The sequence below is a fragment of the Zalophus californianus genome, chromosome 7 (genome assembly GCF_009762305.2).
Source record: "Zalophus californianus isolate mZalCal1 chromosome 7, mZalCal1.pri.v2, whole genome shotgun sequence".
Classification (NCBI taxonomy): Eukaryota; Metazoa; Chordata; class Mammalia; order Carnivora; family Otariidae; genus Zalophus; species Zalophus californianus.
Window position 1 is genome coordinate 133395138 of NC_045601.1, and position 71634 is coordinate 133466771.

The 71634-nt window shown below is 45.7% G+C and overlaps 1 protein-coding gene across 2 annotated transcripts; it reads left to right on the top strand.

Moving 5' to 3' along the window:
* Positions 1-31345: 31345 nt before the first annotated feature.
* CD83 (CD83 molecule) lies at positions 31346-49827 on the top strand. Of its 2 annotated transcripts, none has more exons than XM_027603202.1 (5): positions 31346-31506; positions 31612-31727; positions 44762-44972; positions 47311-47417; positions 48657-49827. In XM_027603202.1, exons 1-5 carry the CDS (start codon positions 31470-31472, stop codon positions 48783-48785), a joined length of 600 nt encoding a protein of 199 aa, XP_027459003.1. In that variant the 5' UTR covers positions 31346-31469; the 3' UTR covers positions 48786-49827. The 2 variants fall into 2 exon arrangements, with proteins under 2 accessions (XP_027459003.1, XP_027459004.1); XM_027603203.1 differs by having other exon boundaries at positions 48660-49827.
* Positions 49828-71634: the final 21807 nt, after the last annotated feature.

Genomic DNA, 71634 nt, shown 5'->3' on the forward strand with positions numbered 1-71634 from the left:
GGGTAGGGTCCTATTCTGATATAACTAGTGTCCTTATAAATGGGGGGCGGGATTTTGGAGCCAGACATGCACAAGAGAGAATGCAGTGGGAAGTTGAAGGTAGAGGTCAGGGACGGCAGGATGCTTCTATAAGCCGAGGAATGCCAGACATGGCCACAAACCACCAAAAGCTAGGAGAGAGGCATGGGACAGATTCTCCCTTATGGTCCTCCCAAGCCACCAATTCCACCTGCAGACAGACCCATTTATCTCAGACTTCTGGCCTCCAGGACTGTGAGACAATGAATTCCTGTTGTTGAAGCCACTAACATTGTGGTGCCTTGTTACGGCAGCTGCAGCAAACTAAAATAGAAACCTACTGATTCAAAGAGATTCAAGACACATGTTAATAGCAAGCACTATATGACTCTTGCTTGGATGAGGCTTCAAGCAAACCAACTGTATAAAAATATTCCGTTGGATATTTGATGATATTAAAATATTATAGGGTCTTCAGGGTGTGGTAATTTTATTTTGGATGTGTTTTTAAAAGAATCTTTATTGTTTAGAAATGTATATTGAGGGGCACCTGGGTGGCTTAGTCGGTTGGGGGTCAGACTCTTGATTTCAGCTCAGGTCTTGATCTCAGGGTCGTGGGCTCGGGTCCCAGGCTGGGCTCCGCGCTGGGCATGGGGCCTACTTAAAAAAAAAAAAAAAGAACTATATATTGAAGTACCTATAGATAAAATGGTAAGATGTCTGGGATTTGCATAAAAACAAGCCATCAGGGATGAGAGAATGAGTATAGGTGTAGATAAAAATACTGTCTCATAAAGTTATGGTGAGGATCCCTTGAAGTAACATAAATGGCTTTTAAAATGTCCAGTATTGTTATCATGGCAATTATTATCGTTGATTACCAGACCAAGATTTAAAGAAGGTAAATGAGATGAAGACTTGGCAGTAGATAGCTATTAGAATTTTCTACAATCCCTTGAAAAATCACAAAACCATTACTGAGTCATTGGCAAGAACTTTCTAAAGGGATCTTCCAACTGTCTTTCTAAATCACTAATAAAGGCTTTGGCAGTGTGGCGAGGACATTCAGGGGACTGTGGTGGCGTGTGACAGTGGCAGCAGGGAGCCTCGAATAAGTGGAGTGTGAGAAACCAAAAGATGGGACAACCTGGATGGAAAAATACCATCCAGAACCCCAGAGTGGGGCGGGGTGGGGGGGGGCGGGGAGGGCAGTGTAGACGATGCCTTTCTACAATACAACTGACCATGCACACACTCCAGGGCCCTTGGGTGAAATCAGGTTAGAATAAGTAGCATGAACAGCCCTCCCTTTCCTCAGCTTGGAATCCTGTCTCCTTCCCTGATGAGTACCCCCATTCCCTGGCCCTTGAGATGGCTCTGACTAGCGCTCTCCATCAGCACAGGTCTGCAGAGGGGTAACTGAGAGTGAGGACAGTGGATTGACACCACCGGGGAAAAGTCTGGAATTGACATTCCTCCTATCGGGTGCCCCAACCCTAAGAAATGATCCCTAAGTAGAAAGATGGCTCCCAGACTCCCAAGCTGGATGCTGGATGGAGAACTTTCTCGGGTGAGGAGCGACGAAGCCCTGAAGGCTGGCTTCTCCCCTGACATCCAAGTTGCTTGCCCAGAGCAGGGCTGGAGAGCAGGGCTGGAGAGCAGGGCAGGAAGGAGCTCAGCGTGGGGTCCCACCTGCCATTACGATGCTGACCACAGGGGGCGATGTTTGCTCTGTAACTTAAGCCCAAGGTGAGCAGATGGGAGTGAATTCATCCATCCTCAGCCTTGGGGGGCACTGTAAGCCTCCCCTCCCTTTAATAAGTGGCTCCTAAAGTGGAAAAAGCCTCCAGGACAAACAAAAACAAAGCATCTACATATAAAAGCACAGTGACAGGAGAGAGGCGTGATGTTTTGGGGCCCAGACCCTGTTGCTACCTTTTTAAATCATGACTTTGTGTAAGGCTGGCTAAGGGCCCCTCAGAGGTTGTAGATGGCTTAGCAAAGGAGGTGCTGTTCACTCATTTGTCCATTCATTCATTCAATAAAATAAGAACTTCATACACCCTCCGCTCGCGTACACCGGCAGACACCAGGGCTGTGGAGAGGCAAAGAACACGGCTCTAAACTCTGAGAGGCAGCATAGCATAACTTCTAGAACCAGGCTGTTGTGTGGCCTCAGACATGTTACTTAATGTCTCTGTGCATTGGTGTTTTTACTGATGAAATGAAGAATTTAATAGAATCTCCTCCTGGAGATGGGAGGAACACATGAATAAATGCATGAAAGAAACAGAACGGTATCAGGCACTTATACGCACTCAGTAAATGCTTATGCTATTATTATTATTATTCACACCCTTAACAGTAATTCTTTCAGATTCCTGGGTATCAGAGTAAATTGAAAACAAACAAACAAACAAAACACACCATCTATATAAGTGGTTTCTTTAGAAGTCCACATATTGCCCCATTGTAGGGCCGGGCATGTGGCTGAAACCTGGGCACGTTCCATTCAAATGGCTCACCTTCCCAGCTAGTCCCCACCACAACACTCCCTCATGTGACACTTGCGTGGACACACAGAGTGGCCGAGGTCAGACTGCCGCCAGCCAGGCTGCTCCATCGATTTCTCAGGCTTGGCAGGTCTGGCACACCCCCGGCCCGGTGCACCCCAGCTTACTATCAGCTCAGCCCAGAACACGCGTGTGTCCTCACTCATCCAGCACCCATGCCCTTGTCCTGGTTTCCTGACAATGAGAAGGAGCCACCCAGCCCGCCTTACCTTCCGCTCACAGTACCCAGGATTTTCTGCACATCTGTGTCCCTAAAATCCCTAAAGCTCCTACCTGTGAGGATTTCAGCTGAGAAGGGGAGACATTGCACTCCGTCACTGTGCACCAGTCAGTCCAAGCTGTGTGACAGAGGCGCATGCAGAGTTTGAACAAAGAGAACCTCCCAGCCTGCGGGAGCACAGAAGGTGTATCTGAGCTAGGGGTCTTTGGATTTTACCAGATGCATGGGACAGGGGAGATGTGAAAGACTGGACCGGTCCAGAAGGGAAATTATAAATATTTTCCCTTTAACGTTTATTCCTCCCTTTGTGTTCCCTGATTTAATAGATTTTTACCTGTTTTTTTTTTCTAATCCGCAACATACTCTTTATCGATCCTGCTTTCACTACTTTGCCCAGATTCCATGATTTTTACCTGTTTTAATCACCTCCTCTTCATTCCATGGTGAAAAAGGTATTCCCATCCTAGGGTTACAGGGATGGCAGCATATACAACCCCAGACACCGGGTGGATGAGACCAATTGCAGCTTATTAACCACATATACTCACAGCCTGGGCGAGGACATCATACACCAGGCAGGACCACAGGGTGGTTGCCTCTGGAGAGAGAATGAATAGCCAGGGGCTCTGGGGACAGGCCTGAGAGTAGCCAGAGGACAGAGAGCCCCCTGGGTGCCATGGGGGAGTCTGATTGGCTTGTTTGAATAATTCCACAGGCTGTCAGGGAACTGAGGACCACTACTCAAAGAAATGCATTGTTCCCCTTAAAAAGGAGGGTTGTTGAGCTCAGGGAACTTATCCCCAGGAGCAGAATGGGGAAGGAAACTTACACTTAGAGCATTTGAAGTCCTTCTGATTTTACCAGATATCAAGGCAGCTCGTAATTGTCTTAGGCCTTACACCTGTTAAAGGCAAGACAACAGGCCCCAGATGGAGTCACTTATGCTAAGCCTTGTATCATCCAACTGAGACTTAGTTATAGTTTTGGCTTTTCCAGAAAGAGAATCTGAAACCAGGCAATCAGGAATCACCTGATCAGCACAACTTAGGTCATCCGCCTGGTAGACCCCTGCCATCCCCTGAAGGAAGGTAACCAACCCACTTTTTTTGCTTGGTAGGATTTCCCTCTGCCTGTGAAAATCTCTCATTTGTACCGCTTCTTGGAACTCCCTTCTCTCTGCTGGATGGGGTGCTGCCCCCTTCGCAAATCGTTGAATAAAGCCAACAAGATCTTTATAATTCATTCAATTGAATGTTGGTTTTTAACACAGTACACCATCATCCTCTCAGTTGCAGAAGCCAGAGAGTGGGTCTTGTACTTGACCTCTTTCTCCCACATACAATCAACCGTTAAATCCGTTACTTCCACCTTTCCCGTATGGAAGGCACCTGCTTCTCACAGTCCCCAAGGCCACCCCGCGGGCTTTCAGGCACTTCATCTCTCACGTGACTTTCTTTAACCATGCTTTCTTCTGTTCTTAACACAATTTCATTTTGCATCTAGATCTCACATTCAGTTGACAACTTCTCTTGTGTGGAGTGCGAGATATACATCTAAGTTTGTTTTGGGTCTTCCTGCTGTAGCTGCTGGGCCCTGTGGACTTCTTGCTCGCCGGGGCATCCAGCCTGGTGAGCACGGCTGTCCTGGTTTCCACCCCACTCACCATCCTGCTGTGGCACCGTCATGCAGGGCACACCTTGCACAACCTGAGCCACTGGTCTTACTGCTAATCCTGCCTCCCCTCTATACCCAGAGAGCTTTGGAAGAAGGAAATATGATGAAATCACTGTCTAATTGCTGCAGGAAAATCCAGACCCATTGTCTTTGCTTTGAAGCTCTTCATAAACTGGCCCCTTCCTTCCTGCTTTGGCTCCCATTCTTTCTCCTCTTGTGCATTTTATGAGTCAACCACCACAAGCTACTTCCGGTTCCTAGAGGTGTACCTCCCGCCTCTGGGTCTTTGCATGTGCTGGCCCCTTTGCTGGGCTACTGCTGTCCTAACACAAGCTCATCTTCTGGGTCTCAGCGGAGACCTCACTTCCACCAGTGCCCTTGGCTCTGGCCAAGCTTGGCTTGGACACCTCCTATGCACCCTTAGGTTAATCCAGCAGTAACACGTCCCTGCTCTCCCCACTAGCCTGTCAGATCTTCAAGGACAGAGACTGCGTCTTATCCCCTCCTTGGTCCCATCACCCAGCACAGTGCAGGGCCCCTGCACAGCACTCACTAAATGTCTCTGTCGACCAAATAAGGGGCACCAAATGTAGGAATAACATTAACCTCTCTCTGCAATTGAAGGTTTATCATGGACCTGATTCTGTGTTTCCTTAAAAAAAAAAAGAAAACACTCTGGAGGTGAATACTGGTTTCATCCTCATTTGACAGATGATGGTAAAACGACAGGCCCGAGGTCTCACCACCAGGAAAGAGGGGAGCCCATTTTTAAATCCAGGACATCCTGATTTCAGACACTTGCTCTTAACCACTACTCAGTCCTGCCTTTATGCAAACACAGAGATAAATTTAGAAAGGATGGGGAAATAGAAAGTGACGTGCCATTCAGTGTATTTCCTGCTTAGGGTGTGTGCAGGAGGGGAGGGGGTGGGGCTGTGGAAAAGGCAGCCTGAAGAGTGCTGGGGCTGGCTGGAAACCATGGATGTTAATGGGGAGAAACCAACAAGCTCTCACCTGTGTCCTTAGAAAGATGGGCGCAGAGAGGGGGGAAGCTCAGGGCTGCCTCTGGAGGAAGGGTAAGATGAAGCTGTTATGGAGAGAGTCCCCCTTGAAATGGACCTGGTGTCAGAGGAGTCTGGAGCACAGATTCTGGAAGTTTCTAGAGGAGACTTTGGGATTTACACCTGAGTGAGCTTCAGGCTTTAATTGTAGACTTTTGAAGCACAGCCCAAGAAGAAAAGCTATTACTTGAAGCCCATGTTTTATGAAACACAGATGTAATATTGATGATCAGAGCCACTTAAGGAGTAATTTTGTGCAGGTTTCCCAAACGATTTATTGGACAGGCCTGGAGATTTGCAAAAATGGATTTTATTCTATTCATATTTTGGTTCCTAATCCCCTTTTATGCCAAATACTTCACATTTCAATTTGGAATTTCAGAACCTATTTAAATAAATCACGAGAGCTTAATGGAAAATCAAAATCAAATTAAATAAATGGGTTAACTGTTCAGCTGCTAGGTTTTACTTCAGCCATTACAGGGTTAGGAAAAAAACCGCAGAGCAATTTATAACCAACCCGTCTGCTCAGGGAGAGACCTCTATATCACCATACCCTCCTGGGCATATTTAACCCATCTCAAATGACACATGGAGAAAACATCTGTTCTTTGACAAATACCTACACAAGAACAATTCAAATCACAAGCTCAAATCAATACCAAACGTACATCCTGCTGCATTTTAAATAGAAATAGGAGATCTAGCAATGTAGAATTCATTGCAAGTCATTAAAGTTTATTTACCAAGCATAAAGCTCAGAAGGGAGTTAAATTCCTTGAAATGGAGAAGAATGGTCTATAAGGCTGAGCAGTGAAGGAGGAGAGAGCCTGACAGGGAAGAAATGTCTTTTCCTGAACTCATCCATTTCTTTAGGGTCCCTAAGGCTCTCACACATCCTCAGGACCCTTTATTTCCTCTCCTTCCCTACACCCTCCGTTTTACCAGCTACATGGTTATTCCACCCCATACTAGCATTGCTGGGCAAGATTCCTGAAAAGACAAGTTGTTCTCATTTCCTAAAGTTTCCTTGACCCTGTTTCTACCTATCCATCCTCTGTCTTTGCTTCCATATGCTAAAGAGTGGTCTTAGTGGGTAATGTAGAAGCATTTTCTGCAGTAACAAACAACCCCAAGTTTTAATGGCTTGTGAAAACAAACATTAATTTCTCATCATTAGTATGGGGGCGGGGCTACTGGAACTGTAGTTCGGCTGAGGCTCCTCGTGTCTTGCCTGAACTAGTCTGGACATCTCTGGACTCGACTAGGCTTGGTTCCAAGCCTCAGGTCAGATTCAAGTCTGCTCTATGTCATGCATTTGGAGCCCCAGGCTGGAGAAGTAATGGCTCCCTGAGACATCGTGTGTTCAAGGAGGATGGTAGGAATGCAAGGTGAGGAGGGCAAAGACACAATGCCTGCCTCGGTCTCTTCTTAGCCCTAGCATGCTACCATGCTTACCGCATTCCACTGGTCAAAGCAAGTCATGTGTCCAAGCCCAACGTCAAGAGCATGAGTATCTATACTCCATTCGGGAGTGTGAGCAAGAAGCATGAACATTGCTTGAATTATTGGGAGTCTGGGAGGGTGTGAAGTGCAGGGACCTCTCCATCATGTTTAATAAAGAAAAATCAAATATTTCTCCAGCTTTTATCATGCAATGGAGGCCCTGCCCTTATTTTTCAGTGCGCCCGGTTAGTGCCTTAACTTCTCTGGACAAAGAAGGCAGACTGAAATATACCTGGTCAATAGTAATCATGGTAATACTTAGAATCGTTCACACAACCACCACATGCATAGGTACTTGATGTATATTCATACAGTGAGCACTCATTTCAGGCTTTGCAAACAATGCAACTGTGTATATCCGCACTGAATTTCTGTTTCAGCATTCAGTTTAGTGTCCCATTCCAAAGGGTTGCAGAAACCTAATCTCAGTCACTTTGGGGGTAAAGCAGGTGGTGTGGGGCATGGTGGGTTATTACCTATCAGAACTGGCACGCTCCCGAGCATCCTTATTCCCAGCTTGCCTCCAGTCAGTGATGTGTGTGGCGCTCCCGCTCCACCAATCTTATTTGATGAGACCTTTTGGGTGTGCCCCACTCCCCCCCTCCCCACCCAGCCACTCCTCTGCCTTTTTTGGGATCATGGAAATAGTCCCTTTGTTCCTTGATAGGCCACCTACCAATTTCTGCTTTACTGCTTCCCATCACGCTGGGCCCAAGGGACTTTGAGGTCTCCTGGACCTTGAACATTTTATACATGTTCTTGGGTCTTTAAAGCTGGTTGGGGTTTCCTTTGGTCATCTTCCCTCCGTGGGTTTGGCCTGAGATGGGGTTGAGATGGGGCAGGAGGCAGGGCTCTTTCTGGAAGCACACTGTAATTACCAACTCTCTGGACTTCTCTCAGTTTCTCTCTGCTCTCAACCTACGGGCTTTTGTCTAGGTTCAGCTGGGCTGACCCAGCTTCAGGGAGTCTTCCCAACTGTGTTTTTAGGGCATAATTTTATGCTCTGATTCCTTCACCTTTGTCACAGGTGGAGAAATTGATTTTGAGGCAGATGAAGTCACTTCCCAGAGTTGACTGAATTGACTGTTGACTTTCCAAAGTTAACTAAGGAGGGTCTGTGGGTTTCAAAGCCTGCCATCCTTCCCCCAGGTTAACCTGGCCCTTCAGACAAAGACATTTTTTAAGCAAAAATGGGCAAAATGGGGGATCTTTTGACATCTCCAGTATGAAGATTGCAATGACATGCGTAGGACCAAATCAAACAGCATTTCTTTTTTTTTTTTTTTTAAGATTTTTTATTTATTTATTTGACACACAGAGAGAGATAGCAAGAGAGAGAGAGAGGGAGAGAGCACAAGCAGGGGGAGCGGCCGGCAGAGGGAGAAGCAGGCTTCCTGCATGAGCAGGGAGCCCGATGTGGGGCTCGATCCCAGGACCCTGGGATCATGACCTGAGCTGAAGGCAGCGGTTTAACCAACTGAGCCACCCAGGCGCCCCTCAAACAGCATTTCTAACTCAGGATCTTCTGTTGGGTGGTGGGAGACGCCTTTGTTGTTGGGGCAAAGTGTCAAAGTTTCAAAATGGCGCATTTTCAGCTCTTGTTTCTAAGTCTACAGAACCCAGTCCAGATGGAGAGAGTAAGAGGCGAAGTTTCCTCCCTCTTCTAGAACTCGATCCACCAGGGTCCAGGATAGTGGTGGGCCACACTAACTCAATAACTGCTCAGGCCAGGGGTTTGGAAAACAGGCTTTTTTCTATGTGCTGAGAGAACGTTGCTTACACATGGCATGATTCCTACCACTTTTGGAAAGGACCTGGTGAATGTAAACAGTCATTCCGTCTTCTCTGATCTCTGCTACAGATGGTGCTTCCTCCGTCACAAGAGATCCTATTCCATTGTCGAGCACCAGAAAAGAGACTTTTGTGACTTGTAATGAAAGCCATGTTCTCACACACATATACGTGGTTTATCTACATAAATGATTGACTTGGCTGTGACACCCTATTCTCTTTATTCTCTGTTAAAACCACATAATATCCTTCTCTCTCATTCTTGGTTTCTCTCTCAGCTGTCATGCGTTGTGGGGGTAGACCCAAACATTACTCTTGCAAGATAATGTCACAGGAAAGAGAAAAAAACAGACAACATTCTCATGGTTCATCTTTTTCAGCCTCTGCCCACTTTGAAAGACGTGGGAAGTTAGGATCTTGAAGTATGACTGTTTGCCTGTTACTTAACTTCTTCGAACCTCATAAAATGGGAATAATAGGAACACTGACTGGAGATCAAAGTGGGGGATCCAAGCTGCCTATATGGCATATCCCAGTTGTTGTAAAATCTATACATAAACAACTTGCTGGAGGGAAATATACTAATGTGTTGATGGTACTTATCTCTGGGTTGTGAGATTATTGGCACATTTGAATTTCTCCTTTATATCACTCAGCTTAATCTCGTCTCTTGTTCACTAAACTTGCTCTGAAATGGCTTTTTTTTGTTTCCAAAATCACATGGATTCTCAAAGGACAAAGATTGCTGCCTTTAGCAATATGTTTTGTAGTTGAATTGTAGTCGATATACGTATTTTTTAAGTGTACAGTCGGCTCTGACAGAAATTACAAAAACGATTTTCAGCACACTTTTGGGCACTGGAAGTTCCTTGGAATAAGTAGATAAGGTGACTGATTTGAAGGAACAGCATACATTTTGGTGTATTTCTGGCATGTCACAAAATCAGTCATGGTGCTTTGATAGTTGCCCATAAATGGGAGGAAATGTTAGCTTACACCATTGTTCCTTTTTTTTTTTTTTTTTTTACCTCCAGATCAATGTGCTAGGTGAATATAATTTGACCAGTCATCTGGAAAGTTCCTGTATATGAAAAGTAAATATGTGTCTTAAAAAAAAAAAACAGTTCATTGAAGGCTTTAATATAAAACAAGTCTTTCTGCTTACATTAATAAAAAGAGGAACTAGATTGCATTTGAAACTAAATTGTGAAAAAAAATGCGATTCTGAAGAATTTTCTCTGCTCTCAAATATAGAATATAAAAATCAAAGATTATTGGCTTTCATACACAGAAGGACGTTTTATTAATAAAAGTTAAACATGCAGAGCTGCCAAATTGGGAGTGAATGTTTGCTTTTCAGAAGGTTTTACTTCATAGGTATTTTAAATAGGTGGATTCTCTAGCTCAAAGTCACAGGGCAAGGTCATGGGTATCGAATTCTGTAACAGAATGGGAAACAGTAATTCAATCTGGCTCAGTCATATATTTGAAAAACAGCAGCAAAATTGTAGACAGTACAGATCAGAACCCCTCACAGCCTAGGACCCAAGGGAAGAACATGGGTATAGATCATGGTGCTTTTAGCCCTGGAATGGAAAGACTAACTGTCACACTCTTTTCCAGATTTTGGAAATTTGTGCTAGCACTGAGGCTGACTAGTTCATCATCCTGGATGAAAAAAATATTAGTAGACCAAGGTTAAATAAGAATTTGATTTGTTAGAAACTCTTCTCCACTTGGGAACTAAAACACTGGTAGGAAGTACTAGAGGAGTTGGAGCAACCATTTCTGGCTCTTCAGGGCAAGGGGGCTGGGTCTCGTCTTGTAAAGGTGTGTGAACACAATGACCCCTGCAAGTCTTTTTTCCAGTTCCGTGTTTCTGTGATGTCAGTGTTACTTCCTCTCCCAAAACCCCCAGCAGTGGCGGAGTGTCAGAAGCCGCAACTGACAAAACCCGTGATGGTCTTTGTTGAGTTCTTCTTTTGGTTTCTCTGGCAGGAGTCTGATGGAGGAGGAGTGAAAGGCTAGAGGTCTGCTTTGGGGCTGTGGTCTCAGGATGGTTGGCTCATCAATACCAAGATGTCACGTCTGGATGCCTGGTTGCCAACCTCCGGCGTCATCCCTGTGCTTGAGGGTGTTGTGTGTGGGGGAACCACAGATGCCTGATTTGTGTGGACTGGACGTCATCGAAGACCAGGTTCCACTTCCAAAGTTTTCATACAGATCATAGGGTCCTCAGAAGGCATACAGATCATAGGGTCCTCAGAAGGCATCCGGGGGGAATGAAAAAGTTATTGAAAGTCATTCTGCCTCAGTATCCTCAATGAGCAGAGGGGGTAGACCAGCTACCTCACAGGGCTATGCAGGTTAAACATAAAAATAGATGTAAAGGTCCCAGCATAGCATCCAGCACATAGTAAGTATCTGCTAATGGTAGCTTTTCTTCTTCTTCTTTTTCTTTTTCTTCTTCTCCTTCTCCTTCTCCTTCTCCTTCTCCTTCTCCTTCTCCTTCTCCTTCTCCTTCTCCTTCTCCTTCTTCTTCTTCTTCTTCTTCTTCTTCTTCTTCTTCTTCTTCTTCTTCTTCTTCTTCTTCTTCTCCTTCTTCTTCTTCTTTTTACAAGACAATACCAAGAGAATCTCATTATTTGGAAACAACCAGATAATGTTTTTCTTTTTCTAAAATATTTTATTTATTTATTTGAGATAGAGTGAGACAGAGAGCACAAGCAGGGCAGGGGGAGAGGGAGAAGCAGGCTCCCTGTGGAGCAGGAAGCCCGATGCGGGGCTCAACCCCAGGACCCTGGGATCATGACCTGAGCTGAAGGTAGACGCTTAACCAACTGAGCCACCCAGGAGACCATAATGTTTTTCTTTTTATAATTCAGTTTGGCATTATATAGACAACGTTAGCCTTAGGCAGTAGTGACAGCTGTAGGTTGAGATCCTAGTAAAAAAATTCCTCAGACGCTCCCACGTAGGGAAGTCTGGTAAAAAAAAAAAAAAATTGCTTCCCAAGAACTGTTTATCAATAGGCAACATTATCTGGCCTTGGGCCCCACTGCTGAAGCGTGGTAGGTAATCTGGGCAGGCATCCTCTACCCTCATTGGTTTTCTGACCCCAGACACACACGTGACCGGACTGGTTTGTTGCTTGCTCCAAGGTGAAGGTGATGTCTTACCCATTACCGTGGGCTCCATAGTGTTAAGCCTAATGGATGGTAAACTCCATGTACTCAGTTAATGAATGTTTGCTGAGTGAATGAGTCAATCCAGAATCAACCTATATCCTCAGTGCATATCCACCACCCACATCAGCTCAGGTGCTCCACCGATTTTCAAATTATGGGCTCAAAATTAACATGAAGTATATGATTATACCTTATGGTACAGGAGATGTTCTATCTTATGAGACCATCCCAGTGGCTGAATTTGGGAACGAGGACTTTGCATTGAATGAGCTGTATAATGGACCCTGGCTGCTCACCGGCTGGGGGCCTCTGGCTGAAATTTCACGAAGCTTTGATAGAACTTTCATCAAATTTACTGAGAACTTTTCATTCCTCTGTCTAAGCATAAGACTCCATTCAGGGGAACTTCTTCATCAGAGTGTTAAGACCAAACCCAGCCTCTTGTGGTTCCACATGGGAATCCATCAAAATGTCACCCAGCCTTTGTAAGTTTCCGGCTGGTTTCCCATCCCGGCAGCTGTACCTGTTCTCACTACCAGGAGACCGGGTCTGACGTGGACAGCCATCAGCATCACTAGTTTCCCTGCGAGGTACCCAAGGCTGGATTTTTTTCTTGCTTCTGAACTTGAGTTTCTCCTTCCTTGACCCCGTTCCTGCACTGACCTACCAAGTTCTCCAGTCCACCTGCCAATCACTTGCTTTCCCTCTATCTGGGTAGACAGCCTAGGTTTTGTATCTCGGCCAACAGAACTTGAACTTGAGTCCTAATTCTCCTTTCCTTTCTTTAACCCACAAACTTTATATAGCAATTTTTATTTATAGCTGTGCCTGCACCTTCTGGAAGATCATGTCATGAGTGAAGCGGGTGGGCAGTGTGGAAGCGGGGGTGGAGTGGGGTGGGAATGACAAAGACCTTCAGCGGCTAATATTTTGCTTTCCCACTTTGGAGGACACACACACGGGTGCAGAGCGCTAGTTCTCTGCCGTGAGACAAATAGTGGTGTGAGCCCAGCCTCAGGTTCAGATGCAGGTGGGGGATGGGGAACTGGTGGTCACATCAGCCTCTCATGCGTGGATAAAGGGGTCTTTACCCACAAATCTAGCCAGTGTTCCCAATCTTGTTTGTTTTATATTCAAGAGAAGGCAAAAATCTGGATTTGCATATAAAATACCAGAATTTTTCAACATTAGCTGGCTTATTTAAAAAACAACAACAACAACAACAAAAATCCTCTGTGCTGGCCAATTAAAACGGCCGGTGGGCTGTGTTCAGGTCTGCTGGCTACTGGTGTGGAAGGACTCTGGCTTACAGACACCTTTTGTAAGTGGCAATTTTCTGACTACGTGGGGCATTAGTGTTCTTCTCCTTTCGTATCCGCATGAGTGAATGCAAGAGTCAGGATCTGAACCCACATCTTCTGGCTCCAAGTCCATGGGTCTTTTGCCACAGTGACCATTATCCCAGTTGCTGAGGTTTTCAACGCACTCCCTGATGTGCTTATGCTGGGATAGCTGACCCTTCATTCTACTCTTGTGGACACCGTGTCTACTAGACCCCTGGGCTGGGCTGAGAAGTCAGTGTTCTCCAGGGAAGCTCCTCCCAACACAGCTGGAGCCTTGGGGGCCACGCACGATGGCCTCAGAGCATCTCCTGTCCCCACTCGTAATTAAATAAAAATAGCAGGTGCTTGAACAATATTTCCAGAAACTGGTCTCTGACATCTCTCAGCTCTGCTCTCCTCCATTTTGGCTTCATTTCAAGGTGGCAAGAGATCTACCACCTCCTGGATTCCAGTCCAGAGAAAAAGAGAATGGTGGCCTTTCTCTGAACAGTGGCAGCTACAGGCTTGTGGCATAAGACTGACTCCGTCTGTGTTGGGTGCCCATAGGGACTGGGCCAGTCCCTATGGCCAGAGAAATGCAATACACAGAATTGTGTCCTCTGCCCACCCGACCTGAAACACCTGCAGGCCGAGCAGGTGGGAGGAGTGTTTCCCTAAGGAAAATCAGGCCCTGGCCACCCAAAGAAGGGCAAATGGGTACTGGGTGTTAAACTTCATTAGTAATTTAATATGATTTGGTAATAATAGAACATTGACATTCTACCCAATGTCAGAACGATACAGAAAGGTACACTCAGAGAAGCATCACCCCATGCCATAATGCTTTTACCCCTCTCTCCCATACTCCTTGTAGGAAACCAACAACATTATTTTATATTTGTTCATCCTGTGCTTCTTTGGAGAAATATGTATGCAAATCTTCTTGTTCTTCTTTCTTACACAGAAGATAGCAGGATACATATGCTCTTTTGCACTTCCCCTTTTTACTCAACAATCTCTCTTGGAAATCACTCTGTATCAAATCTCATATCAAAAAAGAGCCATAGAACTCTTCCTTGTACCGTTTTTCATTTTTTATATCTCAGCACCTCATTGTGTGTACACACCATGTTTTTTTCAACCAATCTCCTGTGCTCGGGCATTTAGGTAGTTTCCAATATTTTGCAATTTTAAATAATGCTACAATGAATAACCTTGGGTACCTGTATTTTTATGTTGTTGGAGGTATACATTTGGGGCGAATTCTTAGAAGTGGAATTTCTGGGTGGAAAGGTAAATGCATATGGTGCTTTGTTAGATATCGCTGGGCTCCCCTCCGTGGGGGAGGAATATCACATTCCTACCAGCAATGGACTTGGGTGCCCGCTTCTTTAGCATCACCAATAACAACATAACAGCTGTTAATTGTTAACAATAACAGAGGGTACTACGAAGCTCTTGAAAAATTTTTTGCTAATCTGATAGGTAAAAAATGATTTTTTTTTAAAGACTTAATTTATTTACTTGACAGAGAGAGAGAGAGAGAGATGGTGAGGGCAGGAACACAAGCAGGGGGAGTGGAAGAGGGAGAAGCAGGCTTCCTGTTGAGCATGGAGCCCGATGCGGGGCTCGATCCCAGGACCCTGGCATCATGACCTGAGCTGAAGGCAGACGCTTAATGACTGAGCCACCCAGGCGCCCCTAAAAAATGGTTTTTAATGTGGATTTAATTTGCATTTTTTATTTGGAGTAAAATTGATAATTTTTTTACATGTTTAGTGAGCAATTTTACATCTCTTTAATCAATCGTCTCTTCATGTCTTTTGTCCCCTTTTCTACTGGATTTTTAAAATCTTTTTTCCTCAATTTTTAGAAGTTTTTAAAATATTAGATACTGGTTCTTTGTGATCAATGCTGCAAATATTTTTCTGCCAGTTTTCGTCCGTGTTTTGACTATTTTAAAACTTAAAAATTTTTTAACATTTTCTGTCGTCAAATTTACCAGTCTCTCATCTAGATTTTTGGTCATATTAAAAATTTTTTTCCTGCTCAGATTCCATAAAATTTCATCCTTGTTCTTTTCTGGTACCTATGCAATTTCATTTTGCATCTAGATTTCTGATACCTTTGGCAATTTTTCTTGTAGATAGTGCAAGAAATAGATCTAGGGCGCCTGGGTGGCTTGGTTGGTTAAGTGTCTGTCTTTAGCTCAGGTCATGATCCCAGGGTCCTGCGATCGAGTCCCACATCAGGTTCCCTGATCAACAAGGAGTCTGCTTCTCCCTCTGCCCCACACCCCCGGCTCATGCTTATTCTCTCTCTCTCTCTCTCTGGCAAAAATAAACAAAATCTTAAAAAAAAAGATTTAATTTTGTCTATTTACTTATTTATTTATTTACACATTTTACTTATTATTTATCTGAAAGAGAGACAGATAGAGAGAGCATGAGCAGGGGAAAGGACAGAGGAAGAAGGAAAAGCAAACTTCCCGTTGAACTCAGAGCCTGATTCAGGGCTCGATCCCAGGCCCCTGGGATCATGACCTGAGCTGAAATCAGATGCTTAACCAACTGAGCCACCCAGGTGCCCTGATCTAATTTTATTTTTTTAAAAGTGACTATCCGGTCAGCCTAATACCAGTTAGCCCCACTGATTTTGGAATATCAACTTTATCACCTTTATCACATTTATCATAACCCAGATTTCTACAAGTATTTGAGCTGATTTCTTGACTTCCTATTTTATTCCATTCATCTATCTGTCTTTTCTTTTTTTTTTTTTTTAAGATTTATTTATTTATTTGAGAGAGAGAGAGTGCTGCGTGGGTGTCAGGGGAGGGGCAGAGGGAGACAAGTAGACCTCCCCGCTGAGAGTGGAGCTGGACTTGGGGCTTGATCTCACGACCCTGAGATCATGACCTGAGCTGAAATCAAGAGTCAGATGCTTAACCAAGTGAGCCACTGAGGTGCCCCTCATCTGTCTGTCTTTTTAGGTGTTGGTATTAGGCTGTTGTGATGATAAAGGCTTCATGGTGTATATCAATATCTTACAAGACCAGTCCTCTTTCATAGCAGATTTTTTTTTTTTTTTAGAGAGAAGAGTTCACAGAATATTTGCAGGCTGATGGCAATGACCATGTAGACAGATGAGTCAGGAGAGAGAGGGAAATATTCCAGTGTCCTTGAATAGGCAGAGAATACAGATTTGGGAAGTCGGTAGCTTTGTTGGGGAGAAGAATTCTCTTCTGGTTTTGTTTTCCAGTGACATAAGGACCAAGGTCATCAGCTCAGAGTGGGGGAGGGATGGGGAAGAGAAGGAGTCATCTTGCGGAAGGCGGTGGCAGAGTGACTATGGCATTGCTCAGGCGACGCAGAGGGCCCACCTGAAGTGTGTGGTCACGCATACCAGGCAGAACCTGTCAGCCTAGTTGTGTGTTTTTCTCCAGCCTCATACAATGGCTTGAGTTTGGGAGCTGAGTGGGCGAGGAGTTGAATTTAAATGAAGTTGGGATTTAGCCAAACAGATACGACAAATGGAAAGAGGGGTTTAGCAGTATTGGGAGCCTGGATGCAAGGGAGCAAAGGGATGCGCCGGGGACCCAAGCTGGGTAAGAGGGGCATGAGGGCAGGGGCACTGGGGCTGGGGGGCGCTGGTGTGTGGAATGGATGCAAAAACATGGAAGCGGTCTAAGAAATGTTGGGGTCTTTGGAAGGAGCGGTAATGATCCTGGGGAATGATCGACAGTCTGATCTGGGGTTGGGTGGATAAGACGTCAACCAGGACATAGAAGAACCGGGAGGCCAGAATGCAGGGTAGTTGTGTTTGCTGTTGTGATAGAGACAGAGAAGACAGCGAGCCAGATCCTGGAATCTTCGCGAGGAAGGGACAGTGGCTGGGAGGCTGGAGATGACAGCTGTGAGAGGGGCAGCGGGAGGGTCTCTGTGAGTCACTCCTCAGGGACCTGCAGGATCGCAGCATGGGGAAGCCCTGGTCCCCATCACCCCTATCTCTTCAGGATCCTCTTCAGTCTGCTCCCCTGGCAGCCGTCCAGGGTTGGATTTAGCTGAGAAGTCTGAGTCTAAGGGGCTTGCCTGAGAGATTTGTCTTTAAGTTTGTAGAACCTGCTGTTTCTTAAAACTCAGAGGCAATTCGGGAGCTTTGAGGGAGATGATGGAGAGCCAAGTGGGGCACTTTCTGAAGGGCTGGCGTGAGTTCCATCATAGGTCCTGGGGTTCCCCTGCAGTGTAGACCAGGTGAATGGAGATGCTACTTGCTGTCATACAGGAACTCAAGCTCAAACACTCAAAGAGTCAAATAGGCAAAACCCTGTGGAAACCTGGGGAAGCCTTGTGTATAGGAGGAGGCACTCTATATCCTCAGGTCAGCCTACCCAGGCTCCAAAACTAAAGCCTTAGCTCTTTCTTCAAGTTCCTAAGTGCCCAAACCCACCAACCTGCTTCTTCATTTCTCATCCAGGCTTCCTGAGAATCCCTCAAGCATCTGAAGTCACTCCTGAAAGATGATGTGTCCCAGCCAAGTAAACTGGACCTTGGCCCCCTTCAGAAGGACCAAAGCTGTAATGAGCTCTGGCCGAAGGCCGAAGCGCTGACCCCAGTGTGGCTTGAGACACGGAGCTGAGGCTCACTCTGCCTGAGGCCTGTTGACAAGAAGGGCCCCAGGTCTCCATGAGGGAAAAATAGATAATGTCTGAACAATTAACCTTTAAGGGAACCGGCATATCAATGGAGTTAGGATGGGGTCCCTGTCTGACCAAGGGGACACGTGAACATGTATGATCTAGATCTTTGTTAAGAATTAAGGATTATGGTCTGTGCCCAGTTAAGATGTTAGAAATAAAATTCAAATCGATGTTCTTTTCAGTCGTCTACAGTAATTTGGAAGTTGGTGTAGAGGTAGGAGAAAAGTGCACACTGGACTTGGGGGCCCCCAGACTCACGCTCACATGGACCAGGGCTATCAGGTAAGAACTTACATCGACTTTCATGCGGTGTCCCAGGAGGTCTGTGTGTGGAGGAGGGGCAAGGTCCTACCAGCTTTTATTCTCAGGCTGTGCTTTGCCAATGGCATTGGGTCCCAAGGTTGACAGATGGAGCCTGGATTGGTGTAGAAAAGTGCGAGGGCTGAAGGTGGTTCCTTTGCTCAGAGGAAAATGGCACCTCAGGATTCTTAGCCCTGAATCCCCATCTGAAAGAAATGCCTCAGATCTTGTAGGAACACATACATACCCACTCCTACATAGTTATATCCTCAAATTCACAAACTCAGAGCTGTGATTCTCCCCCCTCAGACAGAAGCAGCTGCATACCCTCTATTTGCTCAGTAACCGGAGGTCCCGGGTAAGAGAGAAGAGCCTCATCACATAGAAAATGTGTTTTGAACCCCAAGCGCCAAACTTTGTTCAAATGTACAGATCAGCGGCTGTGCCCTTTGAGGAATAAAGGCTCCCCAAATCCTCCACCTTCCATGGCTTTTTGAGGGTTATGTGCCTATATACAACACCCAGCTCTGGGCTTGGGAACACGTCGGGGGCCCCGGGTAGGAAGCTCTGCTCAGCTGGGCACTCTCGGTCCTGCCTCACTCTGGGTCCCCAGAGTCCTCAGGATCGAGGGTCTTGTCCTGTTCCCAGCCTGACTTTCCTGTCCCAAACCCTGGTGTTGGTCCCTGCCACACACACACACACACACACACACACACACACACACACACACACACACTGTCATATCGCCTGATGCCAATCATCTGCCTTCCTGACCTCCCCCCCGCCACCCCGGGCAACATATACACAAATGCATACATTGTCTGCCGATTCCAGCTTGGACCGACTTACCGTATTTCAGAACCCACTGAAATCTTGGCTTTTGCCCCCCAAACATCCCACCTCTCTTTTTCCTGGTTGGAAGACCTCCTTTTACTTTCTGGACTCATGACCCCACACAAGACTGTCTTTGGGATAATGGACAGTTGAGTGTCCTGTCATGTTTTGATCGTTAGGTAAGGTCTATTCTGTTTGCTGTGAGATATGAGAAAGCCTGTAATTTAGTGACGTCTTACTACTTTACGCTCAAGTGGGCTACTGTATGTGCGTTCTGGAGGAGCCCTTGTTAGCTTGTCTGCATCTCCATTATATAAGTGACCACAGACAAATTTGAATTATCTCTTTTCTTTTGGCTCGATGCTCACTTGAGTTACCTAGAGGGCGGTTATAGAGTAAGTTCTGTGGGGCACTAAGGAAACATGGGCCAATGGGGCTCCTTACTGGCAGAGCAAAGGAGCGAGCACAGATTCTGAAGTCCCAGCCAGGGACCAGGTTTAAGCGTGGAAGAGAATATTCAAAATTTGCAAAGTTCAAGACATATGCTTACCATATCCAACTGTGGTCTTTTAGGTCAGGTCTAGCTGGACACCAATTCCCTCAGGCATAGAAGCAGACATTTTAATATCACCTATGGGAATCATTGTAAGGATTAAAGGGTGTGCTGTGTATGTGTGGTGAGTACCACTGAGGAGAGGTCTTTTCTCTTCCTAGACCTAGTGGAATGGGCTTTCTGGGGCACTGGTGACATATATTCTTGAAAGTAAAACGCTCGGGGCACCTGGGTGGCTCAGTTGGTTAAGTGTCCGACTCGTGATTTTGGCTCAGGTCATGATCTCAGGGTCGTGAGATCGAACCCCGCGTTGGGCTCCGCACTCAGGGGGAGTCTGCTTGAGAGTCTCTCCCTCTGTCCCTGACCACTCTCTCTCTCGAATAAGTAAATAAATCTTTAAAAAAAAAAGACAGTAAAACCCTTAAGAAACCTTAGATGTTTTTGTGTGTGAACGAACACCTTTGCTGCCATTACAATTGGAGACAAACACTCTGACATATCAGCTCTTCCTCTGGCGGCCTCTCCCAGGTCTGTTTGGGTGGGGGAGACTTTTCCTGGCCTTCCATGGAACCATCATTTGTGCAGCATCCCCAGGGCCCCACACAGCAAGGAAATGAGGGAAAGCAAGCAACACCTGGTGCTAAACAAATACCATCATCTTACAAATGAGTTGTCTGTGGGAGAATGATTCTTGCAATATGTAGAGCAGAGGGAAGTCAACACCAGGACCCGGTACTAGAGAATCAACACCTGAGAGGCAGTCCCAGGACTTACTGATAGCTCTGCTGTGTCTACAGCTAAATTCCAGGAGAAAGCTAAATTTGGAAGAAAGAGCAGGTGCTAAAGTTCATAGATTTCAGTCACGCCAGACGGAAAGCCCACCTCTTGCTCTGTGGTTTGAAGAGTGGAATTCTGCAGGTACAGAAGCATGAGAGTGGGTCATTGTTTGCAGGGGTGCCTAGTGGAGGGTGAGCTCATGCGAGCCCTGGGAACATCCCCATCTTTCTCCCTTGCCCTGGCTGAGACCATTCCTGTTGTGGGTGCCAGGGTAGTTGGGAGCTCCTGAGACGTTCTCCAGCATCCTACAGAGTTATGTATGTGACTACTAATGACTAAGACAGATGCTTTATGCCTTGTTCGGTTTTTATGGGGGTTATACCCCCAAAGAAGAAAAATATTAATGAATCATTCAGTAACAAGGGGTCAGATGGTGATGGAGAACTTTGTCTCTGGCATCCACTTGTTATGTCCTCTCTCCTCTTAGCATGAGTTTTCCTCTCTCACCTGAAATCCCAGGCCATCAAGGATCCTCTCTGTAAGGTCCCAGACAAGCCTGCTGCCACTAGATGTTGCCCGCCATGACATAAAGGAGAGGTTGCGTGGGGACAGCCATAGAGGTGTTCAGGTGGTCTTGCATGGTGTTTGGACAAAAATCTATCATTTGTAGCATTTAAGAGATTTCACAAATATCCAAATTCTCAACTTCTCTCTCTCTCTCTCTCATGCCTGCGTCGCACATGCGTGCGCATGCGCGCGCGCACACACACACACACACACACACACACACACACACACCCCAAACCTGAAAGAGTTGGCAAGCCTGGGTTAATTTCACATTAGCAGCCATTGGCTGGAGCTGAGTAGCGGCTGCTCCTTTTAGATGGGCTGCTGTTGTTCAGTTTACCAAAGCCCCCACCATTCCCTATTGCCTCATTCTCACTTAGTTCAAATTTATAGTCAGGCAACTGACTCTTTTTATTCACTCACACTTCCCTTCTTGGTCCTGTAGGTGTTTGTTTGAAGTCTCTGCTTTGGATCTTCGGAGCGTTCTACCTCCTCACCTGTTTCCATACAAACCTCATCAACTTGTGCCCATTTCCATAAGCTATCCTGTTTCAGTGACGACTGAAGAAGCTCTAATTGGATCGGCAAACTCACAGAACAATATTAATGGTCCTTAATGGTTTGATAACTTTATCAGTTTATGATGACCATGATAGTATGGCTTAAAAACTAACCACAGAATCTTTATGGGGATTCAGCAGAAGGCATTCACTTTGTTCAAGTGGTCTGCTTAGTGGATGAAGGTCAGCTGTTCCAGGTTGGGTTAGGCTGGAGGGGAGGTGGGGATGGCTCTGTTCCACATTTCTTATCTTCTTCCTGGGATTTGGGGGCCAGCCTAGACATGTTCTTCTTACGGTGATAGCAGAGGTACAAGAGAGAGTGAAATTGGCACACCTTGATTTCTGCCTCATTCTACCAGCCAACAAGTCATAAGATGAAACCCAAGTCAAGAGGTGGAGGAGCATTCCCACCCACAGCTCAAGGGTATGGCAAGGTTACAAAACATATGTATAGGTACTAGTTAACCTTACACCAAAAGGATCTGGCCTTTGCCCTTGGCTATTGGGGGTGATCGCTAGGCCCCTGAAATGCCCTGCTTGATAGGATTGTCTCTGTTGGCCTGGGGGCTTTGGCTACTGGACGGAAAGTTTAATAATGTGATTTATGGTGGAGGCTTGTGGTGGAGGTAGTATATCCATGTCATTTCTGGAGGGACTGGGGACTAAAGGTGAGACGTACAGGTAGTATGTGATAGAATCCAGTAAAACCTCTGGACACAGAGGCTTGGGTGAGCTTCCCTGGATGGTAACATTCCATGCACACTATTGCACATCATGGCTAGAAGGGGGTGATGCCGTCCATGGCTATATAGGGAGAGGATGCCTGGAAGCTCTGTGCTTGGATGCCTCCCAGACTTTGCCCAGAACCTCTTCCTGATTTTAATCTACATTTTTTCCCCCCTGTAATAAACCAAAGCTATGAGTGTAAAGATTACCAGTGAGTTCTGTGAGTCCTTCTGGTGAATTTTCAGAACTGAGGGTGGTTTGGGGAACCCCCTTGAAGTTGAATTGGTGTCAGAGGTGAGGGTAGCCATCTTGTGTGAGCTGTTCCCTCACTTTGCAGTTGGCCTAAACTCACAGCACAGAAACAAGAAGGGATGAAAATCCAAGCTAGTAATGAAAATCGCCACAATATCCCTCTCAAGTACATCTTTATCCATTTATTCATCCATTCAGCAAACATTTATTGAGCACCTACTATATATGTCTAATGCTATTCCAGGATCTGAGACTAAAAGAAGTTAATAACACAGAGCCTTAAATTCTAGCAGAGGAGAGAAAATATAAAAAAGCACACAAATATTTGAGACATACAATGGAGAAAAATAAAGCAGGGTTCAGTAGGTGGTGGAGGGTGGCTGGCTCTACTTATATAGGGTAGTTAAGAAGGACTCTCAAAGGGGCACTTGGGTGGCTCAGTCGGTTGAGCGTCCACTCTCGGTTTTCGCTCAGGTCACGATCTCAGGGTCCTGAGATCCAGCCCCAGGTCAGGCTCTGTGCTCAGCAGGGAGTCCGCTTGCCCCTCTCCCTCTGCTCTCCCCACCTTCCTCTCATAAACAAATAAATAAAATCTTAAAAAAAAAAAAAAGAAGAAGGACTCTTAAAGTCCTGGAAAGGTGACATTTGAATAGACTTGGGTGAAATGAAGGAGAAAATTGGGATATGATTCAGGGCAAGAAGGTTCTAGAAGTGTGGATGGGCAAGCGCAAAGACATAGGACGTAGGAACATGTGAACAGGGCATGCCAACAGAGATGTTACTGTGACACGAGGAATTCATCCTACGGAAGGTTTTCCTCCTGTGTCCTTGGAGGACTGTGTTGTGTCTGAAGGCTTTCCTCCCAAGTGTCTCAAGTTAAGCCTGAGGCCAATCTCTCTGTTTTGTTTTTGTGCACCTTGCTTAGGCGGTGTGGTTTCTTCTGCATGGTCAACATGGGGATCATTTCACCTGCCTCTTTCCTCCCTCACAGAGGACGAGCAAGTGTCTCCAGAGGCTTCTAGTTTCTCAGAGGGGAAGAAGAAAGAGAGCAAGAAAAGTACAGGAATACAAGTTACTTCTGTTTATTTTGTTCACTAAGCGAACAAATGAGCACATAGCTGGAAAGTACAGGGTGACTAAGAAATAGCCCAAAGGGAAAAACCTAATGGGGGAATTTTATTAAAAGGCATAATTTACATATCCACACTTTGGGCTTCCCTCTCAGCCTCTCTGTGGTTCTCCACCCCTCCCCCCGAGGGGGTGGGTGGTGGTGGCCGTGCAGGTGTCGATGCCAGAAAAAAAATGAGGCGTGTAGGGTGTGCATGAAAGTCCTTTCAGCTTGAGGGAAGGACCGTGGGAGTGAGACCCAGCACCTTGTGGCCAGCTGGTAAGAGCTCCCCCACATAGGGTTGTGTTGGGGCTGAGATTCAGAAGGTGCTTACCACAAACCCTGACTCTTGACAGTGCTCAACAACTGGTAGCTGCTGTGGCAGATTTGTTGCCAGAATTAGTTCAAGTGTATTCCTTTCTCTCAAAAACCCTTCTCTGGAAAGGTTCAGAAGGCACCCTTGGGACAAAGGGGAACCCCGTCTTCCCCTTTTCTAGGACTTCCTTATCTACCAGGTCTGTCAACCCAAGGGTGAAAGGTTGGAGACAGATGGGTGCACAGAGTATTAACGCTGCGTTTTGGTCCCCTCCCCCCGCTTCAACCAGCAGCAGTCACCAGAGCTACTCCTAGTCGATCTCAAGCACCTTTTGCAAATTTGTGATGTGCTCAGCATTTGAGAGGTACCCGGAGGCTATACCACAAATGTGCTCACCAGCCCCTCCTGCAGGACTTTTCGTTAAAGGATATGCCTTCCTCTCAGTTTCTTTTCCCGATTATCCAATCTCCGCCTTCCCTGAATGCTCTCCTCACTAGTTCCTTCCCTCCTTGTAGAACTGCCCTCAGTCCCTGTACACCAGCCCCCCGGCCCCCAGCCTCAGACTTTTAGAGAGGAATGGTGTAGAATCGAGAGACAAAGCAAAGTCCACCTTAAGAAGTCTTGTCCTCCCACGTCAACTTCTTGCGAACAACCTTTCTATGCACAACTTCCATGCTGCTTAGTTTAACAGTGAGCCACGATTTCCTCCTGGCTCTGCCCATCTCCCCATGTCCCTGTCCTGGAAGGAGTAGGTGAGAAGAACTCATGGAATATTCTAGAACTTTCTCCTCAGGGTCTCCAATCTCTGACCAGGCTCTCAAATGTCTGAGTTCCAAATGTTATGCCATGCTTTTACTGGCCTGCTCTCTGAGAGAAATAAAATAACAGAGCCGCAGTCCTGACGTAAGGAGTAAGGAGAAAGGAGGCTGTGAGGGTCAGCCGAAATGGCAAAGGGCACGGGCTATCTTCGTTTTCTGCCCACGGTTAATGAATGCCTGCCAGTGGCAGCGCGGATGTGTAACCAGGACGTCTTCTAATGATTTAGGGTTTTTCTCTTTTTAAAGTAACAGAACAGAAAGATGTGAAGGTGACAGCTAGTGGTTTCGGGAAGACAATAAGCACTTTGTATTCACTTTCTTTTCTGTCTCCGGTCAAAGGGGAGCTCAAGCAGCTTGTAAACTTCTCTCACTTGTTCAAAGAAGACCCCGAGCTAGTGCTTGGAGCTGTCGCTTTCCCACATTCACCGCCACTTCAGATCCACGCTGTGGGGCACTCTAGTTTTTCAGTGGAACGTGGCCTGCAGTTAACCTGAGAATGTTTCATAGGGAATGGCCATCTCAGAAATACAGTTCACGCCTCCGTGAGAGGGACTACGTAGAAGATACGGAAGAATAAGTGTGAAAATATAGTTGGGTACTTCAGTGAGTTAAGAGGGAGTTGCTGTGAAGTCACACTGTTAGGCTATTAAATAATGGGGTTGGGTACTTCTATTTTAAGCAATATGGTTTTCTGTGTAATTTAAAAAAAAAACCCTTTTGGAAATTTCTAGAACTAAGGAATAAAGTCTAACTGATGTCTAGATGTACCTGTGAGAGAGTAAAGGCAATCTGAAAGGGCAGAACGAAGGAAGCTTATGAACCCACATGAGCTGCCCTGGGGGCAGGGCTGGGGGAATGGGGAACAGGGGGGTGCAGGTGGGGAAGAGCAGTAGCCCAGGCTTGGGAATTGGCTGTGGAATCAGGAGCTTAGGTTTTAATGACCAGCAGGTGCACAAGAGGAATCTGGGCCCCAGGAGAGTAGAAAGACAAAACCGAGGCCCCCCTCCCAGCCCCGCATCTCCCCAGTAGAAGGATGAACTGAAAGCAGCTGCCCCTACTCACACCCGAAATGACAAGGAAACTTGCAGTTTTTTTAAACAAGAGCCTCCCCTTAAAATTCATAATCATAGAGATGCCCTCACATGAATATGATATTTAAATTTATATTACCAGAGTAGTCTCCCACACACCCCACCAAGAAATTAATAGAAAATGCTGTCTGAGGCTGGTAACGCCTTTAGGGCACCTGGTTAAAACGAACATAACATCTCTCTGGAAGTCCACACCCTGCACCCAGAGTGTCCAGGATTCCCCTATGTGAAGTCCCAACGAGAGATTAATTTACAACTAAAAATTACAAAACATTGGAAAAAAACAATCCATGAAAAACAGGAGTTAGCAAACCAAAACAAAAATCCATATTAAAGAACTTCCGATAATATCATTGTCAGGCAGATTATCAAATAAACATGCCTAAATTATGAAAGTCACAAAAAAAGTAACAAAGAACACCATAAAAGAGCAAGACACCATCAGAGAAGATCAGACTTGAGTTAAATAAGAAATCAACTCTAACTTCAGAAATTTAAAAAATATATGATTTCAAATTTAATATGTTAAACTGAAGATTACACACCACTGAATAAATAACTAGTAGACGGGAAGATGGATTAGAGGAATGTTCAGAGGTCTGCACAGAGAAATGAGTAAAGGTGACACGTGGAGGAAGGGCTTACTGATATGATGGAGTATGCAATGGGAGGATCCAACACCCATCTATCAGGTGTTCCAGAAGGAAACAGCAGAGCAAACGGAGAACAGGCAGTAGTCCAAGAGAATAAAAGAGAATTTTCCAGAACTAATGAAAGCTAGAATCCTTAGCAGGTTAAAGAATACCGCATTCTCTACCAGATACAACAATGCCAAATAGAAAGGGAAGATTTTAGAAGCATTTGTAGGTAAAAGACCCATTGCCTACAAAGGAATGAGTATCAGATTGTCCAGAACTTTGCAACACCAACAACAGAAGCCAGAGGACAATGGCATAATATATTCAAAGCTCTAGGAGAAAATAACAATCCCCTTACATTACAACTGAATTATCATTTAAGAATATGGGCAAAAGAAATATTTTCAGACAAACGAAAATGAAGAGTGTTTACTGCTAATAGGTTTTTGCTGCAAGAATTACTCAAGAATATACTTCAGAAGAAAATGACCCTAAAAAGCAACAGTGAGACTTATGATATCAGATAGATTTGAACAAATATTTAATATATAAAAAAGACTAACTGGGGAGTAGTGAAACAGGGCAGAATGAAGGTACTGGTCACACCAGTATTCAAGATGGGCAGGGAATGGGCAGAGGTCAGGTATTTAGACATTCTGGGGAGAAGTGGGGCAATTTGGTTAACTTTCTTAAATCAACTATGCTTATTAAAATTATGTAAAGGTAATCATAGCAGATGAGAAATTATATGTGCAACTCTTTTTTTTTTTTTTTTTTTTTCAGAGTGTGGCCTTGTGCGAGTAGGGGGGAGGGGGAGAATCTTAGCCTGGGGCTCGATCTCCTGACCCTGAGATTACCACCTGAGCTGAAAGCCAGAGTCAGACGCTTGACCCACTGAGCCACCCAGGCACCACTCTATCTTTCAAATAAGTAGAAAGAACACCATTGAATACAAAGAAATTGGTCAATATTAAACAGATGCAAGACAGAAAAAAAAAAGAATCAGATGGAAAGCAGGTTAAGATACAACATGAAATCAGATGACTGAACTAGATTCAACATAGCAGAATTCAGACAAATGTAAAATTAAACTCTGAATTAGAAAGACAGATTGTTAGTTGTATTGGATTAGAAAAATTTAACTATATGCTTAAAAAAAGACATTTAGAACTTAAAGGCAAAGAAATCGTGAATTCAAAAGTATAAAAAATAAATAAAAGTGTAAAAAAATACTGGCACGATACTAGCCCAAAGAAAGTGGTGTGGTTGTAATAAGAGTGGACAAAATTCTTTGAAGCATAAAAGGAATATTAGGGGGGAAAAAGTCACAAAATAAAGATAAAAAGGAACAATTCACTGGGAAGAAATAATGATAACTTGCTGTCACCTAAAACGTAGAATCAAGTTATAGGAGGCAAAAAAAATTGATAAAATTTCAAAGATAAATGGACAATATCATAGTCACAGGGGAATTTTAATACAGTGTAATTGGTAGTTTAAGATGACAAAAAGTTAGGTCAGATATAGACCCATCATACAATGAGCAAGCTTGATTAAAGAGACCCACGTGGGGGCATCTGGGTGGCGCAGTCAGTTAAGCATGGAACTTTTGATCTCAGCTCAAGTCTTGATCTCAGAGCGATGAGTTCAAACCCCGCGCTGAGCTCTACACTGGGCATGGAGCCTACTTTAAAAAAAATAAAAAGAGACACCCATGTGGAGAATGCACATTCTTTCCAAGAAGACATGACACATTTACTAAAAGCCCACATATTAGGCCATAACAATTTCTTAAGAACCTGCAAAGAATCATACAGACCACATTCTCAAGTACCCTCAACTGCTGGATATCAGTAGTAACAATTAAATCCAACCTACATATTTGAGATTTTGGGAGGAAAAAATCCTCTAAATAATTCATGACTATTAACATGTCATGATGGAGAATCTAAGAATGGATTGCTCACATTAACCAGAAAGTTCAACAAGTTTGCTGGCTATACCAAAGTAAGTTTTTATTCACTTGTAATGAGCAACTAGAAAAATTTAGTTTAGTTTAGAAAATTTTATCTGAAAATAGCAACCAAAAATATAAAGCTACCTAGGAATAAATCTACCAAAAAAAGTAGAAAACTTTCATGTATGAAATTTTAAAAGTTCTTAAAGACCTAAACAAATGGAACAATAAGCAATATTGATGGATTTGTAGAATCACTTTCTTAAAGATGTTAGTTTTCTGCAATATATAATTTGAATGTGTTCCTTTTAAAAGTCAAAAGAGGTTTTTGAAATTCACAAGTTGATTATAATATATATAAGGTAGAGCAAAGAACCAAGAATTCCAGACAATTATGAAGCGGAAGATCAACATTTGAGGGCTCACTCCTCTCCACCACCATATCAAGACTTAACTCTAGTTTAAGTAATAAGAAAGTGATATTAGTACAGGGAGAGACGGACTAGAGAAACATATATGGAAATTTGTATATAACACATGCTATTTCAAATCAATGGGGAAAATAAGGGCTTTTAGTAAGCAGCACTGGAAAACTGGTTATCCATATGGAAAACATAAGTTAAATCTCTACACCAAACCAGATTTAAGTGGATTAAAGAACTGCTTACGAAAAAACATGACTTAAAAAGTTTTGGAAGAAAATGAAGAAGGATGTTGTTATGTTCTCAGGGTAGGAAAAGATTTCTTAAACACAGCACCAGAAGCACAAACCATAAATGAAAAGACCCATACATTTGACTACATTAGATTATTTTTTTAAAAAACTCTTTTATACATTAAAGACATCATAAACAGTAAAAAACACAAACCTTTAACTTGGAAAAGATATTTGGCATGCACGTAACCAAGAAAGGATTTGGCCCAGAATTTATAAACAGCTCCAATGGAAAAGGCCAAACGATATGACTGGCAATCCTCAAAGGAGGACACCCAATGGCTTCAAAACGTAAGAAAAGACATTCTTTCCTCCTGTAATCAGTGTCATGTAAATTAAACAAAAAGGATCTGATATTTCACACTCATTAGATTGGTGAAAATGGAAAAAAAAATCTGATGATGCCAAGTCCCGCTGAAGAGAGAATAAATGGGCACGTGTATTTTGGAGGATAAGGTATCAACGTCTAATAAGGTGGTGGGAATGCTTGGCCAGAGGATTTGACCATGTCCAGCTTCAGGCAACATTGTTTGTCACAGTGACAAATTGGAAAAAATCTTAAATGTTCAAGTATGGGGTTTAGCAAGGGACAGATGTTTTATTAAGAATATATTGCATAGAGATGTGTTTGATACTTTTATTTTCTGTACGTGTATGCCTAAAAATTTCCTAATTAAAAAATTAGGTTGGCGAGGGTTATGGGCAAAAGGCACTTACACTGTCAATTGCTATAACCTCTTGCAAGGGCAAGGTGGAAGTTTGATAACTATTTATGTTGGCAAGAGTGTTGGGAAACAGGCACCCTCATACGCCGCGGTGAGAACACCTCCGTGGTGGTAATTTTGGCAATATTTAACAAAATTGTAAATTCCTTTTGACTTAGCACAATTTCCTCTAGGTATTCATTCGAAGAAAGTAAGCAATGTTAGAGCAAAGGTTTATCCCCAAGGCAGTTCATCATAGCAATCACAGCACTGTTTGTAATGTGTGTGTTTTTTAAAAGATTTTATTTATTTATTTGACAGAGAAACAGCGAGAGAGGGAGCACAAGCAGGGGGAGTGGGAGAGGGAGAAGCAGGCTCTCCACTGAGCAGGGAGCCCAATGTGGGGCTCCATCCCAGGACCCTGGGATCATGACCTGAGCCGACGGCAGATACTTAACCAACTGAGCCACCCAGGCGCCCCCGTTTGTAATGTTAATAATAAAGAAGCAACCTACCACCACCAAAGATAGTCTACTAACTATAACATTAGACTGATCATGTCTCGCGCCATCTAATTGGTTCTAATTTATGATGGAACTGCATGATAGAATATTCTGCAGCCACCAACATGATGCTGTTGCAATTTTTTAATCATGTGGAAACTCTTGCAAAATATTAAGGTAAAAGAGAGTAGGCTACAAAATAGTGTGTAGAGTGTCCCATTAAAAATACCTAGCTATGCACGGAAGCTGAGACACCGACATGTCAACAGAAGTCCGGATGACTAGAAGGTGATTTCTATTTTCTTCTGTTGCGTTGTTTTGTTTTGGTCTTTCCCCACAGACTGTGTGCGTGTGTGTTTCGTTTTAATAGGAGAGGCTCTCCTGTGGCTGAGATAATTTCGACAGGCGGGCCTGATAGCCCAAGCCAGAAGGCAGGGAGCCGCGCACTAGACCTGCGGAGTTCCGTGGGAAGCCTAAGGAGTCTCTGGTTACAATAGAACCTGGAGAAGAGTGAGTCCTGGGTTCACCTCTGGCGTCACCACCCCGACGGTGGGCGACTGGGGAAGCTGCGCCACCTCTCTGAATCCGGGTTCCTCTGGGGGACGGGAGGAGCAGACACCCCCCTCTCCCCGCCCCCGGGGAGGGCCTCGCTCCCGCTTGCGGGGAGGGTCAGCGGGGCGCCGTGACGCGCGCCGCGCCGTTTGCAAAAGCCCAAGCGCGCCGCGTCACGCCCGGGTGGCGATCGCCGCGGCCCCGCAGCCGCCGCAGCCGCGCGGACTCGGGGCGCGCGGGGGCGGGGCCGCGCGCGGGGGCGGGCGACGGGGGCGGGGCCGGGGCGGGGGCGCCCCGCGGGTGGCAGGCGCGGGGGAGGGCTCGTCGCCCCAAGCTGCGGCCGCCCGCCGGGGATTTCCCCTGGGCGGCGCCCGGGGAAGTCCCTGTGCGCGCGGCTATAAGAGAGCGGCGCCGCCGAGCGCGCCCCAGGCCGGCGGACCCCAGCCATGTCGCGCGGCTTCCGGCTCCTGCTCCTGAGCTGCGGTAGGGCCCCAGACGCCGAACCCCCCCCCCCCCCCCCCCCCCCGCTCCCGGCGATACCCGCCCTCCGCTCGCTGGCTCACGCCGCTCTCTCTGTCCCTTTTGCAGTCTGCAGCCTGGCGCCCGCGACGCGGGAGATGAAGGTGGCTTGTTCCGAGGCTGTGGACTTGCCGTGCACCGTCCACGTGGACCCTCAGGGCCCCTACAAAGTCTTCTGGGCCAAGGTATGCGCGGCGATGCCCGCGGGCTCAGGCTCGGCCGGCTCCGCTGGGGGCAGCGGGGGACCACCTCCCTTGGGCAGGCGACTCTGTGTAGCCCCGGGCGGTCTCCAAGTCGCCGGTCTTCCCGCACGCCTTCCTTTCCCTGCCACCTCGTCCCCCCCTCCCCCATCCAGGTACCAGGCGATTCGATTCGATTAGATTTTGTTCCCCAAGGACCTAATCCTTTTCCTACCCCTAAAGGTGGCCTGAGATGAACGATCCAAATAAGCCGCTTTGGAAGCGCAGAGACCCTCTTATTTGGTTGAATTCTGGAGGCCACCTGTGGTTGTGACCAGCAGGCCACGAAGAAAGCAGCTAGGGCAGATTTGGGTATCGGAGAGGAGGCCTGTCCCCGGAGTTCTGATTTCTGGTGTCTGGGGACTGTGATGCCCAGAATTTGGGGACAGGGAGGGAAGGAATGGGCGCTTTGAGAGCAAGGACTCAGAGATCGTTCGAGATGGTTTCGGCTTGTTTCCCAGGTGGGAGTTGTCTGTCAGCCATCCCCTTGGTGGGTTCCCCTGGCCCCACGCTGGTCGCTGCTGCTTGGCGCTCCGGCAGGCCATCCTGAGAGGCCCAGCATGGGGGGCGTCTGGGGGGGGGGGCGGCGTCCCTGTAAGAGAAGTGAGTTGCTCTGGGGCGTTTTTTTAAGGATGCCTCTCAACTGGAACCTTTTCAGATGCTAAGACCGCCGTTCTGGCGGCTTTGCCAAGCCAAGCGGTCTCTGGTCTTTTGCTCACCTCCTTTCATGAGGTTACCCACACAGCACCTCTAGTTTCAGCCAAGTGCATGTGATATCCTAGCCTTGCTCTGCAGCATCTGACCTTAGCGGAAATCTCAGAGCGCAGGCTTTTCTTCTGCCTTCCAAAAAAGATGCTTTTAAGAACCTGCGGCGGCATTCAGCAAGACAGCATGGGACAGTTGTGTGTGTGTGTGTGTGTGTGTGTGTGTGTGTGTGTGAGTGACCAGACTGTCAGTTTGCCTGGACCGTGCTGCACCATTGCTTTTGTGTATTTTGCGCAGCACCCAGTGTCTGCTCTGCTAATTGTGAAAGTGCCCAGTGAATTCAGGCTGGCACTTGGTGAGTTCCGTGCACTGGCTACATTGTTGCGGCCTTGGAGCACTGTCCTGTGTAGCAAAGTAGGTTTGTGATTATTCCCACTTCATTTCTGCTTTATTCACTGTGGGATCAGAGAATGTCGCAATTCCAAAATGGTTCTTGTAGTAAAAACAATAGCACCCAAACAAAAATATTGTAAAAACATGATCGTTTGAGTGCTCACTCTATGCCAGCCTCTGAGGTAAATATTTACCTACGTTATCTGTTTCGGTCCTTCCAATGGACTTAAGAGATCGGTCCTGCTACTGCTGTTCCCATTTTACAGATGAGGAAACAGTCTCAGGGAGGGAAGGAATGCCCGCTCACTGTTACACAGCTGGCTGAATGATGAGGGAGGGATTTGAACTAAGTAGTCTCATTCCACAGCCTGAGTGCTCAGAGGCCTATCTTGATGTCTCTGTTTTCTACCTCAGTTACTTAAGGTAAAGAAAATAAAAGTGTCCTTGGTCTGGCCAGGCAGGGACTTAGTTATCTTAAAGAAGCGGGGGGGGGGGGCATGAAACCATGATCCCTTTCCAAGACAAATTTAAAAAAGAAAATAATATTAATATTCCCAGGGGAGTAATTAAAAGGTACTCATGAAACAAGTAGATGGGGTTTCAGACTGTAAAGTTCCAACAGTGGTCAAGGTAAATCCTCTTGCACAAAGTCATTTGGAATGAGTAAACCATAGCAATTAACCTTTGGCTTCTCCTTGGATGTCAGCTGATGATGTAACTCTATAATATATGTGCTTGTTTACTGAACACGGTTCTTGCGTGATTTACCCTGAAGGTCTCCCAAAACCCTGTTAAAAAAAAAAGACAGCAGTCTCGGCATTTTCTTTTTTTCTGTTGGTTCATGGAATAGGGTCACTGCAAAATCATGCCGTTGTTACTTTTTTAAAAGAGGGAAACGGTGAATCAGGTCCCGGTGGAGAGGCGAGCTTTGTGATGCCGATAAACGATTCGGATCCCTTGAAAACGAAATGCATTGTTCCTTCAAGTGCTTTTTAACAGGTCTCTGCATGTTCTGTAGATATTTATTCTTTCCCAGCCCAGTAATTATACTTTTGTGCTGATTGTGTTTGTACAACAAAAGTGGATAGAGTATTCTGGAAATCAGGTCAGTGGTGAAATACTGAAATACTTGGTTTTACAGAAGATTGAGCAGCTTGTCGTTTTTTTCCCCCACACCACTTTCTTGTAAAATGTTTCCGGAGACTAAAGAGGTGGCTATGAAAGAGGACTTTAAACCTGATGGCCACAGCTGGCCTCACTCATGTCACCTCCCTCCTCATCGCTAGTATGGTTTTTCAGACTCTTTGCACAGCTGTGGGCCCTGAGCTGGACAAGGGAAGCAGAGTCGCTTGGAGTGGGTTTGTTGTTGTTGTTGTTTTTTGTTTTGTTTTTACCATCCACCAGATTGATTCACATTCTCATAGGTCTTCTGCATATCACAATTATGGTTATAATGACACAATTTAAATTTCTGTGTACCACTCAGTTCACCCCCACCACAGGGCATCCTGCCACTGTCCAACTGACAGTGATTACTAGTGATTACCAAAGGACCCATATAAACCATGTGTTTCTTATCATGTGCCTTTTACGGGAAGACCCAAAGCAGAGGGCATCCAATTAGTGTTTGTGATTATTAGGGCAAGTGGGGAAGAAGCAGTGTCCATATTATCTTCTGTTTCAAAGGCACAGTTAGAGGGGGCTGGGGGAGGCTTAATACAGATGTGCACAGGGGGTCATAGGGGGAGCCAAGGGTGGGCAGAGATAGCCCAATTCCTGTTAACCCAACTCTTATTTCCCATGGACCAGTGGCCTTCTCACTGGGATCCATCAGTGGGGCCTCCTCTCATCCTTTCCTGCCTGTACCTATTAAGGCAGGGTGGGTGGTTGAGAAGAAATAGAAATGTGCCTTCACATATCCATTAGAATAGTAGCTAAATTTAGCCTTTAAAGTTGTGAATTGACTGTGGTTGTTTAGGGAGGTATTTTGAAAAAATATGCAAGCCGACTTTGGTCCAGCACTCTCTCCCATTGGCTGCAAGCGTCTTGCATCAGAGGGCATAGCAGCATCCCGTGTCTCCCAGGAGTAAGCACATCCATTAAAGGGGTACTCCTGGGCGCCTGGGTGGCTCAGTTGTTTGGCGTCTGCCTTTGGCTCAGGTCATGATCCCAGGGTCCTGGGATCGAGCCCCGTATCAGGCTCTCTGCTCCGCGGGAAGCCTGCTTCTCCCTCTCCCACTCCCCCTGCTTGTGTTCCCTCTCTCGCGCTGTCTCTCTCTATCAAATAAATAAAGAAAATCTTAAAAAAAGGGGGGGCTACTCCTGAGCTTTCTGCTGAGTGTAAGTGGGGTCACAGTCTCTTTAATGAAGCTGCACTAGTTTGGAGGGAGAGGATGATCCTGGATGGAGTGTTTGAGCACGGTCGTGTTTGCTACTAATAATAACAAGTGGTTATTTATCAGAGAGATGTACTACCATCTTGTAGCATGCTAGGAGCCCCAATCGCCTATGTTGATGCATAACGAAAGAGGATATACAGTGTCAACCTAGGATGATATTGCGGGGGTGAGGACACGTCACAAGACAAATGCCCTTTTCAGATTTTTTCCAACGGAAGGGAGAAAGGGGAAGTAAGACTGATTTCAGAGGTCAGTCTTGATTTTGGAATAGTGTGAAGAGCCCCCAGCTGTGGCAGATAATGGGCTACCCCCTGGCCCAAAAGGGCTGGCAGAGAGCCGGTTAATGGCTTGCAGGAAGCGACTTGCAAAGTTCAAGGATAGTCACCACGCAGATCTTGCTTCTTCTTGATTTGTTACGAAGCTGTCTTCCGTGTATATTGCGAATCTCCTCTTCAGTGTAGTTCTGTTTTCTGTCTCGACTATCGTTGTGTGATGATGCACCACAAAGCAAGAAGCCCTGCGAAAGCAGAATCCCTTAGTAGGCACTGGAGTTGATGAACAGTCTGGGCAGATGTGATCTGTTCGGCCACAAATGCTGATGGACCTGTGAAGGAGCCAGTGTGTGCCACTCACTAGACTTCCTTGATTCTAGAATTTTATCTGCTGTAAGATAGATTTAAGAACATATATTTAGGAGAGAAAGGAAACATTTCCTATATTAAACAGAGAAGCCCTGAAACATTGAAATGTGAAAACAATGTGTGTGTGTGTTAGCATCAAAGGAAAGTCCTATACTACTTGACCTGGTGGAATCACTTTTATGGGCTTTACATTAGGTCAAACCACGAAGGACATAAAGTTGGTTTTCAGAGGTCTCTTGTATTTACAATTTTTCGTTAGTCAGTATTTCTGAAGTCCCAAATGTGTTCCAAGTCCTGGGCCTCATGCTGGCCATCTTAAAATCAGCAGGGAATTTTGCCGGAGGACCATCTTGAGCAAAGACGTGGAAAAGGAATCCACAAGCATTTTGGGGAACCACTGGGGTGACCAGTGATCTGTGAGGGAGAATTATACAGGAGAGGGCGGGGATATGTTACTGAGAAGGCTGGGACTAGGTGGTGAGGAACCTTGAACGCCCACCTATAATGGCTTGAACTCCTTTTGGCAGCAAGGAGTCATTGAAAGTTTTTAAGCAAAGAGGATGACCTAATGACACGTATTTGTAAAGAAGAGCATATTTCTTGTGGTGAAAGACCCACTCTGATTCATCCTGGAAGATGAGTCCCAGAGGGAGGCCTTGTTCTTTCACTACAGCAAAATCTAATCAGGTCAACTCAGCCAAGACCTCAGCACATTTCTGAGATTCACCTTCCCTTCTTTCTTGGCCACCCGTCGTGTCCCGTGGTTCTACAAACGAGTGGGCAACACAGCACGTGGCTGCCTCAGAGGGGCTCTAGGAGTCTTAGCCAGCTGAGAACGGGCCAGCACTGAGATTTTGGGGACAGTGACAAGTCAGAACAAAGTTGCTACAGTCTTGCAGGGTGCAAGAGTGTAGGGAGGAAGAAGGCAGCTGGGGGTTAAACAGAAAGAAATCAAACACTTGTTTTCCATGAATAAAAGGGGAAACCTAGGTCATGTGAGAAACAACATTATCTTAGTTCTGTATTTGGTCGTATCACTACACACAGAAGAGGAAGTTAGGAGAAGGTCTTAGTGATGTAAGGGAAGGTCTAGGGTAGAGCAAGGCTAAAAAGAGATTCATTACCTAAAAAAGGGTTTCTTCATCTGAAATTGTTTGCATAAGCTTTTCCTGGCGACTCCAGCGATGATCCCACATTTTCTACCAAAAGCCCTAGCTCAGAGCTAGACCCATGTACTTCCTAAGATTTAAAGAACACCCATAAACTGACTTTGGATTTTTGGTTTTGCGCTGAGGTGTAGCTGGTTCAAATTCCTGTGTGGATCATGTAATATTGGTTCAGACTAGGGAGCCCAAGGCTTATTTCTATCACACGGTGTTTTGTGGAACACCAGCTCTTGGTCTACTGCGTGTTATTGTCCCAAATCTCTAAGAGATGATAGATTCCAGAAGAGGGGGTAGTTAGTTAGGATTATAGGTCCAGGTGAGGAGAACCCAGGAGAAAAGCAGGATGCCAGGTGCCATAAGCAATTCATAATCACCTTGGACCAGACACTCTGGGTCAGTTCTGGAGCACGGAAGTTCTAAATCAGATTAGGCCTGGATGTCTCATTCCCTGAGGAGAGGCGAGCATTGTGACCCCAGGGGACAAGTAAGACTGGTCTGCAGGCTGTACCATGTGGAGAGAGCTCCCTCCATGACACATTAATTCATGGGGCGGTTCGAGGTATCCCTATCAGTGAAGGACCCTTTCAGTTGCGAAGCATTGTAATCCAGTCAAAACTCGCTTAAAGTAAAGGGAATATATTGGTTTATATAGTTGAAAGGGAACAAACTTTAAAATTATAATTCACACTTCAGTTATACCTCGTGTTGTGGGTAGAACTGTGTCCCACAGAAATATTATCCCTGGTATCTGCACATGTGACCTTATATGGAAATGGGGTCTTTGCAGAAGTCATCAATTTAAAGTGAGATCATACTGAGTTAGGGTTGGTCCTAATCCAATGGCTGGTGTCCTTATAAGAAAACAGAGATACAGACAGGGACACACAGAGGGAGCGCCACATGAAGGTGGAGGCAGAGGCTGGAGGGATGTGTCTACAAGCCAAAGAATGACGAGGATGGCTGGCAAACACCAGAAGCTTCTGGAATGAGGCATGAAACAGATTTTTCCCTAGAGCCTTCAGAGAGAGAGCATGGCCCTGTCAGCCCGTTATGGGCTTTTGGCCTCCAGAACTGTGAGAAATATATTTCTTTATTATTATTATTTTTAAGATTTTATTTATTTATTTGACAGAGAGAGACACAGCGAGAGAGGGAACACAAGCAGGGGGAGTGGCAGAGGGAGAAGCAGGCTTCCCACGAAGCAGGGAGCCGGATGCGGGACTCGATCCCAGGACCCTGGGATTATGACCTGAGCTGAAGACAGACTCTTAACGACTGAGCCACCCAGGCGCCCCTTTATTATTTTTTATTTTATTTTTAAAATTGTAATTCCAGTAGAGCTATCATGCAGTGTTATATTAGTTTCCGGTGTACAACATAACGATTCAGCAGTTCTGGGCATTACTCAGAGCTCATCGTGGTTAGTGTGCTCTTCATTCCCGTCCCCCCCCCACCCCCCCACCTTTCCTCTGGTAACCATCAGTTTGTTCTCTGGAGTTAAGAGTCTGTTTTTTGTTTGTCTCTTTTTTTCTTTGTTCATTTGTTTCTTAAAAGACAAATATGGTATTTGTCTTTCTCTGACTTATTTCACTTAGCATAATACCCTCTAGATCTATCTGTCTTGTTGCAAATGGCAAAATCTCATTCTTTTTTTATGGCTGATAATATTCTATTGTGTGTGTATATGTATGTGTATATGTACACACACACCACATTTGCTTTATTCGTTCATCTATCGATGGACATTTGGGCTGCTTCCATAGTTTGGCTATTGTAAATAATGCTGCAGTAAACATAAGTATGCATATATCTCTTCAATTTAGCCCTTTCGTCTTCTTTGGGTAAATACCCAGTGGTGGAATTACTGGATCATAGGGTAGTTCTGTTTTTAATTTCTCGAGGCACCGCCATACTGTTTTCCACAGCGGCTGCACCAGTTGGCGTTCCCACCAACCGTGCACGAGGGTTCTGAGAAAATACATTTGTGTTATTTTCAGTCGCTCAGTTTGTGGCGCTTTGCTATGGCAGCTTAGGAAACAAATGGAGCTGGGTTTAGAGGTTCATGAATATCCCCAGGGTTTGGTGACTTTCTGTCCCTCAGCTCTTCCTTTCTTCATATTGGTTTTACCGTCAGCCTCCATCTGCATGGCAGAGAGACTGTGGCTGATAACTGCAGTCTTCGGGGCCTCTCAGGATCACGTGCAAAGGAAAAGATTGTGCCTCTCTTCTAATATGTCGACAAATGTCTGCTTATATTTAAGTGGCTTTGATTGGGGCATGTGGCCACCAGAGCGGTCTCTCTGGTCACAGATGTCAGGCCTGAGTTACGCGTGTGCCTCCTCCAGAACCAGGCTGTAGTGACCCCTGAAGGACGCGAATCAGCACTTACAAGACTGCCCCTTCCAGGTCCGGCGGGACCCAGGAGAAACGAATGGAAGGAGGACGTGTGGCGTGAACAACGAGTGGTTCCAAGGGGTTTTGCCACATTTATTATCATGATGCTTTAGAAAATCCAGAATGTTGTGGATATTTTGGACACATTGTGGGTTGAAAATAATTTCTTTTTAGAGCAGAGGTTGGGACTTCTAGCACAACTTTGCCAGGGAGGAAACGGGAGGTTATCAGGTACAACAACAACCGCTATGACCAACATTCCCCGCACTTTCATGTATTTTCTCTTTTGTTACTTAAAATATCTCCCAGTAGCAAGTAAGAGAGTCACAGGTGGGGAAATGAGACTCAGGGATGAGGTGCTTTACCTAAGACGACCCAGCTCACTGACCGTGAATCTGGACTTTGGGCCTTTGATGCCAAAGCCAGTGCCCTTGTAACTCCCACATTTTCTCTAAAATTTACTCGTTCCCTCAGCAGAATGCCTTTTGAATAATTCCAGTGTGCCGGGAACTATTTAGAATGGGATGGGAAATAGGTGGGCTGGGAAAATGAGAGAGAGAGAAGAGTAACACGTTTAGGGCTCTCTGCGCGATGGACAGACGCTATGGCCTGTGATACACGCCCATCGTCACGGGGTCTTCACACCACTCTCGTGAGATCCAGTCTCCCCCACCCCCACCCCCGTGTCCGCAGAGCAGACGGGAGCCGCTGGGTCAGTTGGCCAGAGTAGCACTAGCCGCGGTAGGGCTGGGCCTTGCTTCCAGGTCTGTTTGACTCCAAAGCCTGTGCTCCTAATTACGTTGCCTCTGCCATACTCATAACTCTCTTAGCAGCCATAAATTCAGCTCTGTCTGTTAGACCCAGTAAATTTCAAAGTGGAAAATCATTTTTCCAATAAAACTACACTTAGAAAAAAACGATGTTAATGCGCATACATTCCACCCTCATTATGACATCAACCTCCGAGCCAAACTATTTTGCACGTTATAAAGAGCTGTTTTTATGATGAATGGGGATTATATTGGCACTTTAATTGAGTTAGAAACCAAGGTACATGAAAGTTAGTGCATGAGAAATGCAATAAAGAAAAAGCTGTTCAATGTGATTGGAATATATCAAATTACTTTCATACCACCTTTAAATACATAAAGTCCATACCTTTAAATACGTTTAATCAAATTGTTGGATTAAATATTTAAATGCATATTGCACACACATTTTGCTCCTCAAAAAAATCTCTTCCTTTTCTTTTAGTTTTCTATCACATTCTTAACAGATCTCCTGTATGATAAATTTGAATTCCAGGTTTGTGATCACAATTCTTTCTTTGCAACAGGCATGGAACTATTGCTCTTTTATATTCAAATATGGTAATCTAGAAGGTGAGCATGTATTTGGATAAAATTATTTAAACTGAAAAAAAAAACTTCCAACAATGCAGGGTTTTTGACTGAAATATCGGTTCAATTTAAAACATATTAAATCTTTATTTGATTTCTTTTATTCTAGTTCAGATTTGTCCATCATTAAAATAAACACTTAATTCACATGCCCTTAAAATTAATACTTGTATTTGCTTGCTTTAGCATTCAGCAAATTAAAGAGTTTATTTAATTTGGGGCTTGTGGTTCCTTAAGGTCAAATCTCCATTTTAGAGGAAGAACATGTTACTTAAATTATTTAGTCACATCGAGGGCCTTGAGACAAATCAAATGTCCCTCGGCTTTCTGAAAATGAGATGTCCTGTATTTTACCCTTCTCTAATCCAATCAAAAATATAGAATTGTCAGCGTAAGAGTTAGTGCATGGAGCGTGGATTTTTAAAACATAATTGGGATGAGTGTTTTGAGGAATTAATTTGCCCAAATCGTGTTGTGGTTTAGCGCACTACAATATTAGCTTTGTAAAGTACGCATTAAATAGTTCCCATCAATTATGCTTGGCTGTGAATGAATCCGAGGGTTCCTTTTGTTATAAATTACTATTTCCTAAAATGCTTTTGCAGAGAGGCAATGAAACACTTTCAGATTTGGAATGTTTAAAGAGCTGTTCTTTGCCAGTGGTTGATTTTGAGCCAGCTCAACTGTTTATAAGAACTCATAAAACAAAGCAAAGTTGAGGATGGCCCATTTGCTGGTTGCTTCTTTTCCCTCTTTCTGAAATTCTCCTTTGGTTCTTGATGGTGCTGCTTTTCACCACAGAGGACTCAGCTGATAGCTGCTTGGCCACAGAACTGAAGTTAATGATTTGGACTTTTGCATAAAAAGTCTCTTGGTGCTGCTGGTACCTGCTTGCATTTTGAGCATGCAACGTTAACAGAAAATCGACAACGATTTTTGCAGCTGTAGGCAAATCCCAGACTCCCCAGATGGAGTCACATGAGAAGATCTGTCTTGAAATGGCATAAAGAAGGAGGAATAGGCATCGTGTGTACATACCTACAGCTTGAAGCTAGAGGGAGTGTTCTGAAATATTTCCAAGTGCATTGTGTGAATTCACAGAAGGTTTTGCTGTGGTTGGTCATCAGGCAAAGACCGCTGCTCGTGACTTGGGCAAGGGTTCCCAAGTTCAGCCCATAGTTTGCTCAGTTTTCTGGGCCTTTCAGGAAGACCCAGGAAGAGGCCATTGGAAGCTGGCCCCATGAGAACTGAGATATTTTGCCTTGATCCCACGGATGGCTGTGATGGGTCAGTAAATCAAAATTCTGCAGGTTGCTTTGGGGTTGTTTTGCCTTTTGAAACCAAATAGAGGCCTGTTGGAGGTTTTGCCACAGGCCTGTGGAAATCTGACCATCGAATAAATGCTTTCGCTGTTTGATACTGCTGATTTTTAAAGTAAATTATTTTCTGCAGATAGGCGGAAGGCATCCGCCAGCCCATTCTGATCACCTGCACACACTCGCTCCAGCCGGTTTGTCAGCCGGCAGGAGAATAGGGCCACCTTTCTGTAAATAAGCGCAATAGTTTCTGTTTCCACCCTCTCCAGAGGGCTCTGCGGTTTTGATCTTGACTTTCAGATGGATCTTTCTGAGTTGAGGGGAGGGGTCACTGGATGGGACCAGAGGCCCCCAGGGAGAAAACCGGAGATGGATAATCTCAAAATGATTGTTGCAACCAAGTTTCTGTCCTTTCAGATGCAGGATTTCTAGCAAGACAGGGTCTGGTGAAATTTATTAGAAATAAATCTGAGTTGACGCATTTGGAGGGTAATTCAGAGAAGAAAGGCAGGATGAGACAGGGAGGCAGCAAACACCGGGCTGCAGTTCCTTCAAACTGACCTCATGGAGGTGTGAGGGCGGCTCTTGGGACAGACGGACCCTGGAGGGTCCTGGGCACCTGCCCCTCAAAAGCTCTGGTAGGAGGGAGCCCCTCAGCCAGGCGCGGAGAAGGGGGCAGGGCGTGAGCACATGATGAGGCTGCAGTTCGTGGTTTAATTAGGCTTGAAAAGGGGAAAACTGGACTAAATTAGATGTATTACAGAATCAGTTGTATGGCTTGAGTTCCCCCTAAGTTTCCTTGGGTACTCCTTGTTTTTTTTTTTTTTTTTTTGCTTTGTTTTTGAACATCTGAAGGCCGCAGTCTGTAGATCCTTGATTATTTAGGAAGGAACCTTTCAACCCAAGAAGAGCCGTCAAGAAATGGGGTTTACTTTCATAGACTCTGCCTGAGAAAACCCCTTCGTCTCAGCCCCCGGTGCCGGCAGTGAATGGAGCAGGGTTTCTTGCGGGAGCCGTAAATCTGCCACCAGATGTCTCTGCAGCCCGCTCGGCAGAATGCTAACGAGCACCGGGACGGGGGAGGCCGGAGCCCTGGCTTTCTGGGGACCTCCAGGTGCATTCCCTCGCGTTGTAAATGAAGCAGAAGCCGCCGAGTGTGTGGTTTGTGTGTGGTGTGTGTGTAATGTGTGTGTGCCCCGCATGTGCGGTTTGTGTTTAGTGTGTGGTGTATGTGTGTAATGTGTAGTGTGTGTTGTGTGTGTGTAGTGTGTTCGTAGTGTGTGTGCAGCGTGTGTGCGTGCGTGTTCTTCCCTGAGCTGCCTGGGGCTCCCCGGCCCCCCCCCCGCCCCGATTCCTCAGTTCCTGACTTCCCCACGCCAACTCCCCTGGGCGAGTGCAAGAGGAGTGGCCGGCTGCCAGCCCCGATTAAACTCAGGGAAAGGGGGGTGAAGGCAGGGCGGTGACCGCTGCTGACCGCTCCGTCCTTCCCGGAGGTGGCTCGTTGGCGCTGTCCCGACGCTAGGGACAGGTAGGGAATGCCACTAAGGCCTGGGCTCCCTGCTGGTCCCCGGCCATGGGGCCAAGGGCGAGGGCTGCCCTCCCCCCCCCCCCAGCGCTGAGAAGAACAGTGACTTGCCTTCCCGTTTGTCACTCGGTTTTGGAAGCTTGAAAACATCTCACTGGAGGACTGGCGGGCAAGCTCGTTAGGCAAACTAAACATCTATCTGGGGGAATAAGGGGACGGTTGCCTAATCTTTGGAGTACTAGATGATGCAAAGACCCCACCAATTTGACCAAAAAGACCGTTGAGGGAGAGAGACCCAGCCAGATGAGCGGGGTTGGATTTGGCGTCTCCTGCCGTCAGGCTGCTCTGTGTGGGTACAAAGATTGAAGCCATCAGTGTCCTTCCCTGTGCGTCTTGGCATGAGCGGCCCATGATCTTGCACACATGGTGTGCACACAGTCTTCCTGCCCCGCTGGAGAGTCAGCCCTGTCCAGTCTGCGGCGTCACGCGCGGCCCCACGCATACCGTGGGTTTGGAAGGACGCGGTGCCCGTTTCTAGGAGGCACGGCTTGTGCAGCTCTGTGCTTTTCGCTGAGTCGTCAGGCCGCAGTCTCCAGTTTAGGAACAGTTCCAGATAAAGGGCCGAGATACTAAGGATCGTTCAGTGGGTGAGTTGGTATCTGAAGAAAACAAGAGAACGTTTAATAACGAACAATCGGCCACAAAATATGACTCAGTGTGATTCATGCACTTCATCTCATCACCCTCGTCCACACGTCGTTCTTGTCGGCAGCAACACTCTGTCCTTTGTGGAGGCTGGAAGCTGGGCTACAGAGAATCATAAAATGCAGGCCTGATCCTATTCCAGAAAATAGAGCCTGAGAGAATTTTCATATATTTTCTCCTCCCCCGAAGGTCACACATGCATAATATTTTGTTTTAAAAAAACTAGCTGAGGATGGATATTATGAAAACAGGAGGCAGAACCTGGATGGTGGCGGGTGGGGGGGCTGTTTGCAGGCTCTGTCAACGGCGTGATGCAGTGTGATTCTTTTTCAACAGCTGATGGAGGGTGGCAAGGAGTGGACTGAGGTGCCCCCGGAGGGTCTGCAGTACCACCGGCAGAAGGAAGACTCCTTGGAGGCCCCCAGTGAGGGGCTGTACTTGAAGATCCAAAACACTAGTCGCTGCCACACGGGGACATACAGGTGCACTGTGGAGGAGCAGGACGGGCAGAGAAACCAAAGCGGCACGGTGACCTTGAAAGTGACAGGTGAGGTGACCTGCTGCACCTGTTCCCCCCTTGCAAAATGCGTGTGCACTTGCAGTCGGCCCTAAAACCCTCTCAGCCGGAGTCTAACTGGGAGCTTTGGATCGCATCTGTGCCTGAAAGCTAAATTCTCCTACAAGAATGTCAGAACTTTTTCTGCTCCTTCCTCCCTCCCCCCTTCCCTCCCTTCTTCCCTCCCTCCCTTCCTTCCTTCTCTCCTCCCCCCTTCCTTCCTTTTTTTCTTCCTTCTTAATAAAGACAGATCTATCCTAGTCAGATAAATGCCAGATGTAGCCAAACCACTAATCAGGGTGTTGTTTATTCATACGAGAGTCCTTTGAAGCAAATAGGAAGTATTCAAGACTAATTTTTGGAGAAAGGGTGTAGTCCTGAATACATCAGGGTACTGTAGGGCCTTTCTAACCTGGGCCTTTCTAACCTGGCCTAAGGGGGGCTGCGTCATGTTGCCACCTTTTTACCATGAGAACAGCATCTCCTTCCCATTTACGGTGATGACTTTGCCCAATACCTCAGCTAGGGCCGAAGAAAAAGGACACAGTGAGAAAATAATGTTCCAGTGACAGAACACACATTTTTGCTCTATGCAGTAATACCAAGAATTGAGCTCCAGGATGAGGATTATCTCTTTGGATTTCTTTCCCATACTTTTTCTTTATGGAGCTTAAAATGTGCCTTGCATTTGACTTTTGCCCAGCGCTTATTAGTGGTGGGGGCTTGAAATGACAAACACGTTGTTGTCATAGAGTTTCCTGATTTTTGTCCCTTAACGACTTTTTCCTTTTATTGGGGATCTAAAAGGAATCTGACTTAAGAGAATATTCCTTTTTTCACAAGAACAGGATCACTGTGTTGGGCTCAGTGTTTGGATTTGGTTCACTGTTACACACACACACACACACACACACACACACACACACAGACACACACACCCCTTATGCCCTTCTCAATCTCAAGCCCCTTAGGCTGCTTTGTTGGTCTTCATCCACTTGCTACATCCGACACGGTGCGCTCTGTGCTGGTGTCCGCAGTGGCTGTCACACGGTAGGCTGTGTGTGAATTCACGCTCACACGAGTGAGGGAGGGAGAGCAGAGAGAGGAGGCGTGTTGTGTGGGGTACGGAGCCGAGAGAAATCGAGAACAGCTGCTTTCCTCTCCTCTCCCGACCACGTTGCCTGCAAGTTAGCTGGTTAGACTCCAGAGTCTCTGGGATCGGGTTCAGCTCGGAGCAATGCTGCTCACTAGTGTGTGACCTTGGGCAAATCACCGTCCTCTCATCTCTAAAATGGGAGCGACCGCATCTCCAACATGTGCTTATGGTGACGGTTGAGGGGGATATTGCACTAAAATGCTTTGCCCCTTGCCTGGGATACACTGAGTGCCAGATAAAGGTTAGGAACCATTAGGAAAATGGCTCTCCACCTTTCATTTCTCTAGTCACAGACCCTGGCGAGAATCCATCTCTGCCGATACTCAGGAGATGTTGAACCCAGCCTCAGGGGTTGCCAGCAATCTCCAGGCCCATCCTGGCCCCAGGGGAGGACCTCCCCAATCATCTGCACTCCACCTGCCCCTGCCTGGGCCTTCGAGCAGATTCAGCACATGTTGGATGTCATGTCTGAGTGAGGAGAAGCCACCCTTGCTCTGTCTGCTCCTTCTGCCTTTGCATCCCCAAATGCTGCAGCCACAGCCTTTGGCAGCCCCCTGGGGAGCCCCTTAGCCCACCTTTGCGGGGGGCCTTGGCGGAGGAGCTTTCAGGATTCTATAGAGACGTGCTGACTTCTTCACTCATAGCCCGGCAGCTCACCCGCCCTGTTCCTTCATCCCCCGGCCTCCTGCGGGTAGAGCACCTAGTATTCTCCACAGCACAGATTCACAAATGGTGCGTCATCCGGTGTGAAGGCATCAGAGAAGCCAGGAAAGGCCGGGCCTCTGAAATGGAGGCAGGTGGGCAACGGGGTCAGTCTGGCCTCGGACTACTGGCTCTGCCCCGGCCTCACTCCCTCCGCCTCTCTGCGCCCCGAGCCCTTCATCTGTAAGATGGGGGTACTCACACCTGCCTCCAATGATCGAGTGAGATCCATAGGCCAGGCCCGCTGCACACGGCCAGGCACAGGTGCGAGTGAGCTCCAGCCGCCATGGTCACCGCTCTTGCCGCTGTCCCTCGCGCTCGTCTTCCCGATGGCCCAGACGTGAGCTTAGGAGTGGGAGACAAGCAAGACGCGGAAAAAATCTGGCGCAAAGCATTCTTAGCTTTTTATCATGGTCGCAAAGTCCTGTTAAATGGCCTCACGTGTTCCTCTTTTTTTTTTTTTTTTTTAAGGTTGCCCTAAGGAACACAAAGAAGAGACTTTTCAGAAATACCGAGCTGAGATTGTACTGTTGTTGGCTCTGGTTGTCTTCTACTTAACACTCATTATTTTCACTTGTGTAAGTATCTTTTTAAAAACACCGATTATGATGAAAAGATCACCCGGGGCACCAACCCAAATATATTTTGTAGATAGCGTGAATCATTTAATGGTGGCGAGAGATGTTCTTCCCTGAACCTTGCACTTGCCGAGGCGCCCGCACTGTGAGCTCATTGTGGGAAGCGCCGGGCTTGTTTTCAATCTGCTTGCTCTGCGCAGAGCACTGCAAAGAGAAAACACAGTAAGGTGTGAGAGGGAGGTTTGAGAAGGCCCCGGGTGGAGACAGTGGTGGAGAGTGCAGCACCAACCTTCCACCATCCTGGGGCAAAGGCACCTCTCTTGCTGTAGGCTTGTGAGCCCGTGCAGCCACGGTGGTAGACCAGCCTCCTTCTCCTGACCTTGAACTGTTTCCTCCTGGCGGGTTCTCTCCTCTTATATTTTGGGAACTTCCACCTACTCCTTGAGAATTAACCCTGAGAAGTCAGGATAGTGGGGCATATACAGGGAGTGTCCTGGGGTGCTTAAGTGTCCTTGACATGCCCTTGAACTGTTGGTAGCAGGCTCTCCAGCTTCAAGACCCTGAACCTCTTTCTGCATGGCCATGTGCCTGGATTGACCAAAGTTGTAGGGGAGCAAGGCCAGCTCTGGGCCTGATGCACTAGGAAGCGGTCTGTCGCATATGTTCCAGTAGCGTCAGGAAGGACAGCCTACTAACAGGACAGAGCTCACCCAAGAGCTGTCCCAGGGCTAGTTCTTGTCACTTACTGGCCCCCTCTACTCACTTCCTTGCCTCTCTGGCCACGGACTCGTCTCTTGGGTGCTATTTTGGATATCAGCCAATCCAGTAACCGCCTACTGTACAGGCATTAAGCTAGGCACTGATAGGGGGCATAAAAAGGTTATAGGACGTAGCTCCTGCCCTCAAGGAGCTTATGATTTGGTCATTAGAGTTATCTGCACCCAAGATGGTTAGAATTACTAGAGAGAAATTTTAAGATTGAGTGACTTTAGTTTCTTGTTGGCAAATGCCTGTCTCTGTGGGCACTGATTTTCCTTGCAGGTAACTAACAGTAGAGGCTTGCAATGGCCCCAGCCTGTAGTCAGGGAATCTCGTGGTCAGTTTGGAGTTGGCAGTGAAATAGTAGGAGCCCCCTTGTAGACTGAGTGAGGATGCCAGAATGAGCTGGCCAGCCAGCTCTTAGGGAACGAGGCATTTTCCCGATTATTCATTTCTTGACTTACCTCTTTTACTTTTCAGAAGTTTGCACAACAACAGAGTATTTTTCCAGATTTTTCTAAGCCTGTCATGGAACGAGCTTTTCTCCCAGTCACTTTCCCACAGAAACATCTGGAGCCGGTGACTCTTCACAAGACAGAACTGGTATGAGCAGGATTTCTGCAGGTTGTTTTTCCAAAAGTCGAAGAAGGCTCAGTTGTATGCCTGGACGTCCCACAGGACAAGAGAAGAATGAGCCCCACACCGAAGAAGGCATCCTGCCTGTGAAGTCCTTCTGAAACCCCTGACAGTGGGTCTCAGCCCACTTTTTGTGAGCAGGACTTCAGGCACCATTACGTGACCACGTAGCATGGGGCCACCTGCAGGAAGTTCCTAGTACTGCTGCTTCACAACTACCTTTCTTAGCATTTTCCTCAGCTATCTGGTCAACCTCTTGGAAGTCTTTTCAGTCATATGCAAGCTATGGTGAGACGCAGTTGGAAGAGGGTCTTGGGAAATACGGACCCGGAGCTGGCCCTGTGATAGACTCTTGAGGACCGCTGTCCTCTGCACATCTGGGAAACATCTCTTTGAATTTGCTTGTGTTTTCTTGTACTAGCCCAGATGGTTTATGTCTGGGAGAAATCGACAGGCCAAACTGTGAGACAGCGGGGAATATTTAGCAAATAATTTCCCAGTGTGAAGGCTCTGCTTTTACTAAGGAGTATTGTGTGTACATAGAAATAACAAGTTGATGAACTGTTCCCCAATGGGGCTTTTTCATCTGTGAAAGACACCCATAAAGAAGCAATAAAGAAGAATGCCACGTTTATTTTTATATCCATAGATACCTGTCAAAGAAGGATTTGTTTTTTGTTCTCCTTTTGAAATCTACATCTATGGTTATGTGTCAGGGCTGATGGACAAGTGACCTCAGTATGGAGAGTGAGTGAGATGTCAGAGAGGTCAGAGAACAGGACCACGGGACAGCCAGCTAGGTGACGACCTGTTGGAGATGCTGGACCAATCATGCAATCTGGGTTCTAGCCCCGGTTGTCCCACTACCTGACTGTATGATCTTGAACAGGGTCCTCATGATTTCTACTTTCTCAGTTGTAAACCGAAAGGTTGTTGTCTGAGTTGATTGCAATAATGTATGTGAAAATGCTTTGGGAAAGCATAAAGCACTATAAAAATTTGAAGCTCCATTGGGTCATTATCCTTGTTATTACAGTGGTGTTCTAGGCATGAGAGAATGCCTTTCATTTTTCATGTTTTCCATCATTCCAAACAAAGAAGGCCACCAATAAGCGTTTTCCATAGTCTTCTGTGAGTTCTTTTGGGGAAGCGAGGAGGTCATGTCAGTGACACAGCAGCCGAAAGTGCTCTAAGGTATGGACACACAGGAACCACTGGGCCATGGGGAGAAAGGAGTCCACAAAATGTTAAATTGACATTTTGACAGTTGTTGGGTTTCTCTTGTCAAACCTGGCCCTTTCCCAGCTTGCTTTCCAAAGAGATTTTATCCCATTAGTAGTGCGTGCATTGCCCGTACTGATGTTAGGGAGTCAGAGGGAAGCCAAGGTAATGCAGTGTTCTTGCTTCTTTGTCATACCCTTCACGTCATGAAGTGACTGCATGTGAATAGGGAGTGTTTTTCTTTTTTAGATTTAAAACTACTCCTAAAACTTTGGGATCAGTGCTAGGATGTCTGTAAACTAGTTTGAGAACCAGAACCCAAGATGAAATTCTGGAGATGTAACATTGGCTGAGCCCTTCCAGAGCGAGGGCATTTATGGTCAGTGGACGTCTATGAAACAGCACCCCTTTGTGCCCAAGGATGCCCTGAATCCATCCTCGAGTTGCCTTGCCACCAGGATGTCCATGATCAGCGGGACCACATGCGTGACTGCTGGTGAGGGGTGAGGGATGGAAAGAAGGAGGGTCTTGACTTCAGAAGGATGTGGACAGTCAGGGTCTCTGCACCTGGGATTCCTAGGGTTTCACTCAAGATTTGCATATAGGTCCATTACCCTCGAAATGGTAAGAACAGTCTAGTACAAGTGGCTGTAATAGTTGTAAAAGTATCATAGGTGACTCCTCTTTGGAAAATGGCTCTTTATAAAGATGAATGCTCATAAAATGTCTGTAAAAGCTGTAGATTCCCTTTCAGTGGCATCAACTCCATTCTCAGATGCTTTCCCAGAAGTGCTGGGGAGCCCATTGGCCTGGTAATCACAAGCTCTCTACTCAGCCAGGTTTGAAGCCCAGCCTCAACACTTACAAGCTGTACTTGTAAAACTCTGGGTCGTGGACTGCCTTGTCTGAGCCTCAGTTGGCAGATATTAATAAGAATAACAACAGCATCTGCCTAAGAAGTTTGTTGTGAGGATTAAATGAGGTAATAGGTCTAAGAGCTGAGCCCAGGGTCTGGCAAATGGTAAGCCTTAGAGTAATACCAGAGCAAGAAAGAACAAAAAGGCAGCAGAGAAGGTGACCATGAGCCTTTGACAGACAAAGTGGTTTTGTCAAAAGCAAGGAATTGACTTGGTGTAGGAGTTGTGTTGCTTTCAGAGGATGAATACACAATGAAACCAAATACTTCGTGGCCATTGGGATTGCAGTTCAGGAAAGACCAGGGAGGGGGCCACCCCCATTAGCTTGAACTGACTCAAGCGAAAAACATGATGGAGATTTGAAATCAGACTCAACATTTTGCACCTAGTGTTTGGAATGAGAAAAAACTGTGTGTGTGTATGTGTGTGTGTGTGAAAGAGAGAGCAGGGTAAGGTGGGTAGGGCAGAATATATCAAGGAGAGTGAACTGCCTTGATTGAGGAAGGTAGATGATCATGAACCATATTTGTTCTTTGTCTCCACTGGCAGGGAAAGCTTTATTCTCTGGACCCTCCTTGGTCTACGCAGTTAGATCTAAGGTTCAAATAATTTCACTTTGGGATGTCCCAAGACACCAATACAGACATGAATATCAGCACCACATCTTTCCAAAAGAAGGCCTGTGGATTTTGTTTTCATAAAAATTCATAGCAGGTTTCATCATAGGAAACACTGAGCTGCACTCACAGAACCCAACAGAGCCCAATTATTTGCCGGGGTTGCAGGAGAAGGGATCCAGCCACAGCCTGTGGACATAGAGTATGTGAGGCTCATGTGTTTGACCCCATAGCTCAGGGAGAGTCTCAGAATAATGCCGTCTGGTTGTCCCGCCCTTCCCTCATTGGCGACTTTATTTGGCTCGATTAACTGGATCATTGTCTGATACTCCATCTTTCCTATGTTAAAAACAGCCAAAGGCCTAAAAATCCTAGGATAGGAGATGTTTGCTTAATTCAACAGCAATTAGCCCTCATAGTTTTGCAGCTGATTGTTTGCAGAGCCAGATTTGATCGAATTGGTTAGTAAGATACAATCAATCAGTTCTTCAGTCAGAGTCTTTTATTGCTATTTATTATCCTCTTAAGACTAAGTGTGTTTATTTTCTAATTTTCATTTTTAAATTGCATTCCAAGTTCAAATTCTACCACCTGTAGAGTTCTACCACCTGGAGTGTCTTGTGTGTATGTGTGTGTTGAATGGGTAAAGTTAAACATTAAGTGTGTTTGCTGAGCATTTACTCTGGACAAAGTACTATTGTAGGCATTCTCTGTAATACTCAGAAAAAGCAAGACACACCCATCCTTTCAAGGACTTAAAATCTAGTGGAGGGAGAAATGAGCCTTAAGCTGTAAGCACAGCGACCTGTTAACATGAGGCAAGTAAACAAAGAAGAGTGGGAACACAAACAAAGGACTGTAGGAGGGTCCAACTTCATGTGGGAGCTCCTTAGCAGGCTTTAAAGAACTGATTCCATTTGAACTCAGACTTGAAAGATAAGCAGGATTTTGAATGGTAATAATGGGTGAGGAAGGGCGGTAGGAATGGCAAAGACATGATTGCTAAGGCCTGAGGTAGAGCACACACTTGAACAGCGAATTGCATGAGAGTTCTGTAGGCAGAGGGCACCTAGAGCCCAGGTCACATAGGGAGGAGGCAATAATGGAAGGTAGACACGTTTTTGTAGAGAATTTGTATGGTGGGGCAGTATCGAAGGATTCTGAGCCGGGCAGCCATAAGATAAGGCCCATTTCCAGGACGATAACCTGAAGGATGAAACAAAGGAGCTGGAGGAGGCGGGAAGCAGGAAGATCATCTGGAAGGCAAAGAAAGGAAAGGAAGCCCAAAGAAACAGCATGGATAGGAGAGAAAGGGAGGAATGGAAATGAGCTCATTCTTATGTGTTGTCTTTTCTATCTTCACTCCTGGGTTTGCTTATGATCCTAGCTGCTGTAAACTTGGGTCTGCTTGCTTTTTTTAAGATCATAGAACAGGAAGAAAGAAGCTATCCCTTCTCTCCTGATCTTTCCATCACAGGTTGAACTTGAATCATCTCAGACCACAGAGAAGGGCCTCGTGTGTCACAGCCATTGCGATAGCTCATGGGGCTCTGGTGGTGTTGTAGTACCGGATATTGCATGGGTAAAGCTGGTTTTATCCCTCTTTGCGCCCACTCCTGCCTCAGTTTCCCTGTCCCAGCAGAACAGTCTGGAGTTTTCCCCTTATGGAATCTGATACTACATTTGGTCCACAGTTGGTTGACTCAGGAAACATGGAGTACATCATCCGAGCTCGGCAGGTGGACGTTTTCCTGTGCTTACAGCCACATAGCGGACGTAGGCTTCTTTCATTGGGTCCGAGCCCTTAGACTTTCTCCAGCTGATGACATGTTACATAATTGCTCCTTAGCAAATTTTTACAAATAAAATCTTCCGGCAGTTGGCGGATGGACAGACCCCGCCAACAAAGTGCAATGATAAACCAAAAAAGATACCTTCCAGGGAGCCCAGTAGGTGCAGTGTGGCTAGCACGGTGTGGGTATGAATATGTCTACATGGATAATGGTGCCACGTAACATGGCTGCTTGTCCCAGAGCTTGACAAATGCCGTATGCACCCCATTCTGTCGTTCAGAGACAAGGCATTTCACTTGCAGACCTAGTCTTTCCTTTCCACTTCTTTTTTTTTTTTTAAAGATTTTTATTTATTTATTTGAGAGAGAGAGAGAATGAGAGATAGAAAGCACGAGAGGGAAAAGGGTCAGAGGGAGAAGCAGACTCCCTGCTGAGCAGGGAGCCCGATGTGGGACTCGATCCCGGGACTCCAGGATCATGACCTGAGCCGAAGGCAGTCGCTTAACCAACTGAGCCACCCAGGCGCCCTCCTTTCCACTTCTTTATGTCGTTCTCCCCATGGGATCGCAGGCAGGCGCACAGTTAGGTAACAAAGGACCATCGGGAAAACATCATCTAGGTGGGTTGTATTTGTTCCCATGGTTCCTGAGAAGTTAGGGTGAAGGGAGGAGGCAGAACTTGGACCCTGCCAGCAAATCTTCTCTTCTTTTCTCCTTTCAATGCACGAACATGTACAGAATCTCTCTGGGCAAGGGAGACAGACCTCACTTAGTGGTTCATTTAGATTCTGCATGAATCTAAATTCATGTCTTCAAGGAAGATATTGTTTTATTCTTCATGGTAGGAGGGGCAATTTCTTCAAATTGACCATTTCCCCCCCCCCCCACTCTTTTCCGAAGTAGCCTGTTTACAATCTCCTCTTGTAGATTATGGTACTTAGTAGAGACAAGTAAAGAGAAATTCAGACACTGAAAAGCTTCAAGACATCCCGCAGAGTTGGAATGCTTTTTACAAAGGGGAAAAAAAATCTGCAAATGTGTATGTACTTGCTTCTCTCCCCGAAAGAGCCAGCTGGACAGCCCATAAACGGTTCCTATTCAGGAACAACAAAAGCCTGTGTCAGAAGTCAAGGGACAGGAGGCTGAGAACTAATAATAATTTTGCACTTACTCAGCAGTTTTCATCCAAAGACCTCAGAGTGCTTTATAAACATTAATTAAATTGCCCTGCAACCCCGTGAGATGGCTGTGTATCACTATTTTCAATTTGCAGGGGGTGGAGGGAGGAGAGAGGTATGCATGGAGTGAAGTTGGAACTGGGCCATGCGACGATGCACGTGGCTTGTGGACTCAGAAATAGCAATAGGATCTCGTCCCCCATGAAGCCAAGGCTAGGGTCATGCGCCACACACAGTACCTGCTGGGCTGCAGAGGAGATGGTCTGGCAACCGAGCAGCTTTGGACCCCTCCCCTCCAGTGGGAGCCACCTTGTGCACAAAGTGAACAAGGTGCCACCTGCCCTGGGCTTGAACCGTGTGGACACATGCTTATCACCACATGCCAGGCTGCTGTTACTACAGACTCATTCCTTGAGTGGCACTCGGGACGGCAGGTCGGGTTCCCCAGAGATGCTGCTTCTGCTTATCTTGCAGTGCAGTGGGAACAGCGCTGTGAAGGACTGTGGTGTCCACTCCGCTCAGCAGAAGAATCCCATGATCAATTACTGATATCTGCCCTGCCAGTGGGAAAAGTTATTTGCAGGTTGAATTGTGCTCCACCCCCCAAAAGATACATTAAGGTCCTAACCCCCAAGTCCCTGTGCACATGACCTTATTTGGAAATAGGGTCTTTGTAGATGTCATCAAGTTAGGATAAAGTCATATTGGATTAGAGTGGGTCCTCAGTCCAATGACTGGGTTCACGAGAAAGAAGACATTTGGACACAGACTCAGAGAAGGCCATGTGAAGGTGGAGGCAGAGATTGGGGGGATGAGTCTAGGAGCCAAGGAATGACTAAGATTGCTGGCGACCGCCAAAGCTAGAAGAGGCAAGGAAGGATTCTCCTCTAGAGCCTTCAGAGGCAGCGTGCCCCTGCCAACACCTTGAATTTCAGACTTTGAGCCTCCAGAACCACGAGAGAATCAATTTCTATTGTTTTAAGCTACCCAGTTGGCAGTATTTTGTTACGGTGGCCCTAGGAAATTCACGCGATCGCCTAAGCATTGGAAGTTCCAAAGGTAGGATCATAAAATAGTCATTGACTTAAAAACTCATCCCACCATTGTAAATAAGTGAAGGAAGTTTTCCAGGAGAGATCGGGCAGTGACAGGGGAGGCGAGGACGGGGTGGGTACATAGTAATGCCAGTGACAGGGACGTCACCGTGTCCTCTAACATGGCACACGCTGATGGTTCTCAGCCAACTTAGATGTTTTGGCAGGTCAGTCCTATTATAATGTGTTGAATTGCAATTGTGCAAATGTATTTAATGCATCCCATTTCTTAACCCCTATATGGAAATAGAAAGAAAATCAAGCAATGCATCCAGAAGCCAGATCAAGTGTTGCAAGAAGGAAAAATAATCTACAGGAATTAAGATCCAAAGTCTGGGAAAATAGTCCGGTGTGGGTGAGGTTGCTGACATTTGGGGCAAGAGAACATCTGTTGCCTTTGGGTTCAGTATTGCCCTTTTTGGGCTTCTTCTTTCTTTCTTTATTTTAAAAAAAATTTTAAATTAACATATAATGTATTATTTGTTTCAGGGGTACAGGTCTGTGATTCATCAGTCTTACACAATTCACAGCGCTCACCATAGTACATACCCTCCCCAACATCCATCACCCAGCCACCCCATCCCTCCCACCCCCCTTGGCTTCTTCTTTAAAAAATGCAGACTGTCCTGGGAGGGGTAACACATAAAGCAGTCCAATCATGCCAGGCTACATACTGTTCTGGAAAGAAAATGGTCTTTGGAGTCAGACAGATGTGACTCAGAGTCCAGGCTATGTTATTTACTAGCTCTGTGGCATTAGGCAAGTCACTTGACCTCTCTGTGCCTCGATTTACTTCTCTACTGGAGTGGGTGTCATGATATTCTCATAGGCTTGTTGTGAAAATTCAATGAGTTGGTATTTGTTTCAAAACCTGCCATCTTGTATGTGTAGTACTATTAGTAACGCTTATGTCTGCTCAGTAAGTGGCTCTCCTTCCAATGAAGAGTGAATGAAGAGGGAGAGGCAAGCTGGGGAGGGGCAGAGAAGGAGGTTGCGTGGGGTGGGGTGGGGAGGGGGACCGCCCGGTCAACCGATCTTGCGTAGTTGAGTCTGCCGTTGGACTGTGGTTTGAGAAGTTGCTCCCTTCTTTGCTTGGTCTCAGGTTAACCTTGTTCCTAGGACTCTTCTTTCCTCCTTGTCTAGGGTCCCCCAGAGCGGCTGGGAGAGAGTAGGCCAGCTGCAGGCAATGGGACTGCTTCCTTGTCTACATTGATCTCTAGGGGCCTGGAGATGGGCAGCCACTGGATGCAGCTCCAACTATCGATGGAATCCTTTTCACAGGCTGGGAACTAAGCAGGGCAAAGAAAAAAAGTAGAAGTTGCTCCTATCCGGCTGGGCCAAGGGAGAAACCAGCAACCTCACCTCCTTGGATAGTGATCTCTGAGACCCAGTTAAATGTGTCACCTCTAATTTACCCAAACCAAAACAATCTTTGCCAAGTGACTCATCAGCTTTTCATTTTTTCTTTTTTAACAATGCTAACAAGTTTGGAGTATAACATCTTATCCATCCCCCTCCCCCAGGGCTCTACACAACCAAAGGCATGAGTATCGGCCTTGATAATGATAAAAATATCTTTTTTTAAAAAGATTTTATTTATTTATTTGTCAGACAGAGAGAGACAGTGAGAGAGGGAACACAAGCAGGGGGAGTGGGAGAGGGAGAAGCAGGCTTCCTGCCGAGCAGGATCCTGGGATCATGACCTGAGCTGAAGGCAGATGCTTAATGATTGAGCCACCCAGGCGCCCCAAAAATATCTTTAAAAAATTATTTATTTATTTTAGAGAGAGAGTGGGGGGTTGGAGGGAGAGCAGAGGGAGAGGGAGAGAGAGAATCTCAAGCAGACTCCCTGCTGAGTGTGGAGCCCGACAATGCAAGGCTTGATCCCATGACCTGATAAAAGATAAAAATATCTGATACCTGATAATAATATCTTTAATGACGAGTTCCCCCCACCAAATATGGCTGGTATCCCAAACACTGACCCAACTCCTTATGGGTCCTGATTGGCTCACCATTGCCCTTGGCCACCACCATGTTTTCTTCTTGGATGGCCATGTTACTCTAGCTCTGCCACCTGCTGGACTCATTCAGCAACTGCATCTCCCATACCTGCTGCTTACCTGTCAGAGACTGACAGGTGCTCTTTGTTGCTGTTCTTGCTGCTGTTGCTGAGGCCAGGAAACTTGGAAAGGCCTCCGCTGCCAATGAAAGCTCCCTAAGTAAGTTAACTTTTTGAAATATCTTTCCTCTCTTCCTAGAACTGGGGCATTTTCCACCACTCTGGTTCTGTGTTCAGAAACATCTTGTCCCCCTGCAATTATCCAAAGCCCACAGTAGGGCCCAGGCACTTGACAGAGACTCTCCTTTGACCAAACCTTGGCTAGGCTCCTCGGAGCCTTGGCTTCCCTCTCTATTCTTGTAGAATCCAGTGTGAGCAAAGTGATCAAAATCCTATAAAGTCAGCTTAGTGAATATTCTCCACCTGCTGTCTGACCTCTTGATAGTATGCTGGTATCAGGCTGGCCTGTCTTCAGCAAGGATTCTATGGAATTGGTCTAGCAAGAATCCCCCCTAGTGCTGATGTCGCCTCTTAGAATTTTCCAACCACTGACCCCCACTCTGCTCCTTCACTGCAAATTCCCACTAGTCCCTGTTGGAGGCAGAGTTGAGTCCAATCTCTCTCCTCTACTACAAAACCCCACTATAGTAGGTCCCGTTGAGTAAGAGCTGCCTGACCAGCTTTAGCAGGCGTCAGGCATAATTTTTTTCTTGAACACACCCAGCTGTCACTGCAGGAGGCCTGCCCGGCCCACCTGGGGCATCACAGGCCGGGGTGTGATTGACTTACTCTCTCTTCTTTGAGACTCTTAATCCAGGAAGGGCCTGACCCATCAGATTTAAGGACTCTCAGTAATCTCCCCCAGGAGGCCTACTGAGCTTGGCTGTCACATATCCTGGATTTGGATGGGCTTTGTAATTCCAGTTCATCTTTCTCACTGCCAGCAAATGAATCTGAGTTTTTGTTTAAGAAAAGGTCCCCATACCACCTCACACCAGTCAGAATGGCTAAAATTAACAAGTCAGAAATGACAGATGTTGGTGAGGATGTGGAGAAAGGGGAACCGTCCTACACTGTTGGTGGGAATGCAAGCTGGTGCAGCAAGTCTGGAAAACAGTATGGAGGTTCCTCAAAAAGTTAAAAATAGAGCTACCCTACAACCCAGCAATTGCACTACTAGGTATTTACCCCAAAGATACAAATATAGTGATCTGAAGGGGCACCTGCACCCCAATGTTTATGGCAGCAATGTCCACAATAGCTAAATTATGGAAAGAGCCCAGATGGCCATTGACAGATGAATGGATAAAGAAGATGTGGTATATATATATATATATACAATGGAATATTACACAGACATCAGAAAGGATGAAATCTTACCATTTACATTGACATGGATGGAACTGGAGGGTATTATGCTGAGCAAAATAAGTCAATCAGAGAAAGACAATTATCATATGATTTCACTCATATGAGGAATGTAAGAAACAGCGCAGAGGATCATGAGGGAAGGGAGGGAAACACGGAATGGGAAGACATCAGAGAGGGAGACAAACCATGAGAGACTCTTAACTATGGGAAAGAAACTGAAGATTGCTTAAGGGGAGGTGGGTGGGGGGATGGGGTAACTGGGTGATGGGCATTAAGGAGGGCACATGATGTGATGAGCACTGGGTGTTATATGCAACTGATGATTTACTGAACTCTTCATCTGAAACTAATGATGTTCTATATGTTGGTTAATTGAATTAAAATTAAAAAAAAAGAAAAGGTCTCCATATTTTCTGCTCAGGTATACTAGGGCTTCTGATCATGCTAGGGGTACTGTTGACATTCCCTGGGGCTCTTACACCATCCTTTCTGTGGGAGGAGGTGAGACCAAGTGTCCAGCCACTTCCTTGAGCCTCAAAGCCTGCATGTTCTTCGTGACCCTCCTGAGGACTCAGCTCACAACTGCAGCCACCTGGCTGGAATGTGGCTGGGAGACCTGCTTTCTTGGTGTTCCAGGTCCTGGGGACTAGATAGGGACACAAGGGGACAAGGGAGAGAAAGAAACGTGCCTTTGTTCTCATTCCTCCTCCCTGCCTCCCTGCCTCCCTGCTGAACCTCACGCTGGCTGGGAACGAGATGCACGAATCTGGGTATTTTTTCCTCTTGAAAATCCAATCCCGTGGTCCCCAATTCCCAAATGCTTGGTAAAGAGAGGGCCAGGCCAAACCTCGAATGTGATGGCAGGAAGCAAAATAGCTCTGAGATTCTGGGCATTAAAGGGAGGAGGAGAAGAAAGACGCTCTGTGGCAAGCCTTTGTGAGAACAGGGGCTGGAGTCACACAGGGGGAGCACGGGCTTTGTGCCAGGTACTTCACATCCATTAGCTTTTTCCCACTTTATAGATTAGGTAACTGAACCTCAGAGAGGTTAAATCATGTCCCTGGGTCCCATAGCTCATGAGTGGAGCCAGGATTCAGACTTGGGTCTGCAGATATATTTGACTTACATGCTCTGGCTCCTTCCATGAAACCCGACTCCTCCCACTGGGGGGAAAATGTGTGTGCTCCTGGGAACAGGTACGCAGCTCTGACACATCTTCTATAGAAGAAGCCTGGCTGTCTCCCTCTGCTGCCCCTCCGAGCAACAGCTCTTGTTACCGTTCATGAGCTTTCTAATAAAGTATTTGTAATAATCTCTGAAGTGACAGAAGTGGCACCAGTCCATGGACATCTGGAAGGGCTCAGGACTGCCATGACCACTGGTACAGGCTCCAATCTCCGCCTGTACCCGTTGTAGACTGCAGATGGTCTGAATCTGATACCTGAGCAGGAAAGGGTGTGAGCACAAAGGCAACCAGGCCCAGGAGGTTTCCCTGAGATACAGCCATGAGTTATGTCCCTTTGGTAAGGCTGATCTGTGCAGCAAGCCCTTGGGGAGTAGATAACCCAGCCTGACAAGTGACCTTGACAGAATTACAGCAGTAATATTTTCAGTTGGTTGAGCCAGTCTTGGCCAATTTTTCTAGAGCGTTAGGTGCAAACATAAGTCTGAGACTCCACACTGCATGTGCACATGTCTGCCTCTTCCCCTCCACTGTTTAAAGTATTTATCCTGTGGCTTGTACAAGTGACTTCTTTCTCTTTCCTGGTGAGAATGAGAGTCTCCAGTCTTCCCTCCTCCCTCCACTGGGTGTGCAGCGAAGCAGTGCGGACAAGGATCTTGTTCCAGGCCCATTGAGCAGTGCTAGCATTTACTGACCTTCTGCACCAGTAATTCTGTCCTTCGGGGATTGAAATTGATTTTCCTCCTTTCTGTGTGTGAGAACGACCCGAGGGTACAGCTCTGTTACGAACGCTGATCTCAGGTGTGTATTTAAAGGTGAATAGCAACACTCTTGAAACAATAAATGAGAAGAGTTGTTTCAAGAATGCCCGCTATAACCTCTACAAATGAACAGGATGTGTGCTTATGTTTTCCAAGAGTAGCTTTTAATTTCTCTATGTCACTGTGTGCGTGTGCACGTGTGTAGAGATGGGTGGGGATGGTTGATGCTGGGAGAAAAGATGCCAGGCTGAGAGCCAGGTAGGCAAGGTGCTTGCCTTTTGGCATGAGATTTAAGGACGTGTCCAAAAAGTCAGTACTTGAGCTACAATGTTTTAATGTAATGTATTTTTAAGAATAAAAATTAATTGCAAAAATCCACCATGGGCAACATATCAAAATTTCAAGTATATAAACAATTGATGTTACTGATCTTCTTTTTTGCCTCAGTCTCCCAATGCGACTCAGCACAGCCCTTTTTCGTAAACTTCTGCTCTGTCGTTCATCATTGACTTTTTTTTCCACATTAATTTCGATTTTTCAAATACCACATGAAGAAATTATTTCTCTCGATGACTGAGTTTTCTGGCATCTCTTTATGTTTTGGATGCTGGATGAATGGACCTCTACCTGGTCCCAGCCCCCTTTCCACATGGCCCAAATCAGAGGCAGGACTGTTTTTGAGATTGGCTGAAGATACGAGCTGGCATCCATTTTCAGCCTCTAAACTGAAAATGAGTGGTTGAACTCTTCCTCTAGCTGATAACTGTTTAAGCCCAGAATGGCCTGCAGATTTTGTCATTTGCTTGGTCATAGCTAAAGTCCTCTCGAATGCCAAGCAGGAGCTAATTGGGATTGGTTCTCTGGGAAGTAGTGCCCATTCTGTCTGTGCCATGGATGGTCTGGAACTATCCAGGCCATTGGAAGAGACAGCGAGGGTTTTGGTAGGTGCTCAGCTTTCATTTCGATGTTCAGTCCTTGCTGCTGATGTTTATAGAAGAGCCTCAGCCTCCTCTCCCCAGCTACGTAGCTCATGGCATGTGCTCAGCTGTGTGCCCAGTGCTCTTTGCCCACACACGTCATTGTCACTGGTGCGCACTCACCAGCGAGAGGCTGTACAGGTATCACTTCAATAGCTGCCCTTTTAAGGACATGGCCTGATGACCTCCGGTGCTTCTGGAAAAGCTAGCTGTTTCATAACTGTACAGCTGACCTCCGTTCTACAGCTCCACTCTACAAGGGCATATTTCCCAGCAAATCCATCTAACCCAAAACTAAATGACATTTCCTGGCAAGGGATGGGCAAGCAGTTGGAAATATCACAGGAACTACTGCACTCAACCCCTGATACTCCTCTACAATCAATAGCTCAGCTCGTGCCTGGGTCTATTAACTGGTGATGTTCAGGGGCAACATTGTGAGTTTGGCGTCCTGCCATTTGGAATAAGAGGTCAATGAGGGGCTGTCTGACTCTGGTTTTTGGTTTGAACTTTCCCAGTGTATTCTTTCCCATTTCAAACCTGCTCTTGCCCCTCTTTGATGTCTTCTTTGAGTTGATATCATCGCTTATACCCAACCAATCTTTCCCAATATTACCTCTTTCACCATCTAGATCCCACTCTGCTGCCAGAATGATCTTGTTAAAATGCTGATGTAATCGTGTTGCTCTACTTTCTAGAACCCTCTGCAACTCCTTCTAGGCTAGAAGATGAGGTTCAAGTTCCCTGTTTTGGCTCTGCCCACATCACTGTGCTCGTGGCTCACTGTTCTCCCCATCCGTCCACTTGCAGCTCTTTCTCAACCCCTGGGCCTTTGCACACACCCTTCCCTCCTGTCACACTCCAGTTCCTGGTCTTAGGGTAACTGCATGGCTGCCAGCCTTCTCAGAGTTGAGCAGCCGATGAGGTGGCAGTGGGGTCTCAGGGTTCAGCACGTAGACTTTCTTGCCCTCATATCATCCCCCAAATAAGACCCGTACACCACCTGGTGGGCGGGGTTGGAGAACAAATGCCCAACTGGACAAGCAGATGGAGCCTCCTGGGAGATCTTTCCTGTTGTGATTTCCAACCAATCCTGTTTCCAGTCTCCTGCCTCCCTCCTGCCTTCAACGATACTCTAACTTCTGAATCTTTCTAGGATTCTAGAGAGCAGATCATTGTTCATCCTTGATATCCTTTTTTTGAGGCACTGAAGATAGAGTTTTCTCGGGCTTGCTAACACCCTTGGCTGGACTTCATTTTACTTATCTGTAAAATGATAAAAATTATACATCATGTTCAATTCCTTTGAAGGAGTTGAATGAGCTAAGCCCTCAGATGACTTCTCAGCCAGGATTATTTTACGATTAATCAGGGAACTAATTGTGGGAATGTTGTGACATGTCTCTTTCTTTCCTTGCTGACAGTGGTCAGAGGGAAATCAGGCACTGTCAGCTCAAGGAAAAACTGGCCAATTCATGTACATTTGGTTTGAGATTAAAGTAAAATGTTTATTGATTGTATGTATCAATCTTTTTTTTTTTTTTTTTACAGTTCCTTATTTTACTAGAATTTTTGATGAATTGCCTGGCAGCAATAGTGTGGATAATGTGGTGTTTTGTTTTGTTTTGTTTTGTTTTGTTTTTTAAGAGACTGTATGACAAGAAATGATCAGGGGCTCATGCTGGGGAAGATCTTGAAGGGCCTCCTTAGAGAGGCGAGTGACGTCACCCTTGGGCTAGGGGAGTAACACATTACCTGTGTCCCCTCTGTGACTTGGTGGGTAGTGCCGTAAGGTTCAGGGAGAGATGTTATTGTCCAGTTAAATAGTTCATAGCCCTTAAAAAAGACCAACTTTTCATTAAGCTCTCGAAGAGTGGCTGTAACTTTTACTTAAGCATACACCAGACCAGAAGTCTGAAATGCATTACAACTCAATGTATGTACTGTTGTTCGGTGTATGGGACATTGCCCTGAATGACTACTTGGGGAACTCTGTGTGGTCAGCAATGGCCACAGCCAGTGACTGGGCAGCACTTCCCTGGCAAGCATGGACAAGATCTTAGCGCTGCGATTATTTTGGAAGGGAAAATGAGCAGATGTGCCCCTCGTCTGCCTCCCCGCCTGCTTTGGGACTCATTTGCACATTCTATGGGGCTCTGATACCCTAAGGCACATAGTTGCTTTTGGTTAATTGTTATTACTGTGTGTAAGAAGAACTCTGGGTGAAACTGCCAAGTCTTTCGCTAGGGCCAGAAATAGAAAAATCTTTCAGACAGAAAATGAAGTTTAGTTTGGCATTCTAATAGATCATTAACCAGAAAATGTACACTTGGCCTTGCCGGTACGTTTGAAGAAGGGAATAGTGACTATGCAGAGTTTATGGGCTCTGCCATTTGAGGCCGGCCTCCTGTCCCATGGGACCCATAGAGCTCTAGGTCCGGCTGAAGCTCTGCTTCAGATCAGTGCTCTTGCCCTGTCTCTTTGCTGTCGGGGGAGCATTGGCCCACCCCCAGAGTCTCAGTTACAGCATGAGCATTTGGCTCAGGAAGATATTACCCTTGGTCTTTTCAAATCTTACTGCTTCCTGTGGCTATGCCGGCTCCATCTGACTGGACCTTACTCCCCTGCACGACTTGGCCTCACTTCTGCTCCTCCTGCTCCTCTGTACGGTTTATACTGGGAACTTCAGGATGATACTCCTGTGGTTTCTTCCTCCTTCTCCTCCTTCTCCTTCCTTTCCTTCCCCTTCTACTCCTTCCCCTCCTTCTCCTTCTTTAAAGAAAATGATACTCCTGTGATTTCTTCTTCTTCTTTCTTCTTCTTCTTCTTCTTCTTCTTCTTCTTCTTCTTCTTCTTCTTCTTCTTCTTCTTCTTCTTCTTCTTCTTCTTCTTTTCTTTTATTTTCTCATTCTCCTTCTCCTCCTCTTCCTTCTTTAAAGAAAATGATACTCCTGTGATTTCTTCTTCTTCTTCTTCTCCTCCTCCTCCTCCTCCTCCTCCTCCTCCTCCTCCTCCTTCTTCTTCTTCTTCTTCTTCTTCTTCTTCTTCTTCTTCTTCTTCTTCTTCTTCTTCTTCTTCTTCTTCCTCTTCTTCCTCTTCCTCTTCCTCTTCTCCTTCTCCTCCTCCTCCTTCTTTAAAGAAAATGATACTCTTGTGATTTCTTCTTCTTCTCCTTCTCCTTCTTCTCTGCCTCCTCCTCCTCCGCCTTTAAATATTTATTTATTTATTTATTTTAGAGAATGAGAGAGAGAGAGACAGCATGAGAGGGGGAAAGGGCAGAGGGAGAGAGAGAGAATCCTTAAGCGGACTCCACGCTGAGCATGAAGCCCGACTCAGGGCTGGATCCCAGACCCCTGAGATCATGACCTGCGCCAAAATCGAGTCGGACGCTCCACCAACTGTGCCACTGAAGCGCCCCAAGCTGTGATTTCTTCTAAGGTTGGAGTCCCTTCTTGATGAACCTGTGCTTATGGAGGATTTTGTTTGATTTTGTTTGGTCTGTTGTATGGGTTCTCACAGAGGCCATTTACCCAATTTCTGATGTTGCTAAATTTCATCTTGTGTGCAGAGAAATGTACCAATCTTTGGATGTTCACAGCTGGGTTTGGAAGCCAGTTGATCTCACTGATGTCGTAGGGGTTATGCAGATTTCTGTGACGAGCTGGTCTGATAAGCCACACCAGCAGGCCTTCCAACCCCTGTCCCATCCAAGCTGTAACCAAAACTTATCTGTGTCTCGCAGTGTTCTTCACGTGAAGGTCACAGACTCAAATGAGGTGCCGAAATAAAAGCAAAATGTTCCATCCTGAGTTGACTCTGTATGTGAGGGAGGGTGAACTGGAGCAGGGAAGGGACAGAAGGAGAGACAACAAGGCCTTGTGCACGGAAGGAACAGAGGCTGACAACTTGAATGGGAAAAAAGAGAATTCCAAGGAGACAGAACAGACTATTTCAAAATGGTTTTCTGGGACCTCACACTGGCAGAGCTCACAGAAGAACCTAAAAAAGTAGACTGGGACTTGACACACCTTTAGGGTCAAATAGGTGGAGTCTGAGTCCTGACTGTGCCAATCACTTACTTGGAGACTTGACTCCGTGCCTCCATTTCTTGTGTTGTGGGCGCCATGAAGACTAAGCAGTCAGCCTTCGTGATGCTCCCTGGAATTTGGAGGAGACTGTTTCCAAGTGTGGAGTGAGGGGCGATTGCAAAGACCAAGGCTGTGGCCAGGACTCTGTGAGTTCTTCCACATAACTGGAGGTCAGATGCTAGATGCAGGAGGAAAGGCATCATTTGTTCGGGGGCCAGAAGGGATAGAGCCTGGGCAAGCAATAGGAGAGAAAATACCTTAGGAAGAAAACCCAGTCAGAGCCAGACAGGCCATCCTCAGGGGCACAGTCTGTTATGTTTACTGTACCACTCAAGATGTGTCCCCAGAACCCCCTAGAATGTGCAACTCCATGAGTGAACTGGAATGTAAGCTGTGGACCTTGGGTGGTACTGACATGTCAGTGTAGGTTCATTGATGTTTGCCATCTATCACTCTGGTGGTGGCTGTTGGGAATGGGGGAGGCTACGTGTGTGGGGGAGCAGGGGGTGTATGGGAAATCTCTGTACCGTCCCCCAATTTTGCTGCAAACCTAAAAGTGCTCTAAGAAAGAAAAGTCTTACTATATTAAAAAAAATATGGCCCCAGAAAGCAAGTTCTCCATGTAGATGGATACTGTCTAGTCAATGACAAATGGGCCACTACACTCAGATCTGGGCATTTAAACATTTATTAATACAAAGCATTTTCTTTTCTTTTTAGCAATCATTTTATGCCAATGGCTCAAATTGGTTAGAGATTATTTGAAGCTATAGGTGAACATATAGTGAGGACTCCTCCTGCTGTTGCAGTTGTGTGTGTGATTTCAGTAATTCTGAATACACTATTTTATATTCAGTTCCACCAAATCTAATCATCTTTGATTTAGATCATTGCTCTGATTTGCCAAGCTCTTCTTGAGACTGAGGTCTGACTTCCAATATGCTGTATGTTACCCCCAGCTTTCTGATAAATGCAGATTTATTCAGTATATGTTTGATACGCTTTTACTGACAGAAAGTGTTGAAAAGATAGGGTGAGGAACCATTTCTGTAGAATTTCATGAGTGATTTCTTTCCAGCTTGATATCAACCCATTTCAATCAGCCAAGGGTTGATCATTCTAGCCAATGTGCCCAATATAGAATCTATTTCTCCTTTGTGACTAGTGGTCATGCTGCTGAGGCCCCCTTTCCCTGTCATCCTGGATCTACCACCTCTCTTTTAAGAGGAACTCCCTTACCTAGCCTCCTACTTGGGGAGGCTTGCTTTGTATCTGTCACCACTCCTTGTTGCTGGCTCATCCTGACTCAGGAGCAGCCTTCCTATCCCCTTTGGCCTGAGACAAAAAAGCTGGGTCAATCTGAACTGAGGAAAATGAGAAGAATTTTATAATTTGCAATAGATCTGGAAGTGAAAGGAGATCGTCAGGTTGATAGGGAGAGAGAGATGAGCAGGAGTTCTGAAGGCTTCCTTTGTGTCTGGGATCACTCTGAGAAAGAAGGTCGTAAAAGTGTGGACTCTCTCCCCCAAAGAAAGGCACAAAGGAACAAATATAAGACATTTGGCTTAGAGTTTCAAGACATTTATATACCTTCTAAATCTTGGGGTAGTTAGTCCTAGAAAAGAGCTAATAAATCTGCTTGGTACTGAGACAATGAAGAGGATGCACAGAGAGAAATAGGGTTGGAGAGAGACAGAGACCCCTAGACTTGCTTCATCTTCTGTGGTCTATAGGTTGGGTTCTGGTCCCCATGATCTTTCCAATAAACCCCACTTTCCTTGAGATAAATTAAGTATGTCTCCATTCTTGCAACTGAAGGTGTCTAACTTAAATAATGAGGTCATCAGGCAACAGCCATGCAAGCAAGCCACACACCCTAGAGTCACATCTGTATCTCCAAACATCACTTTCCAAGGGCGTCATGCTTGACCCTCCAGCCTTCTTACTTTGCTAATATTCTGGGGGCAAACTCGTCTCTTCTGTATCACTTATTTGCCTATACCTTAATGATTTCTATGCTTCTCTCCCAAACCGTAGACCAGGTATCCAATCACTTGCTAAACATCTCTACCTGTTTGCCCCGTAAATACTGCAAATGTAACTTCAAAACCAAACTCATAACATTTCACAAAAGAGAAACAGAAAGCAAAAACAGAAGCAAGGCATACAAAATTGCTCTTCTCTAAATATGCTTTGTCTTTTTTTTAATTTGTCCTCAGTATCCATTCTAAGAAGCCTAAGAGCCATTCCTGACACCCTTGTCTCATCGGACCTCAACCGAGCCAATCATTACAGCTTGCTGATTCCATCCCCTGAAAAGTTCCCAACCCGTGTGTTTCTTTCACCCTCTCGCCATGACCCTACTCTGCCTTCCTCATCCATCACCTGGATGAGGTTTGTTGTAAAATAAAAGTCTAATCTGTCTCCCTGTTTCCAATATTGACCACTTCGAGCTGTCCTTTAGCTGCAGCCACGTGGCCGGTCTCGGTGACAAATCTAAGAAACTCTCACTTGACACTCTTTGGCGGTTCCACATAAGCTACGAGATCAAGTGCACACGTCCTCCAGGGCACGGGGACCCCCACGACATCTGCTTATTGTCCCTATAGCACATCTCCTGCCCCCCCCCCCCGCCCATCCCTTCACGCTCCAGCCAGCTGACTTACACGTCCCATGACTGCTGGCCATGCCCTTCCCCAGCTGAAGGTTTCTCCTAGGCTCTTCTTCAGCTATATTCCTTTTGGGGGTCTGAAATATAGATATACAAGTACACAGAATTACTGATGCTCTCATAAAGACATTCAGAAGAATTGCACATCCCACACCACATAGCCAAACATCAGAAAATTCCATTGAACGATATGTAACATGCTAAACGTATCTAATATCGATTAACTAAGGTCCCCAGCGTCTCTCTTTTGGTGATCTCTTCATGGCTCCTTTCTGCCGCCAGTGACATTTAGTCTGCAACCTCTCCAGCCATGCTCACTTCAGCCTTTGCTAGCTCTTCTATCTCTATCCATCCACCCTAGCTTCCTTCCTTCCTCTTTCCTCCCTCCGTCTTTCTCTCTTTTCCTTCCTTCCTTCCTTCCTTCCTTCCTTCCTTCCTTCCTTCCTCTTTCCTCCCTCCGTCTTTCTCTCTTTTCCTTCCTTCCTTCCTTCATTCCTTCCTTCCTTCCTCTTTCCTCCCTCCGTCTTTCTCTCTTTTCCTTCCTTCCTTCCTTCCTTCCTTCCTTCCTTCCTTCCTTCCTTCCTTCCTTCCTTCCTTCCTCTTTCCTCCCTCCGTCTTTCTCTCTTTTCCTTCCTTCCTTCCTTCCTTCCTTCCTTCCTTCCTTCCTTCCTTCCTTCCTTCCTTCCTTCCTTCCTTCCTTCCTTCCTTCCTTCCTTCCTTCTTCCTCTTTCCCTCCTCCCTCCCTCTTTCTTTCCTTCTTTTACATTTTATTCATTACATTTTATTCAAGTGCCTAAAAATCTCTGGATGGACCTTCAAGAAATCGGGTCACTAAGGCCATTTTATATTCAAGGGCAATATTGAATTGAATAAAGCTTAAGGGAATTATTTAGTGACTTTAGACTATTTAGAGATATGTCACTATATATTCTAAAGAGAACAGAATATTTTATATTCAAGTCTCTTTCTTTCTTTCTTCTTTTTCTTTCTTTCTTTCATAGAGACAACTGTGATTCTCATTTACATTTTCCAGCTACCCTCCTTCCACTTAGCACTCCATCTGCAAAAGCAACATTTTTCTGGGAGTTGACCTTCATTGGAAGGTAGGATGAATCTGAAATATATGAATTTTAACTAATAGGTGAATTTAACTATCATATAAATTTTTAAATAACAATTTTTTTTCCTACTTATAAAAGTAATTTCTGTTCATGGAGGAAATATTAGAAATTACAAAGGAATATAAAGAGGAAGCTAACAACTACCTCATCACTAAGTACCACAGATAGAACATCTTTCTCTCTCTCTCTTTAGTTTGGCTAGGATCCTCACCAGAAACCAGGAAGAATCTCTCTTAGGACCCCTTAGAAGGCTGAAATCAAGCCTAACTTGCAAAAAATTCTGAAGAAGTTGAAATTTTCTTTTCTTTTAATGAAAACAAACCACTGCAATCAGGAAACCCATAGGTATTCTCTCTCAAGAAATGGCTGGTTTTAGGGCCCCTGGATGGCTCAGTTGGTTGTGTCTGACTCTTGATCTCAGCTTAGGTCTTGATCTCGGGGTTGTGAGTTCAAGTCCTGCATTGGGCTCCATGCTGGGCATGGAGCCTACTTTAAAAAAATGATCGATTTAATATTTGAATAGGTAGTACATGGCATGGTTCAGAATTCTAGCAGGATAAAAACTTCGGCTTTTAAATAGGTCTATAAATTCTTTGCCATTCCTCCCATCAAAAGACAGAGTCTAATTCCTCTCCTCTTGAATATAAAATTGGCCTAGTGCCCCTATTTCTTGAAGGTCCATCCAGAGATTTTTATGCACTTGAATAAAATGTAAATATGTATTCCCCCCCCTTTACACATTGTTTCATACTTTGATTTTTTTCAGCCATCAGTACATTTTGGAGATCTTTCATTCTTTTTTACAGTTGAATAATACTGCCTTGTCTGGGTCCCTTTTTATGGACATTTGGGTAGTCTCCAATCTTTTGCTCCTACAGTGTTGTGACAAATAATCTTGTAGATACATCACTTTGCATATATGTGGGTATAACTGTGGGATGAAGGTCTTGAAATGGAATTGCTGGGTCAAAGGGGAGGCACATTTGTAATTCTAATAGATGTTGCCATATTGACCTTCGTAGCCTTCCAATTTATCCCCCTTCCAGTGATAAATGAGTTCCCTATACTTCAGGCCTCACCAACCCTGGCCATTATTGGACTTCTGGATCTTTGCCAATCTGAGTGACAAAAAAATAGTATCTCAGTGCAGTTTTAATTTGTATTTTTTTTAACAAGTGATGTTGAACATATTTCTTATGTTTAAGAGCCTTTTTACATTTACTTTTTTGTGAACAGTTTATATCCTTTGCCCACTTTTGAATGGCTTGATAGTCTTTTAAAAAAATTAATTTGAACTTACCTATTAGGGAAATTGAGACTTTGCCTATGACGGAAGAAGTAAAGTTTTTCCCAATTTGTTGTTTGTCTTTTTGACTTTGCTCATAACATTTATTGCATGGAGAAGCTTGATTTTATTTTTCCATAGTGCAATGTATTGTCTTTTCTTTTATGGCTCCTGAATCTTATGTGACAGTTGGAAAAGTCTTTCTGATTCTAAAGTCACTAAATAATTCCCTTAAGTTTTTTTTCTACGACTTTGGGGTTTTAATTTTCTACATCTGGAATTTATCCAAGCATAAGGTGTGAGGTATGGATCCAACTTTCCTTTTTCAAGATGGCTCCTGTGTTATTTCAAAACCATTGATTGAATAATCCACTTTCCCCTCACTCATTGGAAATGTCACCTATGGATGTATTTTGGTTTATTTCTATACTCTCTATTTTGTTCTATTGATGTGTCTGTCTGTTATGAGGTAGTATCATACTTT

Bases quoted from the DNA above. Each gene is read 5' to 3' on its own strand.
- CD83 (XM_027603202.1), top strand. From the start codon at position 31,470: ATGTCGCGCGGCTTCCGGCTCCTGCTCCTGAGCTGCG. The intron at 44,973-47,310 runs GTGAGGTGACCT...TTTTTTTTTAAG, and splicing joins GGTGACCTTGAAAGTGACAG to GTTGCCCTAAGGAACACAAA. The intron at 47,418-48,656 runs GTAAGTATCTTT...TTTACTTTTCAG, and splicing joins CACTCATTATTTTCACTTGT to AAGTTTGCACAACAACAGAG.